This window comes from Lepus europaeus, chromosome 4 (assembly GCF_033115175.1).
Source record: "Lepus europaeus isolate LE1 chromosome 4, mLepTim1.pri, whole genome shotgun sequence".
Classification (NCBI taxonomy): domain Eukaryota; kingdom Metazoa; phylum Chordata; class Mammalia; order Lagomorpha; family Leporidae; genus Lepus; species Lepus europaeus.
In genome coordinates, this window is record NC_084830.1 from 42,339,589 (window position 1) to 42,408,097 (window position 68,509).

At 49.2% G+C, this 68,509-nt stretch overlaps 1 protein-coding gene across 1 annotated transcript; it reads left to right on the top strand.

Annotated features, from left to right (window-relative positions):
- Nucleotides 1-1,609: 1,609 nt before the first annotated feature.
- On the top strand, nt 1,610-60,480 carry SNX31 (sorting nexin 31). Its single transcript, XM_062189487.1, has 14 exons — nt 1,610-1,675; nt 1,773-1,847; nt 9,185-9,299; nt 13,612-13,676; nt 20,117-20,227; nt 23,727-23,817; nt 25,477-25,564; nt 28,696-28,765; nt 38,095-38,187; nt 42,579-42,782; nt 48,974-49,087; nt 52,952-53,029; nt 56,509-56,565; nt 60,385-60,480. The coding sequence occupies exons 1-14, from the start codon at nt 1,610-1,612 to the stop codon at nt 60,478-60,480; spliced, it is 1,323 nt and encodes a 440-aa protein (XP_062045471.1).
- Nucleotides 60,481-68,509: the final 8,029 nt, after the last annotated feature.

A 68,509-nucleotide genomic window follows, 5' to 3' on the forward strand; every position in this document is an offset into this window, starting at 1 on the left:
TCCTCTTTCCTCTTTCATCTTCTGTCTCAGATGCCTGTTACCCCAGGGTTGGAGGGCATTTTATACTTCAAAAACAATTACTCATTTTTCTGTATTTGAAAGGCAGGGGGTGGGGGTGGATGGAGAGTGATCAGTCCACTGGTTCACTGCCCACATGCCCACAACAGCCAAGGCCGAGCCAGTCTGGAACTCCCTCTGGGTCTCCCGCCTGGGGGGCAGGAACCCCTGAGCCATCCCTCCCAGGGCACATGCACATTAGCAGGAAGCTGCAATCAGAAGCAGAGTCGGGACTCAGACAGGCACTACAATACGGGAAGCAGGCAGCCCAATGGCAGCTTAACCATCGCCCCCTGGCATCGCCCCATGGCAGGGCCACGTCCGTGATGCAATAAACCACTCAGGGGTACAGAAGCACTTGCTGTGACCTTGGAAAAGTGACTCTACCCCCTGGGCCTGTCTTGCCATCGGTAGGACATTGATCCAATGTCTACCTGGAAGACTCAGGTGCCAATTAAAGGAGAGGAGAAAGAAACAAACAGATGATAGGTGACACTACCCCCCACCCCAGCTCCCAGCCGCCACGGCAAGGTGGGACAAAATCGGTGTGGAATTAGCTGAAGCAAGTATTTAGAGGATTATTTTCCACAGCAACTAGAAATGAGAGCCTGTGCAGAAAGAAGCTGAGGTGGGTAGGCCAGAGAACAAAGTGTGTGTGCAAACCCAGCTGACCTAATTGAGACCAGAGCTTGCATCTCCGGGTTCAGGTCACAGCTACTTCCAGTTTTTTGAGGTTTCTGATCTGTTAAGGGAAAAAAAGCTTAAATAAGCGGAAGTGGGGTTACCTATTGGGGCAGACTTTAAGTGTTACAGTCAACAAAGTTCAACACAAACAGTTGAACCTAATACAAGTGTGTTAATCTTAAGATACCTTATTTATTTATTTATTTATTCACTCACTCATTTATTTATTTCTAAATCCGAATTCATGGTGCACTGATGTTGGCAGGTAATGGGTGCCCCGGCTGGCTGCGCCCCCAGGGAACAACAAGTCGCCCCCTGGCCCGGCGCTGCGGTGGGGGCGGGGCACGGCTGGCCACGCCCCGGTAAGGCCGGTGCACAGGACAGGTGCGCGGCCGGAGCTGACTTTCGTGGGTTTAAGGAACTCTGAAAATCTGATAAAAACCTTGGACTTTCTCCCCCGAAGAATTCGCCATCCGTCCCCACATACCCCACCGCCACCCTCAAGGACCTCAGGAGTGCAAGGACCCAGAGGGAGACCCTGGCGCTCTCGGGGTCGGGGAGGCGGGGTGTCTTTGTCCTGTTGTGCCCCCAGGCTCCGCCGAGCACTTGGGCGCCTGCTCCGCGCAGGGTGGCTGCGGGCGCTGGACGCGCGGGGAGGTGGGCGGCCACCCTGGATGCGCTCCGCCCGCACCTGTCCCGGGACCACGCGCCGAGCTGCTGCGGGGGGCGGGGACGAAGGGGCGGTGCGGCCAGGTGCCCGCCTTACCTGCGGACGCCCAGGACCAAGGCGAGCGGGCGCGCGTCTGTGAGCAGCCTCAGAGCCGCGGGCCGCGCCGCAGCAGCAGGTCCTGCTCCCCGCCCGCCAGCCATGAAGATGCACTTCTGCATCCCAGTGTCCCAGCAGCGGCCCGACGCGCTGGGGGGCCGCTACGTGGTGCGGCCGGGCGGGGTGCGGCCGGGCGGGGAGGGGGCCGGGGGAGGAGGGGGCGCGCTCGCCTGCTCGCTCGGCTCACTGGGGGTCGTGTTTGCAGCTGTACTCCGTGTACCTGGACGGGTTCCTCTTCTGCAGGGTGCGCTACAGCCAGCTGCATCGTTGGAACGAGCAGGTGAGCGGTTGGAGCGGGAGACCGGCTGGGGGAGGTGGGGGAACTTCTCCAGGCCCGGGTCTCCTTACCTGCGAAAGGGGGTAGTGAGTTGCTGGGCAAGCGGCTCCAGGAACGCACAGCTGTGAGGTGAGGTGAGGGCGTGGCGTGCAGGTGCTTCTCCCATTCCCTTTGCAGCCCACCTGGTAGGGAGCTAGCTCTGCGGTGGGTGGGCTCCGTGGCAGCGCGGGCTCTGGCTCGGGACCACGTGCCTCTCCAAAATGGACAGAAGCTTCTAGAGCAAGGCATGAAGTCGAGTCTTAGGACTCCGGTCCCTGGGCTAGTCTGCGTTTCCTAAGCTTATCCCTTTTGCAAGGGTGTGTCTTCCTTTTGTCGTTTTCAAAGGGCCATACAAGGACTTCGAGTCCTGGCCGACTAGGAACCCGGGAAGCACATGGCTGAGTGAGGAACCATTTCCCACGCTGGCTTCTCAGCCTGCTGTCCCTGAGAGGAGCCTGATGTACTGCTCTGGGTAGTGGGCTCAGTGTTCTTGTAAGGAGGTGTTATCCTTGGGCCGGCGCCGTGGCTTAACAGGCTAATCTTCCGCCTTGCAGCACCGGCACACGGGGTTCTACTCCCGGTCGGGGCACCGGATTCTGTCCCGGTTGCTCCTCTTCCAGTCCAGCTCTCTGCTATGGCCCGGGAAGGCAGTGGAGGATGGCCCAAGTCTTTGGGCCCTGCCTGGCTTCGGATCAGCGCAATGCGCCGGCCGCAGCGGCCATTGGAGGGTGAACCAACGGCAAAAAGGAAGACCTTTCTCTCTCTCTCTCTCTCACTATCCACTCTGCCTGTCAAAAAAAAAAAAAAAAAAAAAAAGGAGGTGTTATCCATTTTCAAGAGGAGTTCAGGAGTACATGCGAGTTTGCAAATCAACATCACCCCACTCTTTCTCCCGAGTAGACTCCTTCCTCCCTCCCTATGGTGATGATCACCCATCTCCCTCACAGAGCTGTTCTGCGAAAGAAGTAGGAAAATAGACAAAGTCCAGGCCAATGTTTGCACCTGGTTGCTTTGAGCCATGGCCCTTTATCTAGTGATCTGATGTTTACCAGGGGACCTGGAGAGCCGGCATGAATGCGTGGACATTAGGCACCAAGACTGCTGAAAGGACCTGTGTGGTAATTCCGCTTCCTCCAGGTTGTCCCCACTTTGTGGCAGAGGTGGCGAGGCGGGGTGACATTTCCAACTGACTCCTCTGGTTCTCGTCGCTGGAAAGGCCAGAAATGCATGCGAGAGATTGTTCTGGAATTAAAACAGCAGCATCTGAACACAGGCTTCACAAGCCCTGCCCCCTCGTAACCCTCCTGCAGGGAGCATCCTGGTGCTACACCATCGTGGACAACCTGCTTGTCCACGGGGCTGTGTGAACAAGTGAAGAGAACCTGTCTTAAGGCTGCTATGATTAGAACCACTTTGGAAACATCTGCGAAGATGCTTTTTAAAGATCACTTACTCAGTTAACCAAGAAATAATTGCAGGCAAAGAAGACAGATTTTTGCTTCTGTGTAATAGAATTAGCATAAAGCCAGGGTGTTTGAGCTTTTGCCTTGGGTGATGCACCCATGGGGTTGCCTTTGACAGTCGCCCACATGGCAGGGAACTTTCCTTGAGCCTCAAAGAAACAATTGTTGCTGCGCTGTTCTGTGCTAGGTTTCGCTGGCTACAGGGTCAGGCGAGTAATTTCAGTGAGATGAGGGTCAGTTGAGAGGCGACAGGAGGTGACAGGAGCTGTTATGTCTCCACTAACAATGTTGCTTCAGACAGTGTGAGCCCAGTGAATACGGCTCTTCTGATGTTTTTAAGAGAAGAGCGGGACATCAGTTTGTTTTTAACGAAATTTATTTGGGGGAATGGTTTTAGTTGACATCAGGGATGGAGAACATCTGGCTCATGGGCCACAGAAAGCCCACAAAATCATTTGGTCTTGCCCTGCCAAGGCAGGTGGGGCGGGACTAGAAATTTGATAAATCTACAGGTTAATTTGTTTATTTATTTTGAAAGATTTATTTATTTATTTATTTTATTTGGAAGGCAGAGAGAGAGAGAGAGGTCTTCCATCCCCTGGTTCACTCCCCAAATAGCTGCGATGGCTGGAGCTGGGCCGATCCAAAGCCAGGAGCAAGGAGCTTCTTCTGGGTCTCCCACGAGGGTGCAGGGGTGCAAGGACTTGGGCCATCCCCCAGTGCCTTCCCAGGCCACAGCAGAGAGCTGAGTCAGAAGTGGAGCAGCCGGTACTTGAACGGGCGCCCACATGGGCTACAGGCACTGCAGGTGGCAGCTCCACCTGCTATGCCACGGCGCTCACCCACAGTAGGCTAATTTTTAAGTGGATGATTTTGTATGGTCCGCAAATGATGTTATAAATACCCAAATGGTCCCCGGCAGAACAATGGTTCCTCACTCCTGGTTTACAGAGAAGATAACCGAGAAAGTTCCCAAATATTTCGCAATCAGTCTCCTCCATTAACCTTTTCTAACAGTGTGGCAGATTCATTACAGTTAAGGAGGCGCTAGCGATATGTTATTAACTGTGGTCCATAACTTATTGAGTTATGTGAACTTAGCGTTCACACAACATCCCGTCTCTGCCTCAGGATCCTAACCAGGAATCACATCACATTTGGTCCTTGTGTCTCCCAGGCTCCTCTGGATTTTCTCAGACTTCCCTTGCTTTGAATGACCTTGACAGTTTCAAGGTCAGATATTTTGTCCAATGTCCATTTACTGGGCTTTGTTGTCGTGTTTTTTTTCTCATGATTCAACCGGGGTGATGGGTTTGGGGCATGAGGATCCCAGAGGTAAAGCAACGTTCTCGTCACATCATATCAAGAGCACCTGCCGTGAGCATGACTGGGGTGGACCTCGGTCACCTGCCTCAGGTAGTGTTTGTCAGGCTCCTCCTTTTCCTTGTCTATGGCGAAGTCTTTGGAGAGAAGTCCCTGAGACGCACACATTTAGAGTGGGGATTGGTGTTCCCCCTCCTTGAGCAACGAGTACATAGATGATCTGAGATTCTGCACGGTGTCCAGTCACTCCTGTTTCTTTATTCAGCACCATGTCTAGTAGACTTATGCATATTATTTTATACTTTGGATTATGCTACAATTAAAAATATAACTATATTGCTATATTTTCTTGAACAAATGATTCCAGCTGTGACCCACTGGAGCACTTGAAGTTTGCTCCTGTATCTCTGACATTCTCCCATTGTTAAGACTTTTGTTTTGAGTACCTCTTTACTTTCTGGGACTCCAGGATCATCTGGTACCTTTTTTTTTTTTTTTTTTTTTAAAGATCTATTTATTCAAATAAGAAAGACAATAGGCAGGGTGGGGGAGAGAGATCAGTCAATTGACCGATCTACCTACCAACCACTGCTTCATTCCCCAAATGATCACAAGAGCCAGATACGGGCCAGGCCCACGGCAGGAGCCAGGAATCCCATCCTGGTCTCCCATTTGGGTGGCAGGGATCTAAGCACTTGGGCCATCTTCCAGGGCCTTCCCAGGCACATTAGCAGGAAGCTGTACCAGAAGTGAAGCAGCTGGGAACTCCAATATGAGATGCTGGCATTGCAAGCCCTGGCTTAATCTGCATCACAATGCTGCCACCACCATCTTCTCCCCTCTCCCCCCATCTTGTATCTTTCCTGTTTCAGTCCTAGAGGCAGTCATGTCTCCCTAGATCCCAGCTGCTCTTCAGAGAATGGTGTTAGACACTAAGATGCAGGCACTGTGTGTGTTCATTGCTCCAGCAGTGTTCTTGCTTCTAGACCTTCACAGCTGATGGAACCAGTACACGGGAAAATGCAATTGAAAGATAAGTTTATTTTGATGTAAAGATTTCTGAGGTCCATGCAGTTTTTTCATACTACTCATTTTCCATGAATGTTTTGAAGATCTTCTGTATCCATGGATTTCAAACTTTTTTGCATCAGTACAAACTAATTTTTAATTTCATTTTCCATGAGCTCTTTGAAGACTTCTCAAGCAAGGGATATAAACTAAACCATGTATATAGACATAGCTAAGATAGTTTTATATTTAGCTGTCTGTACATTAAAACGGAACATGAGTTACTACCAATATATCCAAGTGTAATGCATTATTACACGGGTGTCTTGGCCTCCTCTTCTCTGAATTCTCGCTACAACCTTAAGAAACCTGACTCATGCTATCTGCCATTTCTTTTTTTTTTTTTAAGATTTATTTATTTATTTGAAAGGCAGAGTTACAGAGAGAGGGAGAGACAGATAGAAGGAGATCTTTCATCTGCTTCCCCAGTGGCCCCAACAGCCAGGACTTGGCCAGGCTGAAGCCAAGGGTCAAGAACTCCATCGAGGTCTCCCATGTGGGTGGTTGGGGCCCAGGCACTTGGACCATCTTCCATTGCTTTCCCAGGTGCCTCACCGGGGAGCTGGATCAGAAGCAGAGCATCTGGGACTCAAACTGCTATGCGTGCTATGATATAGGACGCTGGCTTTGCAGGTGGCGGCTAAACCTTCTGCACCACAATGCTGGTCCCATCATTCACGTTATTTTTCTTTTCTTTTTTAAGATTTTTTATTTATTTATTTGAGAGGTAGAGTTACAGACAGTGAGAGGAAGAGACAAAGAGAAAGGTCTTCCTTCAATTGGTTCACTCCCTAGGTGGCCGTAACTGCCAGAGCTGCACCGATCCGAAGCCAGGAGCCAGGTGCTTCTTCTGGGTCTCCCACGTGGGTGCAGGGGCCCAAGCACTGGGGCCATCTTCTACTGCTTTCCCAGGCCATGGCAAAGAGCTGGACTGGAAGAGGAGCAGCTGGGACTAGAACTGGCGCCCATATGGGATGCCCGCACTGCAGGTGGAGGATTAACCTGCGCCATGGCACCAGCCCCCATTCCCTTTCTTAATTGATTCTGTACACCTGGCTCTACTGGAACTGTGAAGCCATCCTCCCTTGAGGAACACCTTCGTCAGCTGGAGCACGGTGCTCACGGCGGTTAGTTTTGTAGACTTCGGTCAGCACCTCTTCCCTTTACTCCTTTCAGTGGGATTGTTCTGTACACTTGTAACAGAGAAGGACCCGTTCTGCATTCTCTCCTGGGATTCCTCCGACCTCCCAAATGATTTTTGAAAAATATCTGCACATGTTAAGCTTGTGTTGTAAAGCTCAGTAGGTTTTGACAAATGCATACGGTCATGTGGAAGCTGCAATTCTGTATAGTATCCTAGAGAATGGTTTTATTGCCTGAAAAAATTCCACGTGATTCCGCTCTGAAGGACTCTTCTACCTCAGACCCTTGGGGGCTGTGGGTTTCTTCACTGTACCTATCCTTTTGCCTTTTCCAGCATGTCATATGATTGAAATCATACGCTGTGTAGCTTTCCCAATTTTTTTCTTTCGCTCAGTACTATGCATTTAAGATTCATTCATATCTTTTTGTGGTTTGACAGCTCTTTTTTATTGCTGAATAATATTTCATTGGGTGGATATATCCATTTCTTTATCCATTCACATGTTAAGGGGCATTGTGTTGCTTCCAGTTTTGAGGATTATGAATAAAACCGCGGTAAACATTCAATGCAGGTGTCTGTAGGGCCCTAGTTTTCAGATCAGTTGGGCAAATACTTAGAAGTAGGATTGCTGGATTATAGAGTAAGGCTCTGTTTAGCTTTGTAAGGAATTTCCAAAGTGTCTTTTAGAGCCACAGGATTCCCTCCAAGACATAGGATTTAAATTTTTTAAATGAGAAAAATAAATATTGCCTTCAAATGCTCTAAAATTCAAGCAAACAACCACCAAACAAAATACATTACTTTTTTAGATGCTATATCAACACTGTCCCTTGGAACCTTCTATGCTGATGGGAAATCTCAGTATCTGCCTTGGCCAATCCAGTGGCAACCTGCTGTATTTCACACGGCTGCTGAGCACTTGAGATACGATGCACAAGGCCAAGGAAGTGATTTAAATGTGCTCCTAGGTGGCTAGTGGCCAACATATGTGATGGTCATGGTGAGGATGTTGGCTTTACTCGAGTGAGATGGGAAGCCCTGGGCATTTGGGGCTGGGCAGCGGCATGACGTGACTTACATGTTCCTCGTGTCACCTTACATGCTGGGTTAGGAATAGACCAGAAAGGGCCAAGGTCAGGAGCGGAGAGCCACCTTAGAAGGCTACTATCATAGTCTGGGAAAGAGATGACTGCGCCTTGGGCCAGCATGGTGGTAGAGAAATCAATTTTCCCCAGATTTGGAAGTCGGGATCCATGCAAGGTAAACATAAGACAAATATATATTGTATCTGTGACAAAGGCCACGAAGCTAAAATTCTTGTCTGATTGTAGCCTCATTTCTCTTGGGCCTGCTTTCATTTTTCTGAAAGCAACTGACTATGGCCATGGTAAGCTCCACCCTGCCCTGCTCCCTGGGCGCTGTGTTGAAATCCGGCTGGGGTTCTGGGTGGTTTCCCTTCTCACTTTCAGGCTCGGGCTGGAGTGACGCAGACACACTTTGATTCTTCATTTTAGAATTTTCTATGCACTCAGCATTTGGTGTCCATAAAAACGGCTGTCACGGTGGTCTTGGGGCACAAGGAGGGACTGGGAGGAAGGGCCTGTGTGGCTTTCTACTGGGATCATGCATTGGCCTTGTGGGGATTCTGCAGCCAGCACTGTCCAGCAGAAATAAAACGTGGACAGCATACGTAATCCTAACTTTGTAGTAGTCACGTTAAAAGGGTAAAAGTACATAGGTAGAATTAATTTTACTAAGCTTTTATTTAGTATATATAATCACTTCAACATGTAATCAGCACAAAAAGATTGTCAGTGAGCTATTTCACATTCCCTCTCCTTTGCACTAACTCCCTGAAATCCAGAGAGACTCACGTGAGCCACAGTTCAGGGCTCACTGGCCACAGGCAACTAGTACAGCTAGTGAGTATTTGCTGTGACGTTCAGCTTTGGTGGTGGTGGGGTAGAAGGGTAGAATTCCCAGTTATCATCAGTGATATCCAAGACACTGTTGCAGAATGAATTATTGTGAAAAGAAATATTGTGTGATGTGAGTGGGAAGTTGTCTTGTAAAACAAATGAAAAATAAAGACACACCCCAACTCAACCAAACATAGACTTGGGAGTTGTCTGTCTGTGATACGTCTGATAGCCCGTCTAGGACATGTACTGGAATAAATTTCTCCCTAAGAAAATAAAATTATCCTCGCCTTGTCCTTTTGGCTCCCTGGGAGGATTCCTTTTAAGTGAAGTGCTAGGAGGGGCACTTGCTCGCTTTCACTGGGTGTTCTCTGGGTTTTCCAGCTCCAGCGAGTCTTTGGGAACTGGCTGCCACCCTTCCCTCCGAAGCACTATCTGGCCATGACCGTATCTATGGCCAATGAGAGGAGAGAGCAGCTGGAACAATATTTGCAAAATGGTATGTATTTGCACTTTAAATAGATTTATTGATATAAGGTAAGCACCATAAAATTCACCCATTTGAAACATATGGTCATATAGTTTTTAATGTATTTATATACTTGTGCAATCCTCACCTTAGTCTGATTTTAGGTCATTGTCATCACTCCAAAAAGAAACCCAGTACTCATTAGTGGGGTCACACCCTATTTCCTCCCCCACCCAGCCTCGGTGAGCACTACTGTGATTCCTTTGTTTTTTAAATTTATTTATTCATTTAAACCTGGTGTTAAATTGGAAATGGCATAGAAAATTAATTAATTTTTTAAAAAAATATTATGTAGGATCTCTGTCTTTAATGTGCTGTACACTGTTATTTAATGCTATAACTATACTCTAACAGTTTTTTTTTTTTTTCACTTTGTGTTGCTATATGGGGGCAAACTGTTGAAATCTTTACCTAATATATACTAAACTGATCTTCTGTATATAAAGAGAATTGAAAATGAATCTTGATGTGAATGGAAGGGGAGAGGGAGCGGGAAAGGGGAGGGTTGCAGGTGGGAGGGAAGTTATGGGAGGGGGGAAGCCATTGTAAGCCATAAGCTGAACTTTGGAAATTTATATTCATTAAATAAAAGTTTAATAAATGAAAAAAAAATTTATTTATTCATTTATTTGAAAGGCAGAGGCAGAGATATCTTCCATTTGCTGGTTCATTCCATAAATTATCTAAACAGTGTGGTCTGGGCCAGGATGAAGCCAGGAGCCAGGAACTTCATCCAGGTCTCCCACATGGGTGCAGGGGCCCAAGCACTTGGGTCGTCTTTCGCTGCCTCCCAGGCCCATTAGCGGGGAGCTGGGTCAGAAGCAGAGCAGCTGGGACTGGGACTGCCTGACAAGTGGCAGCCTGACTTGCTGTACCACAAAACACTGGCCCCGCTGCTTTAATTTCTCTCTCCATAGAGTTGCCTAGTCTGGATATGTCATATGTAGGTAATCGTACGATAGGTGTTCTTTGTATCTTGTTTTAAACTATTCAGATTCATTGTCAGGTGTTGTATGTTGGCTTTGAAAACAAAGAAGAATTCCCTGGAGGACAGGCACTGTGGTGCAGCAGGTCGAGCTGCGCTTGGAGCATCCACAGCTGATATCCGGGTGCCCAAGATCAAGTCCCACCTCTGCTTCTGACCCAGCTTGCTGGGAGGTGGCGGATGATGGCTCAAGTACTTGTCCCTGCCACACAAGTGGGAGACCCTGATGCAGTTCCTGGCTTCCGGCTTCAGCTGCACCTGTCCTAGCTGCTGTGGGCATTTGGCCCACAATGGATGGAAAGTCTCTCTCCATCTCCCTCTCTCCCTGTCACTCTGCCTCCCAGATAAATAAATACACAAAGAAATAAACTTTTTTTAAAAAAAAGCACAGGGATGAGAGAAATGGTTTATAGGAAAGGTCTTAGGAAATATCAGGCATAGAGGCTTTATTATTATTATTATTATTATTTTCATTTTATTTGAAAGGCAGGGAGAGACAAGCAGACAGAGATCTTCCATCTGCTGGTTCACTCCCCAGATGGCTCCAACAGCCATCTGGGTTTCCCACATGGGTGGCAGGGACCCAAGTCCTTGGCCTATCACCTGCTGCCTCCCAGTGCGTTAACAGGGAGCTGGATCGGAAGTGGGGTAGCTGGGACTGGAACCAGTGCTCGTGTGGAATGCCAGCATCACAGATGGTGGCGTAACCCACTGCACCACAAGAACCATTTGATGTGGTTTGTCTGCCCGCATCCTAGTCAAATATTCCTTTAACACTTGGCCATTGTACAAATGGCCTTTGTGCAGTGTCTGAGGGATTGCTGTTCCAGGCTTGGTCTTCCTTCGTGTCATTAAGGTCAAGGCCAAGGAAGGTCACCATGCAGCTTAAGGGCCTGACTAAGAGCTCTGGCCCTGGCACCGATCCAGAGCCCAAACCCACTCTTACTCCTCTCTGGCTGTGTGACCTTGGGCAAAATGCTTACCTCCTCTGAGCCTCAATTCTTTATTTGTAAATTGGAGATAATATTTCCTTCAGGGTTTGTCATGGAGATTAAATGAGCTGAAAGACAGGAAGTGCTTAGCCCAGGGCCTGGTGCACCATAGTCACACTGGTGAACTTGCATTAAGGGAGCGCTTGTTCTAGCAGCTAGAGGCTGGAGGCTTTTGCCCCTTCAAAGTACTCCTCAAAAAAGAGGGCTGGCCTTTTATACAGTGGTGTTGTTTGGGAATGGACCCTCCCACCCCTGGCACACATTGCATGGTCAGTACATGCTAGGTTTGAATGTTGGTAGAAATCGTTAGAGAACAGCAGTAAAGCAGCAGCAAAAAGTAGAGAGAGAAATTTCACAGCGATCCCAAGTCAGCTCAGCTCCCGTGCAGGGTCCGGGGGAAGACCAGACGAGGAGGAATGGGTGGCCAGCTCATACCTGAGCACCTGTGCCGTCTGCTCTGGCCACTGTCACTGGTTATTGGTGGTTTTTTTATTTATTTAGTTTTTAAGATTTATTTATTTGAGAGATACAGTTACAGAGAGAGGGAGAGACAGAGAGAGAGAGAGAGGTCTTCCATCTGCTGGTTCACTCCCCAGATGGAAGCAACAGCCAAGGCTGGGCCAGGCTGAAACCAGGAGCCAGAAGCTTCTTCTGGGTCTCCCACACAGGTGCAGGGGTGCAAGTACTTTTGCCATCTTCTGCTGCTTTCCCAGGCACAGTAACAGGGAGCTTTATTGGAAACGGAACAGCCAGGACTCAAACTGGCGCCCATATGGGATGCTGGGCTTAACCTACTATGCCACAGCTCTGGCCCCTGGTTTTGCTTTTAAAATTTCTTTATTTAAAAGGCAGAGCATTGGAGAGAGGAGCAGGGGATGGAAAGGGAGAGGGAGATCTTCTATCTACTGGTTCACTCCCCCAAAAGGTTACAAGAGCCCAGGGCTAGGCCAGGCCAAAGCCAGGAGCCTGGAGCTCCACAGTCTCCCATGGTGGGCGGTAGGGCCCAAGCACTTGGGCCATCCTCCACTGCTTTCCCAGGTGCGTTAGCCAGGAGCTGGATCGGAAGCTTGAACCAGCATTCTGATACAGAGGATGCTGGTGTCAGATGGAGGCTTACCTTTCTGTGCCACAATGCCATCTTGATATTAGAGTTTTAAAAGTAATGGAGAGAGGCTGGCGCTGTGGCATATAAGGTAAAGCCACTACCTGCAGTGCCAGCATCCCATATGGACACTGGTTCGAGTCCCAGCTGCTCCACTTCTGATCCAGCTCTCTGCTGTGGATTGAGAAAGCAGTGGAGGGTGACCCAAGTGCTTGGGCCCCTGCACCCACGTGGGAAACCTGGAAGAAGCTCTTAGCTCCTGGCTTCGACCTGGCCCAGCCCTGGCAGTTGCTTCCATTTGAAGAGTGAACCAGCAGATGGAGGACCTCTCTTTCTTTCGCTCTCTCTGCCTCTGCCTCTCTGTAACTCTGCCTTTCAAGTAATAAATAAATCTTTAAAAACGAAGGTAAGGGGGAAATATTTCTGTGAATGTGGGTGGGTAAACCTCTTTAAGTCTTTCCGACTGCCATGGCGTGCCTTTTTTGGTAACCTCTTAAGAGCTCCCATTATTCAAAGAGGTGCTCTCAATGCTTCTTGGTTGATTTGAAATTTTCCAAGTTGCCAATTGTCTGGCTAAGCTTGGGATCTAGACTCAAGTCTGGGCTGATGTTTTAGGGGCGCAGCCAGCTAAGCTGCCCCTTGGGATGTGCCCACATCTCATGTCAGAATGCCTGGTTCTAGTCCCAGCTGCTCTACTTCCCATCCAACTTCCTGCTAATGCAAGCTTCCTGGCTCCTGGATTTGGCCTGGTCCAGCACTGGGCACTACAGGGCTATAGTGTGAGGAGTGAGGAGTGAACCAGTGTATGCAAATTCTCTTTCTCTCTGCCTGTGGCTCAGCCCCCCCCCTTTTTTTTTTTTTAACAAATAAACCTACAAAAAATAGATCATTTTGCTTTTTCATGTTTTATATTAACTTCACCATCCTTTGGGCAGAGAAGAGTGGGTGTGCGTGCATGAAGTGAGATTTTCACAAGCACCATCACCCCGGCTTGCTAGGAGGGGTTCTTGTTGTTGTTAGGGCTGCCTGCAGGGGGCAAGCTTTGTGGGTTTTCCCGTGTTTGGGAGGTCACAAGCTCCATCACCTTCAGTGGGGACCACCGTGCACCAGCAACGCATCGAAGGTACTCTGGTGGACAGAATGATGAACACACCTGGCTCAGCCCAGCCCGGGCTAACCCATCTCACGGTTCGTGTTTTCCAGTAACTGCAGACCCGAACGTGTTGAAAAGTGAAGTCTTCATTGATTTCTTGAAGCTGGTACAGCTGGTAAGCTTGGGCTGTTATCTCTGTGCTGAACGTGTGGCTGTGTTAACCCTGTGGACATGTATGTGCTTCTGCTTGGCTGGCCCACAGAGCCTGGACTTGGGTGGAATGTATTTGCTTCGAATGGCTTGGAGAGCGGTTTCGATTTTGTTCTCCTGCAAGTTTAGGATCTAGATGGATCATCAATCCACCTCTGGTGGATTTTATTAAATAGACACCTTCTTTTGTGGCCTTAGAATCACCGACCAAGGAGAAGACAGCCTTGGACTGCAGAGAAAGAAGGGCAGCTTTGAGCATTAAGCAGGCCTGTGGCCGTGGGTCTGTAGTGAGATTTCCAAGTGGGCGTTGGTGAAGACATGGGGGCGGGGCCATGCCAGCCTCTACTCGCATGTTCTCTGCCCTGGGCTTTCTTGTAGCTGAGGCATGGAGAAAATTCAGTGGGTACAACGGAACCTTGGGCAACTCCCTCTCCTTGGTCCATTGAAAGAACCATGGCCACTTGCCGTCTAGGGCCTGCCTGAAGCTTCGCCCTGTCCATCTATTTAGCACATCACTCATTCTGATTGCCTAAAGGGAGACATGTTTCTGCCTGCATGTTTGAGTTTGAGCTCTGACAAGGATGAAGCTGTGCAGTAACATGATGGTGTTGAGCTGGATCGCAGCAAGGGGGGCAGGAATACCTCGGCCCGACGTGCAGACACTGGAGCACATTTTGGTGAGGCAGGGGTTCACGGTGCACACATATTTACTGGCCCACTCCACCTTAAGAAATGATGCACTCGATGGTTTAAAATATAATAAGAGTGTATCAAAAGGGTTATTGAAATGGAATGGAAAACTAAGTTTATTTGGGCACAAAACTTTTTTTTTATAAATTTTTTTTTTGACAGGCAGAGTGGACAGTGAGAGAGAGAGAGAGAGAGAGAGACAGAGAGAAAGGTCTTCCTTTTCCGTTGGTTCACCCCCTCCAATGGCCACTGCGGCCGGTGCACTGTGCTGATCCGAAGCCAGGAGCCAGGTGCTTCTCCTGGTCTCCCATGGGGTGCAGGGCCCAAGCACTTGGGCCATCCTCCATTGCATTCCCGGGCCATAGCAGAGAGCTGGCCTGGAAGAGGAGCAACCGGGACAGTATCCCCCGACCGGGACTAGAACCTGGGGTGCCAGCACCGCAGGCGGAGGATTAGCCTAGTGAGCGGTGGCGCCGGCCAGCACAAAACTTTTTTTTAAAGATTTATTTATTTTTTTTTGAAAGAGAGGCAGAGTTAGAAACAGAGATTGATTGATTGATTGATCGATCTTCCATCTGCTGGTTCACTTCCCTAATGACCAGGGCTAGGCCAATCCGAAGCCAGGAGCCTGGAGCGTCTTCCAGGTTCCCCTGTGTGGGTGCAGGAACCTAAGGACTTGGACCATCTTCCACTGATTTCCCAGGCCATAGCAGAGAGCTGGATCAGAAGTGGAGCAGCCAGGACTCCAACTGGCACCCAGATGGGATGCCAGCACTGCAGACGGCAATATAACCCACCACACCACATCGCTGACCCTGTTTTTTGTTTTTCAAGGTTTATTTATTTGAAAGACAGAGAAGAGGGAGAGACAAAGAGATGTCTACCATCTGTTGGTTCGCTCCCCAAATGGCTGCAGTGGCTGGGGCTGGAGCCATGTCAAAGCCAGGAGCCTGGTATTCTATCTGTGTCTCCCACGTGGGTGGCTGGGGCCCAAGTACTGCCATCTCAGGCCCATTAGCAGAGAGCTCGATTGGGAGCAGAACAGCCAGGACTCCAGCTGGCGCTCAGATCTAAGATGCCCATTGCTATGCCACAACATTGGCCCCTGTCAAATGCTTTTTAGCAATCATTCATGGGGGATCAGTGTTTTAGAACTTTGTGAATATTTTTCTTTTCTGATAACTTGAAAAGCTTTTACCTGGTATTAGTTCTGTGAGTGGTTTTGCTTTTGTAATTTTATCCAAAAGCATTGTACAATATTGCTGCTTCCGTTTTTGTAACGTCTGTTTTGTTTTTTTTTTTTTTTTATTCCCATGAACTTTACGAGTTCCCTTTTATATTCTTTTGTTCTCTTACCTCTTAAGACTTTTGTCAGTTCTTTGAGGTCTTTGTTCAAAGCAGCCATGTCTTTATTAGCATATCCATCATTTCCTGCTTCGGGGCATAATTTTTCAGGTGTGTGTCTTCTGTGTTATGCTTCCTTCTTCCCCTCTCCGAGAGTGTTTGCACAGCTCTGCTGCAGGTTCTTCGCGGTTGTCACTGAACTCTGAGAGAGTGTTCTTTCCACGCTAGCTGTTGGCTGACACGCTGTGCTGGGGAGAGGCGGAGCTTGAGTCACTTCCTTTTGTCTGCTGTGGTGCTGGATCTTGCCTTCTGTTTCTGAGTGTTTTCTTCCACACCCTATGCTAAAGCCCAGCACTCTGTTTTGTTTTTTTTTTTTTATAAAGATTTATTTTTTGAAAGATTTATTTATTTATTTGAAAGACAGAGTTACAGAGAGAGAGGTCTTCCATCTGATGGTTCACTCCCCAACTGGCCACAACGGCTGGAGCTGTGCCGATCAGAAGCCAGAAACCAGGAGCTTCTTCCTGGTCTCCCATGTGAGTGCAGGGGCCCAAGGACTTGGGCCATTTTCTACTGCTTTCCCAGGCCACAGCAGAGAGCCAGATTGGAAGTGGAGCAGCCGGGTCTTGAACCAGCTCCCCTATGGAATGCTGGCGTTGTAGGAGGCTGCTTTACCACCTACACCACAGTGCCGGCCCTAGGAGGTTCTGTTTAAATCAGGAAGGTTGTCCTGTGTGTGCCTCAATCTGCCTTCTCTGACCTTGATTGTTGATACATTCCACAATCGTGCCTTGAGTGTTGGCTTGGGCTAGCGCTGCTCCAGAGACAGAGCCCGGCTCGGGGAGTTGGCCTCATGTGCTCCGCAGACTGTCTCCTGTGCCCCATGTGTAAGTGATCAGGGCCCATGAGTAAGTGTGCGGGAGATGTGTGGAGCTTGGTGAGCACACCTCCCTCCAGGAGGGGCACACTAGCCACAGGACACACTCACATCCTTGGGAAAGTCAACCACGCCTCCTCTTCTTCCACTTGATCTGAAAGGAGTCAGCACATGTTTTATTTGATTTTTTAGCACATGTTTTAAAGGAAGCCCACAGTGCTGGACGATTTTGAAGCTTCTTTCTTCTATTTAAGATTTATTTACTTGAAAGGCAGTGAGAGAGAGAGAGAGAGAGAGATGTCTTCCATCTTCTTGTTCACTCCCCCAAATGCCTGCAACAGCTGGGACCGGGTCTCCCGCATGGGTGGCAGGGACCCAACTACTTGTGGCATCACGGCTGCTCCCAGGGAAGCTTCTTAGTACGCCACATCCCCTCCCCTGTAGTTGTAAATCCAGAAGCAATGCCTTTCACAGCTGTAGCCTTCCTTCGGTTGTTTGATGTCAGGAGGTTAATGAAGTGTATCTATGAATGTCTCTTATCCTTCCATTTTTAGACATTCTCCAGGGACCATTATGGGGGGGGGTGAAGATGAAGGTTTCATCTTCCTCCACCACACCTGTACCCCAGCTTTGTTAAGCCAGGCTTTTAGATCCTTCGTGTTTTCATTGTCCCATAACACGTAAATATGTTTTACTGTGCAGCCAAATTATGTCTATGATTACCTTTACTCTCTTGGACAACTTTTATTTTTACTTTTCCTAGAGTTAAAATTGTACAATGTAAAAGGAAAAACACATTCCTTGTCCTTCACTGTGGCACCGACTCTTGTCACACCTCTAGCAGTGTGGAAAACAGAACTCCCCCCAGTGGTCAGGCAGCTCGGATTCTTTTTCTTGGAGACGATCCGCCCTGAGTCTCAGTTTTACTGATGCTGAGGGAGACGGCTGAGGATATGTTTGCTGCTGGTGGGAAAGAGCTGCAGAGGAGGAGGAAAATCAGTGAGTCTGTGACCTTGACCTTGAGGAAGGAGGGTGGGGCACAACCTGGGCTCAGGTGGAGGAGTGACACCTCTTAAGTCCAAGATTGTGCAAGGCAACGGGCACCTTCCCAGATTGGGCCATGAGTAGCAGGGAAGTTCCCATCTCGATGTCCTCTGTGTGATTTACAGAAGGTGAGGTTGGGGTGGGGGTGGGGGAATGAGGAAGAAGGCAGGTGTGGTTGGTGACTTGGGGAAAGTGGAGCCGGTTGACACAGACTGTGAGTCAGGTCTCCAGTGGGTGAGGAAACCTGTTAGTCGTGCTGGAGAGAAGGAGGAAGGAAGTGAGGGCAGCTGGGAGGCCCCGTGTCCCACCCTGGCCATTGGCAAGGAACAGCGTGGCCCTTTAGCCTCTGCGTCCTACAGTGTGGATGAAGGAGGTCACCTTAGCCCAGTGGAGACTTTAATGTTCTCTGCTGAAGGATCACTAGGGGAAGTATGCAGTGGCGGGATGGAGAGGGTGGTTATGCATAGAAATAATCCGCTAGTAAATGCTCCATTTTGGGGACCACTATCTTAGGTTTTTTCCAATCAGGTAGATTATTTGAGAAACTATGGCATATCAATTATTCAAGTGTCTATTTGTACAGGGCAGTGTCTGAAATAAACTCATCAGCATCCTACTCTGAAGGAACTTACTGTCTAAGCAGTCGTCCAAACAAATCAAGTATAACAAGCCAAGGGAGGGACCAGGCTGGTGGCGGTAGCTGGTGAAGCCGCCACCTGCAGTGCTGGGATCCCAGGCTAGTGGCCATTGCCAGCTGACTTACCCCCAGCCAGTGGCAAAGAGTTGGATCTCCCAGGAGCAATGGAAGGACCCTGGCGGGATTTAAGCAAGAGAGGAACATCTTTAGGTTTGCATTTAAAAAATGTTGCTATTGCGGCTGTTAGGAAAGTGCTCTGGTGTGAGGAGAATGGAAGCCAGGAGGCCCCCTAAGAAGTCCATGGTGGGGGGGGGGATGGCTGGAGGGGCTGTGGTGCTGGTTATGGAGTCTGGGAAAGGTGATGCACCCAGGAGAGGGTGTGAGATGAGGGCCCTGCCTGGATTCCTTCCTGAGGCTGCTTGACTCCTAATCCCTTGGAAGATACGGAACTTCCTCCTCATCCTTGGTAATGCTAACAAAACAATAAAGCTACCTTGTTTCTTCCCTGTCCAGACTAAGTCAGATGGAAGATCTGTAACTTCCTCCTTATCTAGTAATGCTAGCAAAACGATAAAGCTACCTTGAGAGTCTGTGACCAGTACTGTTCATCCTTATTTTAACTTGAGACAAAGAGCTTCCATCTGCTGGTTTGCTCCCCAAATGCCAGCAGAAGCTGGGGCTGGGCCAAGCCAAAGACAGGAGCCTGAAATTCAGTCCGGGTCTCCCTCTGTGGGTGACAGGGACCCACCTACCCGAGCCATCACCTGCTGCTTCCCAAGGTGCGTATCAGCAGGATGCTGGACTCTAGAGCGGAGCTCCAACCGGCACTGTGTGCGATACAGGCTGCAGGTGTTCCAAGCAACATCTTAACTGCCAAATGCCCCCGCCGGGGTGAGGTGTGGAAAGGGAATGTAGCCTGTTCAGTGTTCCGCACGGTTGCACACAGTGAGAGATGGGAGCGCCACGACAATTCTGGGCTGGTGGGGTGTGGGGAGCTGTCGGGTTGCTGAACACGTGGAGGAGCTGGGAGGGTGGTCATACAGCAAGGGCGTGGGAACTCCACGCCCACCCCCGCCCCTCCAGGAATCTCTTGCCCTTAGACTATCCTGAGTTGTATCCATTACAATAAATCAGCAATGGTCAGTACAGTTCTCCCCGAGTTGCTTGTGTCATTTTAACAAACTCTGGAATCTGAGAGGAAGTCCTGGGAACCCCTGAATTCGGAGTCAGCTGGAAAGAAGGGTGGGTAGCCCAGGCACCCCGTTTGCAACAGGCGGCTGCAATGGGGGCAGTCTTGCGGAACTGGGCCCTTTAACTTGTGGGGTCTGGTGCTGACTCCAAGTTAATTGAGGCGGAAGTGATTGAATTGTTGGAACAGCCGTGTGGTGTCCAAGAATTGGAGGATCGTCTGAACCAGCATCCCACCCCCCACCCCTCACCCGGACCCAACCGCAGCACACACCCATGCACGAAGTATCACAGAGAATCTGCAATAGGGACCTCTCAGGATGCTTAGAAATATTCAATACTGGGAGGACTCATTCTGAGACTACCAAGAGTGCGGACAATGTGGCCGGAAGCTTTTTCCTCCAAGACGAATGCTCTGCGCTGTGTGTTTGCAAGCTGTTGAAGCTTCCTGCTGTCGCTGTGCCCCACTTTCATACCCCCTCCCCCGCCCTGTCCCCATTCAGCTGCTGTGTCCCTGGGGACCGCGTTCCCGCAGAGCACCCACAAGAGCGGCCACTGATTGTTCACCTGCTGCTGCGGGGGCTGCTTGGCGGGGACGTTTATTTTTATTTCCTTTTGCTTACAGAACACGTTTAACATCACTGCCAAGCCTGCCTTCCTGGACATACTTCTGCCCGGTGGAGGGAGGATTGGGGTCGAAATCCTAACATCAGACACCACTGAAAGAGTCCTAGAGGTAAGCTTGGGGGGAACTCCAGCTCTGGAGCTGAATTTAGGCAGACCTCCTTTTGGAGAGCAGGGACTAGGACGTGGTTACCTTCCAGAAACTTCCTAGCTGTCACTCTGTTCCGGGACGACTTATCTGAAACGCTGCTTGGGTTTCCTGGGGGCCTCTGGGATTCCCCCCTCCCTGTGGGTGTCCATTCCCAGAGATCACTTAGGTCCTTCCTAGGGCTGCTGTCACTCCCCTGAGCTGAGCTAAGGAAGCAGCCTGAAAATATGCCAAGTGCTTCATTTGGGGATGCTGAGGGAGAGGAGAGAGAATGGAGCTAGGCCGTACCAAGGTGGCTGGTGACAGGGTTTCTTGGAAGCTCCTCTTCCCGACAGGAAGAAGGCAGGCAGCCAGTGCACCGTCGGGTCTAACTCTGGGTGCAGAGTCAGCTCCCTGGGGACCACAAGCACAGCACCCAGAAAACAGCTCCCTTCTCCAGATGTGCCCACCCCCAGCCCCGCCGCCCAGGCCTTGCTTCCTCTGGCCCCACCGGGCTGCCGAGGGGACACCAGCTTCTCACACCCGGGGCTCCAGGCGCTTTTCCCTGGGAAGGCTTTAGTTCTAACTCTCCAGGGAGAGGGATGGGGGGTGGGGTAGGGGCGACTACAAAGTAGACAACGTGAGGAAGTGGGGGAGTTTCCAGGACCTTCCAAAGGGCAGGCCACTCCTGTGCTGGGGTTGCCGAGCCCTTGTGAGCCAGGAACAGGAGCGCTCCCTGGTGGGCTCCACCCCTTCAGGCCTGCAGGTACCCCCGGTGGGGCACCTGGTTCCTCCTCACAGCCCGGCAGGGACGCCCACTCGTGTCTTCCTGGCAAGGAAACACCTCCTCTGGGTCTTGGTCCTGCCCAGGAATGACGATTCTGGACCTTTCTTCCTACTCACGTCATCATGTGCGCACCCTCCCCTGACCTGCCCTTGGCCTCCGTGTTCCTACAGATGCTGAGTGGCAATTGCCGAGGGCATCCATTGACAAGGTCTCCTGGGCTCCTCCTCCTCCACTCCCCCTCCCGCCCAGGTCCTAATCATCGTCTCCCCTCCCCCACCCCTCCAATGCCCTGATCTGGGTTCCAGCCCTCATTCTCCCTCAGCTACACTTCTATAGCTGTCCCTAACCTAGGCTTTCTGCTTCCGATCTGGTCAATATTATGTTCTGATTTCCAGAATGATCTTTCCAAAAGCATCAAAGACCCTTGATGCTTAATATTTGAGACGCATCAGTGGAGGAGGAAGACAGTAATGGTGGGGGGAGGGGGAGATGGTGCACAAGGTCAGGGGCACCTGGGACAAGGCAGGTAACTCGGGGGCACGGCTACAGGATGAATGATACTTTGGAAATGGTTGGATTGTGCAGAATGAGAGAGCATAGGCCAGACCCAAATACTTCACCTGGTGTGGTTTTTACACCCTCGGCTCGCTGGCCACACCAGACGTACCTGTAGCTGAAGGTGGTAGGGATAGAATTTAGGATCTCCTACCTATGGGGTCAGGAGGAGCTCTGGATTCAAATTCTAGCCCTGGCACATAGTAGCTGTGTGATATTGGGGGAGTTATGCAACCTTTCAAGACGGTGTCAAAAGAATTCCAGAAACCATTGGTGTTTCATAAACAAGTGTGGTTACGGCTGTTGGTGTTTAGAGGCAGAGTGGGTGGGCATGGAGGAGGGCAGCAAGCCTAGGATTCCACAGTACCAGCCTCTCTGCCCAGTGTCCCCTGAAGCTCATGGCATGTATTTGGTGAGGGACACTCGCGATCTTAGAACAATGAGCCTTCCCTCTTCAGGTCACCGTGGCTTGTGAGAAAGCCAGACCCGGGACACTGGGTCATTAGATCCATGTGACTGGAAGTGGTAACAATTCTAACATTTCCGTAAAAGGTGAAGCGAGCCCTGGCCCAGGCATGATGGGAATCCCCTTCCAGGGGCTGGAAAACTCTAGCTTGCATAAAACTGTCATTCACATTTGTAATTAAGCCTGGCTGTCTGCATCTTCTCAGGCTTGCTTGCTGCCACTCTCCCATTGCATCCCTGCCCCGCTGCCTCGCCTGCCTCTTGCCTGTAACTTGTCAATGGGCCCGCTGAGGGCCAGCCGGAAGCTGAGATCTAGTGCGATCGGAGTAGCCTTGGTAGAGTCTCGAGTTTGAAGCATCATCAGCATTCGCCAAGAGGGATAATGTTAGTGGGCTCCCTCCTCTCAACAGAAGCTGTCTGTATTTAGGACTTCATACATCGTAAAAGGCTTCTCCCATGTCATTTTTGTCCCCGGCTTTCTCTTCTAAATGAGTGAGAAGAGAGAGAAAGCTCACTTGAGTGGAGCTTGGGTCAGATTTACTGTAGGAAAAGATGTCTTCACCATGATGTTAATAAAGACATACAGAGAGAGAGAGAGAGAGAGAGAGCCCTGCATTCGGGTTTGGGGTCTTCTGCAAGTTCATGGGCAAGAGCAGGATAGAAGGGGAAGAGGGTGTGCCCGTATGGAAAGCTGTTCTTGATTCCAGGGCTGGCCTGATAGCGCCCACTCATACGGCCACCTAAGCAGGCTGTCTCACGAGGTACCTTGCAGACCCCTGCAAGGAGAGCACCCCTCTTTACAGCTGCTGTTGGCACATCTGCCACTTGGAGACCGGGAGCACTGGTGAGAGCGTCAGCTCCTGCTGGTGCTGCGAGGGCAGGTGCTGGGCCTTACAGAGACAACTTAGTGAGCTGGGCCGGGAGGGGCCAGGCTGGGGAGAGCCGAGCCAGCCTGTGTGGGGTGGAGGTTCCTGCTCAAGGAGGGGGGTGCACATAGGACCTGATGGCCCGATTGTAAACACGGATCCACTGGCGCAGACATGAAAGCTTTAACTGTAAAGTAGAAGAAGGATGTGAGCTGAGGGCTGCCTGGGTCTGGATCCTGGGTATCACTAGCACACGCCATGGTGCCAAGGGCTGCCTGGGCCTGGATCCCGGGTGTCATTGAGCACACACCTCAGTCAATTGCACCTGAGCAGCACAGGAAGCATCAAAGAGAAGCAGGCCTGGGTGTCAACGGCAGATGGTAGCACGTCCACGAAGGTTTGCCAGCCAGGCAATGGGGTTGGGTCCTGTCCTGCACGCGTGGTAATCCAGCCCATGGGAAGGCACACTGGGGCGCAGTTCCAAGGGCGGATGTCACACATTCTCAGGGAACAGCTGTTCCCCTCTGGGGGATGTGACCAGCATGATCCGGGAGAAGTGTCCTCAGCTGAGCCCCGCCTCTGTCCGCTGGGAGGGGCTGGCTTTTATGGGCTTCACTCATAGTCTGTATAGCTCCAGGTTTTCCAAGGTGAGTATAGGCCATTTTTAGATCCCAGCATGATTCCTTTGAGTGCCCACGAGGCCACGAAATGTGGATGTGCATGGGCAGGTCTGATGCTGCGTGTCACAGTGAGGAAGCAGGTGCGCCCTCCTAACACCACTCCTCCCCTCCTTGCTTGTCTTTGGTTCAAGGTCGTGTCGCAGAGAATCGGGCTATGCCGGGAGCTCTTGGGCTACTTCGGCCTCTTCCTCATTCGGTTCTGCGAAGAGGGAAAACTCTCCGGTAAGAAGGAAGGAGGGCAGCCAGGTCATGGGGCGGGCAGGTGAGAGGCTGGCCACACCCCCAGCCAGGAGGAGGTCCTAATTTGTGTTCTCCACCCTGGGGCAGGGGTCTGGGGAGTGGGAGAAGGCGTCCTTGCTCAGAGTGAGCTGGGGCAGTGGCTGTGGGGGTAGCAAGGTCAGCGGTAGACCCGGGGCTGTCCAGCAAATGCACTTCCTCTTTCACTGCCCTGATTGTATTGCCCTTCCCCTTGGCCCCTGGGCCTGACCGCTGTCCCCAGGCTGCACACAGCAGCCCCCTATGACTGGAGTGCTGGTGTCCCGGCATTGGGGCATCCCACGGCAGCACAGTGTCTCCTTGTTGGGAGACACTTGTTGTGGAGTGTGGTGACGTGAAGACGTTCTCAGATTCTTTGAAGAAATAAAGGGGTAATGAGTGAGTGATCGATGACAATCCAGCTCCCACACCTTTGCTTTTCTCTAGATATTTCTCTAGTGTATTCTAGATAATACCAAGTTTTTGTTTTTGTTATCATTTTTTTAAAAAATTATTTATTTATTTGAAAATCAGAGTTACACAGAGAGAGAAGGAGAGGCAGAGAAAGAGAGAGAGAGAGAGAGGTCTTCCATCTGCTGGTTCACTCCCTAATTGGCTACAACAGCTGGAGCTGCGCCAATCTGAAGCCAGGAGCCAGGAGCTTCTTCCAGGTCTCCCACGTGGGTGCAAGGACCCAAGGACTTGGGCCATCTTCCACTGCTTTCCCAGGCCATAGCAGAACTGGATTGGAAGTGGAGCAGCTGGGATTCGAACCGGCTTCCATATGGGATGTTGGCACTGCAGGTGGGGCTTTACCTGCTACACCACAGCACCGGCCCCAATACCAAGTTTTTTAAGTTGTAAAATGGTGTCAGTTATCTTAAAGGAGTTGACAGCATGTATGCATGAATATCAATAACTTTTTGTACCAAAACAAGCTTATCTTTTAATTACATTTTTCCTTAAACTTTTTGAAGTCGACTTCTATGTCCTGAAGAAGCTGTGGAGAGGTGACTTTGAGCCAGGAGTTCAAAGTCCTTGAGCACCTCTGATCCTATTTCTTCATCTGCACCACAGTGTGATGTAGCCCTACTCAAGGGGCTAGGATTTTATGAGGATCAAATAACAGTTTTCCCCCTATGTCTGTGGCTTTCTCTACAGAGTCAGCCAATATTGGTCAAAAGTATTTAAAAAAATTTCATTTGTACTGACCATGCACAGACTTTTTCATTGTCCTTATTCCCTAAGCGATACCATATAATAGCTATTTACGTGGCATTCACATTTTATTAAGTAGGATAAGAGTAGATAGAGATGATGGGATGGAGGCTGTGCGAAGGTTATATGCAGACACTACTGCATTTTATGTGAGGGACTTGAGTGTCTCCCAGCTGGCTATCTGCAGGGGGTCCTAGAATCAGTTCCTTGTGAAGACCGAGGGGCAAGAAAATATATTTGTTTGTTGAATGAACTTCGGGAAGTTAAAAGTCACATACAAAATGTAAGAGCGCATTAACTGTGATTTTCTTTTCCAATAATCATGCTTCATTTTCTCACTCGAAAGCTTCTATGTGTCAACTACTTGAGCTGTTTCGACCAATGAGACTGCCTCTGCTCTTTCTCTAGTGGTGAAAAAGCTGGTGGACTTTGAACTCCCTTATGTCAGTCTTCAGAGTTGCGACATGGACGGCTGTACGGTTGGCCTCAGGAAGTGGTGAGCGCTCAGTGAGGCGGGAGGGACCCGGGCATCTCCCCCAGGCCGATTAGCACTTGTCAGGGTCCTGCCTCGGCTGCTCACAGCCCGGCAGCCTCAGAGAGCGGGGGAGCAGGAGAGGAAAGCCAGGGAGAAGGGACCAGGATGCTTGTCCTCAGGGAAGCGGGCTGGGGTGGCTTTCTCTGTCCTTGAGCGAGTCCTCAGGGCTGTTGGGGTAAGGCAGGGACCCTCCAGTCTCCACCTGCACTGAGAGGCAAAAGGAAGGGAGGGGTTGAGACATGGGGTGGAGCGTTGGCGCGGATGGAAGTGGTGGTGGCAAGGGTTTGCTTTGGGATGGATCCTCGCTGTGTTAAGGGAAGGAAGTGGCGGACAACGGTCAGCAGATCTGATTCATCTGTTGAACTGTGGAAATCCCTGATGGCCAAGGATGAACCTGGCCCATCTGCAGTGTATGTGACTGAATATTTGGCTTAAAGGATATGCACCAGCACCCCCATATTCCTAGCCCAATAGGACGCACATGTCCCTCTGTGGAAAATATGGTCATTTTCCTCGGAAATGGGGTTCCGTGAAGAACCAATGAGCAGGACATCACTTTGAGAGGCCATCCCACTTATTCACCCTCACTGCTGTAATCTGTGGTTCCCAGAGATGACCCATGTATGCATTGCATGGCCGCTGCTTCACATCTCCCAGCCCAGTTATTCTGTAGTCTCAGGACAGAAGCTTGGCATTTGAAATCCAGGGGTTGTAGTTACCTTGACCTCCTGATGCCTTGCTGGAGTGCCAGGGTGACTTTGAATTTTGGAAGGACATTCTCAACAAGGCTGGAAGAAGTTCATAGGCTGCTGTTTGGAAATGTGAGGGTACTTCCGCAGGTCTGCGGAAAAATGGAATGAAAAGATCCGTTTAGTTTTTGTGCAAAAAAAAGTGTGAAACAAATGCATAGTATGCATTCCCACAAGCTTTTTGAAGACTTCCTTTATTCTGAAAAATGGTCAAAACTTTGGGGCAAGGAGCTAGAGGCAAGCAAAAGAATTCAGGCCCACTTAAGGGCTGGAGAGCAGGTGTTCTGGAAGGCACTGGGTGTCTCTGGGTCTATTTCTTCATCTGTATCACAGTGTGAAATAGCCCCACTCAAGGGGCTAAGAGTGAGTGAGGGTCTATGCCCAGCTGATCCTGGGATCAGAATCCATGAATCCAAGTCCCAGTCTCTCAGGATTTAGCTACATAGCCCCAGCCAGTTCTGATTCTCCATTTCTGTAATTGTAAAATATAATAATAATAATAATAATAATAGTAATAATAATAATAATACCTATCTCCTAAGGTTGTTGTCAAGGTTAAAGTAATCCTATATGCTCTATCAGTCTTGGTCATCTTTGTTCTTTTTATATTGATGACATTGATAATTATAGTGGCCCCTAAAATCCTTGGGGTTTAGATGTGCTCATGACCCCTCCTGAGAACTGGAGATCCAAGGACAGATGCTGCCCCTCACCTTGAGGCCCAAAGTAGAAATCACGCTGTGCCTGTGCCTGTGTTTTTGTGAAATAGGTAGACTCCAGATGGCAGGTGCAAGGGAACGCATCTACACCACCCCAAGCCAGCATCTTGGACCCAGGCCGAGCCTCTGCTCATGACAGCTGGGGAGAAGGCGGTCCGGCTCTGATGCTGGAGCCCAGGGCCACATCTCTGGATGCAGACAACTACTGTAGTGTCCCATAGCTGCCCGCCCTCTTTCCTGAACGAGGCCTCCCTGCATGGGAGCAGGCAGGGCTGCTCCAAGAGCTACGATTCCCAGCCTGTGGGGCCTCCCCAAAAGGCCTATCCATGCTGAGCAGTTTTCTCTGCTTGTGATGACTCTGGGCACATCTCTACAATAACGTACAATGTGGCTCTTTCCAGCCCAGAGGGTGCCTGCCCTGGCCCCCCAGAGCCCCAGTGAGGGATGGCTCTGGGGACCCTCTGACTCTCGGAGGTAACAGTTGCTGTGTTGTGCTGTGCGGGGGCCTCTGGGGCATGTAGGGCAAGAGCTGAATGGAATGTCAGTGGGGATGCTTCTCCCCATGCCCAGAACGAAGTTGACCCCAAAACACCATTCTCACCTTCTTCCTGGCCTAAGCCAATGCCATCCGTCCGGCGCCCCTCCAGTCTCAGTATTGTGCTTGCCAGCTCTGCTGTCGGGTTGATGGCAGATCCCCCTCTCCAGACCCTCGGGAACCCTCTCCTGCTGTTTCGGTTGATTCGGTCATTCTTAGCAGGCCACCGCACTTGTGTAGCAACACGTTTCTGCTCATCCTGCTGGTGAGTCCAGTGGACTTTGCAAGACCCAGAGAGGCAGCCCTGGAGTCGTCACATCCAGCATCAAAGAAACTTGATCAGAGCAGCAGTTGGGCTAAACTGCCTGTGCTTCCACAGCGCGGGGCACAAGTTACAAACGCAGCCTTGGAGGGTGGGCACCAGAGGAGGGGACGCTGGGGGAGGCTTGCCGAGAAAGGCAGATCAGCTGAGGACGGAGGAGGGGAGGCAGTGGCTTCCAGGCAGGGGGAGAGGAGAGAAAATGTGCCTGGAAGGTGGTGTTGGCAGTAGGGGTGGTAAGAGTGGAACGGGAATGAGTGCTGGGCTGGTCCCTTGATGGGCCCTGGGAGAGGACAGAATAAATGGTCCAGTTCCTAGGACTTGGAGGGTCTGGAAGGTGACTCAGGAGAGACCCTTCTGGTTAGGCTGTGGGGCATGAGGCAGAGGGAGATTGCTGGGGAGGGGGTTACCAGAGCAGCTCAGCCCAGAGGTGAGAGTGGCCTGGGCTCAGGGTGTCCAGTAACCGGTGACCAAGAGTGAGGCTGAGTGGGGACAAGGATGAAGGCCCTGCCCCTGAAGCATTCTTTACTTCTTTTACTTTTGAATCTTTACTCTCAGAGCCCACCAGGTAAGAGCTTAGACTATAAAGCACATATGAAACCAAAGAGGACGAGGGACAAACGGAAGGCTAGGCAGGTACAGGCGTGTGACTGTGTGAGGCGAGGGTGCCCTGGTTTGCAGGGCAGGAGACACCACTTTCCAAAGACTGACCGCTAGGTGGGCCGTTGGCCATGTCGTAGGAATTTACTGAATGCGCTTGAATCGTGCAGGTACATGGATCCATGCCTCGACGCCAAGCTGATGGACTGCAGAGTGGCCGTAGGCTTGCTGTATTTGCAGGTGAGGGGGACCAAGCACTCTCTCAGGACATTGCCAGATGTTGCACACCATTTGGTGTGAAATCATTTTTTTTTTTATTTGACAGGTAGATTTATAGACAGTGAGAGAGAGAGAGACAGAGAGAAATTTCTTCCTTCCGTTGGTTTACTCCCCAAATGGCCACTATGGCTGGCGCACTGTGCTGATCCGAAGCCAGGAGCTAGGTGCTTCCTCCTGGTCTCCCATGAGGGTGCAGGGGCCCGAGCACCTGGGCCATCCTCCACTGCCCTCCCGGGCCACAGCAGAGAGCTGGACTGGAAGAGGGGCAACCAGGACTAGAACCTTGTGCCCATATGGGATGCTGGCACCGCAGGTGAAGGATTAGCCAAGTGAGCCACAGCGCCGGCCCCGTGAAATCATTTTTTAAGATGTAGTAGTTAAGAATCCTACCTCCTTACCTAGACTAGGTGAATCCACAGACACAGAAAGTCTGATAGAGGTTACCAGGGACTGAAGACTGGGGGAAGCAAGGCTATTATTTCGTGGGAACAGAGTTGTTGGTGGATAATCAATTTCTAGGTATAGGTTGTTGGGATGGTTATACAAGATTTTGATTGTATTTAATGCCATTGAATCACATACTTAGAAATATGACTAAAGTGGTAAGTGTTCTGTTATGTCTATTTTTATTAAAAATACCAAAATGAGGCCGGCGCCGCGGCTCACTAGGCTAATCCTCCGCCTGCGGTGCTGGTACTCTGGGTTCTAGTCCCAGTTGGGGCGCCGGTTCTGTCCCGGTTGCTCCCCTTCCAGGCCAGCTCTCTGCTGTGGTCCGGGAGTGCAGTGGAGGATGGCCCAAGTGCTTGGGCCCTGCACCCTCATGGGAGACCAGGAGAAGCACCTGGCTCCTGGCTTGGGATCGGCGCAGCACACCGGCCGCTGCGGCCATTTGGGGGGTGAACCAACGGAAGGAAGACCTTTCTCTCTGTCTCTCTCTCTCACTGTCTAACTCTGCCTGTCAAAAAAAGAAAAAATACCAAAATGAAAAAACGAGAACAATTTACAGAGGGAGAAGAATTCCATCTCTCTCTTAACCGTCGCTCTCTGAATGTATAGCTGATGCTCCACCATCTAGGTTAATTTGACGTGAGCCTGGAAAGAATGTCCCTGTGACTTTAAGTTCACACGCGGTCGCTGTATTAGTCTGCTTTTGTTACTTTAACTAAAATACCCACGAGGAGCTTCTTGGGAAATTAGTTTATTTCTGCTTACAGTTATGTGAGTACAGTTCAGGACTGAGCGTTCCCCATTGTCCAGCATCTGATGGAAGACTGATCACGTGATGAGCCAGGAAGCAGGGGGGAGGGGAGAGGACTTGGGGCAAACTTGAACTCAAATGATTAAACCTCTCCTGGGCATGTCCCCAAGACCTCCTACCAGTCCCAACTTCTAGCCACAGCCAGACCAAGTCGCCACTGTTAGTCTATAAGCATCTCGCCTGAGTTTTGGGGAGACAAGTCCTATTGTGCCCATAGCAGCCTCTAAATCCCACTCTATGATAGCCTTCTTCGCACTGAGCCAGCAAGCAACACACCTGCTCCCGTGGCCCGTGACCTGGCAGCCATAGTGGACCCTGTGTTCTGAAGGGCCCCGTGCTGGTTCAATGCCACCTTGGAATTCCTAACGATTTTTGAACAAAGACCACGTATTCCTTTTCCACTGGGTGGTATGTTGATGGTCCTGCCTACCTCTACCTCCCAGCCTCTACAGACGTGAATTCAGAGTCTGGCCCCCTTTCCCTGCCCTGCCCTGGGTGTGAGGGTTCTGCTAAGCACTATGGTGGAAGCAGAGGCTGCCTCCCTGGCAGCCCCCGGCTGACCTAGCTCAGTTCTCTGCCAGCCTCCCCGGCAGCCCCCGGCTGACCTAGCTCAGTTCTCTGCCAGCCTCCCCGGCAGCCCCTGGCTGACCTAGCTCAGTTCTCTGCCAGCCTCCCCGGCAGCCCCTGGGCGTTCCCTCTCAGCACATTAACGTCTTGGGAGACCTGGTCCTTTGCAGGCCTGGCCCGACAATTCTGGGAAGGAGGTTGAGAACTTTCCCAGCCTCCTGGGAAATCCTTGACACTGTCCCACAGTCTGTCCCCAGGGTGGTCTTGCCCTGTTCAAACCCCACCGAGGCTCGCCATCTCACTGAGACCCCCAAATGATGCTGTATTCATTTCATTTCCCCCTCAGCACGTCCACTGTCTGACAGGACATGGCCTTTGTGTGTACTCAGAAGGTCGTGGTGGGGCAGATGTGTGGTACAGCAGAGAGGATGCCACTCCGGTACCCACGTCCCACATCAGAGAGCCTGGGTTTGAGTCCCGGCTCCACTCCCGAGTCCAGCTTCCTGCACACCCTGGGAGGCAGCGGGTGATGGCTTAAGTAATTGAGTCCCACCACCCTTGTGGGAGACCTGGATTGAATTCCCAGCTTCAGTGTGGTCCAGCCCCAGCTGTTGTGAGCATTTGAGGAGTGGACCAGTGAATGGAAAGTTTCTCTTGATCTGTCTCTCAAAGAAATCAAGTTAATTGATTTAAGAAATGTTCATGACTTTCTTGGTATGGATTTTGACATTGTTCAAATAAAAACAAACTTTTTCAAAAAAGATTTATTTATTTATTTGAAATAGTTACACAGAGAGAGGAGAGGCAGAGAGAGAGAGAGAAAGGTCTTCTGTCCACTGGGTCACTCCCCCAAAAGGCCACAATGGCCAGAGCTGGGCTGATCTGAAGCCAAGAGCCAGGAGCTTCTTCCAGGTCTCCCACGCAGGTGCAGGGGCCCAAGCACTTGGGTCATTTTCCACTGCTTTCCCAGGCCATAGCAGAGAGGTGGATCGGAAGAGGAGCAGCCGGGACTAGAACTGGCGCCCATATGGGATACCGGCGCTTCAGGCCAGGGTTTTAACCCACTGCGCCACAGCGCCGGCCCCAATGGGTACATTTTGATGCATCAGCTTCCTAGAGGCTTATAGAAGGTAAAGAATCTCGGCACACACACTTCCTTAGGTGCTTTTTTTAAGAGACCAAGGCACTAATAAAGCATCTCCATAAAGCTCTTTTAAATTCCAGCAGGAAAATGAAAATGTCATCCGAAAGTATTTAATATGTGCTGTCATATTTTATGGTCAGAATAGCTTTGAGTCCATTTCCTATTTTAAATATAAGAGGTAGAGAGCAAGAGAGATGGAGACAGACAGAGCTCCCATCTGCTGGTTCATTCCCCAAATGTTTGCAATGGCCAGGACTATGCCAACTTGAAGCTGAGAGCCAAGAACTCAATCCAGGTTTCCCATGTGGGTGACAAGGACTCAATCATTTGAGCCACTACCTGCTGCCTCCCAGTAGGTGTTAGCAGGAAGCTGCAGTCAGGAGCTGGAGTGGGACTCGAACCCAGATACTCCAGTGTGGGATGTGGGCATCCTAGCCAGCACTTTAGGGACGAGGCCACATACTCACTCCCCATAGCATACTATGATCCATGTATGATCATGTTTAATGTACTTACACTAATGTTACCTGGGTATGGGCCAGGATTTACCATCTTAAATGTTTATTGGGAGCTCATTGCCATGTATTCTTACTGTTATGATAAATTATTAATGTTTCTTTTTTATTTACTATGACATCATTGGTTGAACTTGCATCACCACATCTAATATTGGTCCTGTGGGAAATAGGTGTGTGATCTTTACAATATGGTTTCCAGTTCTTGTGGTGAGAGATCAAAGCTGCTAGCACTACAATATTTTTTTAAAGATTTATTTATTTATTTGAAAGTCAGAGTTACATAGAGAAGGAGAGGGAGAGAGGGAGAGAGAGAGAGAGAGTGAGCATCCATCCAGTGGTTCACTTCCTAATTGTCTGCAACAGCCAGAGCTGTACCCATCTGAAGCCAGGAGCCAGGAGCTTCTTCTGGGTCTCCCACATGGGTACAGGGGCCCAAGGACCTGGGTCATCTTCCACTGCTTTCCCAGGCTATAGCAGAGAGCTAGATTGGAAATGGAGCAGTTGGGACTCAAACCAGTGCCCATATGGGATGCCAGCACTGCAGGCAGTGGCTTTACCTGCTATGCCACAGTGCTAGTCCCTACAATATTACTTTTTTTTTTAATTTAAAAAAAATTTTTTTTTGACAGGCAGAGTGGACAGTGAGAGAGAGACAGAGAGAAAGGTCTTCCTTTTGCCGTTGGTTCACCCTCCAATGGCCGCCGCGGTAGGCGCGCTGCGGCCGGCGCACCGCGCTGATCCGATGGCAGGAGCCAGGTGCTTATCCTGGTCTCCCATGTGGGTGCAGGGCCCAAGTACTTGAGCCATCCTCCACTGCACTCCCTGGCCACAGCAGAGAGCTGGCCTGGAAGAGGGGCAACCGGGACAGGATTGGTGCCCCGACCGGGACTAGAACCCGGTGTGCCGGCGCCACAAGGCGGAGGATTAGCCTAGTAAGCCACGGCGCCGGCCTTACAATATTACTTTTTAAAAGGCTATTTATTTGAAAGGCAGAATTACAGGGAGAGAGAGAGCTCTTCCATCTGCTGGTTCACTCTCTAAATGACGGAAGCAGTCGGGTCTGGACCAGTCTGAAGCCAGGAGCCAGGAGCCAGGATCTTCTTCCAGGTCTCCCATGTGGGTCCGGGGACCCAAGTATATAGGCCATCCTCTCCTGCTTTCCCAGGCACATTAGCCAGGAGCTGGATCAGAAGTGGAGTGGCCTGGACTCAAACTGGTGCTCATATGGGATGCCGGCATTGGAAGTGGTGGTCCAACCTGTTGTGCCACTGTGCCACAGTGCTGGCCCCACACTGGTTTTTATCTGTTTTCATTAGGAGTTGTAAACCAGAGAGGCATTTTCCTGTGCTTGTGACAGGGAAAAGGATAGCTTCCCGAGTTCTGTCCCTTACTCTGCCATTGGCTTTCTGTCTACGTTATCTCTGGCCCACCACCTTCCAAACCATGATGTCCCCCTATTAAGTGATGAGGTTAAACTAACAGACTCTAAATCTTCTCCCAGCTGTCATAGACAATTATTCACATCTTAGCTCTTTGCCTGGCAGTATCTTCCAAAAACTGTAGCTAATGTTGTAGTCATCATTATCATGACCATTGCATCACTCCTTGAATCTGAGCCGGGGTACTGAGAAATCAGAAATTAGACCCAAGCTCAGCAGGCAAGGCAGGCACACAATTTGCTGCCTCTTGCAGATACCTTCTTTGGCTGCCCCCAAAGGAACACGCCTCCCTCCCTCCCTGCTCCCGTGGTGTTGACCCATGTCCTCTCCTATCATGCCCAATGGGCTGCCAGTACCAGTTCCCACGCGATCTCACTAGCCAGGCTCTCGATGGGCATGGACAGAGACTGTGTCTCACGTGCCTAAGATATGTGAATGATGAGTTCTGATGCATTGGGGAGTTGTGCTAATCAGCCATGAAGGAGAGCCTTTCGATGGTTCTACAAGCACACGGCCCTGATGATGGCCAGGGAGCTCACTGGGTTCCCATGTCCTGCTCCCTTTCTTCTCTTCCTTCCTTTTGAACTTGATGTTGACAAACTGGGAGACCACATGCGGACACATACATGTCTAGGTTTTCTCATGGATGTTGAAGGCTTAGTCGCTTCTAAGTTTTCATTTCAGCAGGCCTAGTACAGTGACCTTGTGGACATGAGAAAAAGGTGCCCCTTCCTCCAGGCAGGCCCTGGCCCATGTCAGGCCTGTGGCTAAGCACCTGATGGCCCCTGATGGCCCCGTGCCCTATGCAGGTGCACACGTACCCCCCACTGAGCGTTGCTGGCCGGAACTGAGTGAGCGATGCTTTTCTTTGTAAGACTCATGCTCGCCGTTTCTCACTACTGTGCCTTCTGTGGAAGGCATTGGAGTGCTTGTGGCTGACAGGCAGGAAAACCATGGCTTCTGCGGTTTCACTCGGTTTATAAAATTGGGTTCTGTGTGAGTCCCCATCAGCCAGTCTTCCAGGCACCGTGTAATGAGTGGCGACGTCTGTCTAGACTTGACTCACTGTCTGAACTGCCTTGGAGTGAGACACTGTAGAAGATGCATCTGCATGATGACTTCTGAGCCCCAGATCAGGGTGGACACTTTCCGAGTGTCACCAGTCATAGAGCTGGTGACCTCTGCCATGGGATGGCGATGAATGAGGTGTCTGCAGTCAGTACCTGCTCCTCTGAGCCCTGTGTCTCTCTCTGACCTTGCTGCCCTGTGCTAACCAGGCCTTGTAGAGCTGCAACATCGAGCAGAATTCAAGAGAGAAAACACTCGCTCCCATGCTGATTCCGTTCTGTATGTGGTGTGTGGGTTCAGCTTCCAGGACAGTCGGTGACAAGGAGAAAGCCTTGGGGTGGGCAGCAGCCTGCCCAATAAGGATCTAATGGCTTGGCCAGGCGTGGAGGTCAGACCTGGGTTTAATCTGCCCGTGGCCGCTCGCTTGCTGGGTCATCTGAACATCACGGCCCCTCTGAACCTCCAACTCCACAGGGAAAAGTCAACAAGAAAACCTGCCTCAAATAGATTCTCGACAAATATTTTTCTTCTCTCTCAATACCATATCCCCCTTTGCCAACCTAAATAGCAATGTCAAAAATGTCTTCAGCTTTTTAAAAAAGGTTTATTTATTTATTTGAAAGCCACAGTGACAGAAAAAGAGAAGGAGAGAGAGGGAGAGGGAGAAGGAGAGCGAGAGCGAGCGAGAGAGAGAGAATCTTTCATTTGCTGATTCATTCTCCAAATGGCTGCAATGGCTGGAGCTGGGCCAGGCCAAAGCCAGGAGCCAGGAACTCCATCTGAGTCTCCTATGTGGGTAGCAGGGGCCCAAGTACTTGGGCCATCATCTGCTGCTTTCCCAGGCTCGTTAGTAGGGAGCTGGATCAGAAGCAGAGCAGCCAGGACCAGAACTGGCACTTTGATACGGGTTGCTGGGATCACAAGTGTCGGCTTAACCTGCTGCACCCCAACGTCTGCCCCATCTTCAGCATTTTGTTCTTTTCTTGGAAATGAACATAACTCGCCAGTCACCAAGGGGCATAGCACACACACACACTTCAGCCTGCAGTGCAAATGGGTGTCTGCTGATTGGCAGAGATTGTTGGGTGCTTGTTGTACGTAGGACACTGGGCAAGGTGCACCCAGGTCAAGGGCATGGGGCTTCCCTTGAGGGGTTGCCGGTCTAACCGAGGCACAGTCATGGACAATCAGGGAAGAGAGGCTAAGTTAGCACCGCTGATGGGATGGACAGTAAGACCTGAGTCTCCCCGGAGGCCAGGCTGGCTGAAGGAAACAGGAGACGGTACCAGAAGAAGGAGGAGAGAGCCTTGGAGGTACCTGGAGCAGCAGGCTTCATTACTTCTATTTTTCTCTTTGCTTCCAAAGAGGCTGTTGTCTTCAGGTGACGTCTGCCTTTGAACCCAGTGTCACACTGAAAACTGCACTGAATTAGGAAATCATTGAGAAACCAACTTAGGGATTTGGAGTATGGGGAGATCGATGAGGGCGGTGACCCACAGCCAAGCAGCCAGGCCCAGCCAGATATTCAGTTTTAATTTTTTTAATGGAAACTGCTTTCATCTTATAAAACAACTGCAAGCTTGGAAGAGCCCAAAATGGAAAGTAAATGTCACCCCACATCTTAAATCAGCCCATAAACACAAACTGTCGACTTTTTCGGTGTGTTTGGTTCACATACATTTCATATATCTATATATGCACATCCATTTCCTTGATTCATGTCTTTATATGAGGTTTTTTGTTTGGCTTTTGGTGGATATTTATTTTTTGCTGTTTTATAAAAAAAACCTGAAGTTTCTGACTATGCCTCATTTGTAACTTGGTGCTTATCACATATTAATACATCATAGGCTTTTCCTGTGTTACTAAGTATTCCATATAATTTCCCGTATCATTAAGTATTATACTTATTTTTTCTTGTTTGCATAGCCTGTTTTTTCATTATACCCGGACTCAATGGCCTATTTTGGGCATTCCGTCACAATAGCTACCCGCTGACAGGATGGCTAGGGAGACTGACTGTTGTGGCACACAATTGGGACATTGTGCACCATACAGTAAGCACATAGATATGTTAGCTGAGGTTTGTTCATTATAAAAGGCAATACTTGGCTGTCAATATTTTTCCCCATATGGGTGTTAACAGGTCTCGTAGGTGGGTTTAGATTTGCATTGCCTAGTTTCCTCTAGAAAGTTGTACTGGGGTACAGACAGGGGTTGTGGTATAGCAAGGTTAAGCCACCACTTGGGATCCCCATATCCCATATCAGAGTGAGTTTGAGTTCCAGCTACTCCCTTTCTGATCCAGTTTCCAGATATTGCCTGATATTGGGAAGCAATGGATAATGGCTCAACTCCTTGAGCCTCTTTCGCTCATGTAGGAGACCTGGATGGAGTTCCTGGTTTCTGGCTGTTGTGGGCATTTTTTTTTTAATTATTTGACAGATAGAGTTATAGACAGAGAGAGAGAGACAGAGAGACAGAGAGAGACAGTGAGAAAGGTCTTCCTTCCGTTGGTTCACCCACCAAATGGCCACTATGGCCGGCGCGCTGCGCCAATCCGAAGCCAGGAGCCAGGTGCTTCCTCCTGGTCTCCCATGCGGGTGCAGGGCCCAAGCACTTGGGCCATCCTCCACTGCACTCCCTGGCCACAGCAGAGAGCTGAACTGGAAGAGGAGCAACCGGGACAGAATCGGAGCCCCAACCGGGACTAGAACCCGGGGTGCTGGCGCCGCAGGCGGAGGATTAGCCTAGTGAGCCGCGGCGCCAGCCCTATCCATTTTCCTATTGAGAATGTTTATGTTTTTCCTATTGCTTTACATAAATATTAACTCTTTGCTGTATATCATGCAGTCATTTTACTGTTTTCCCATTTACTTTTTTTGTTTTGTTCTTGGTGGCTTTTCTATTTCCACATAATTATATGTGATTATACTTTCATTATGACATTTTGTCTTTGTATCTCAAGATATTCTCTACCTCTAGATCAAATAAAAATATTCACCTTTGCTTTTTATTTTTTGGCTAATTCATGGCTTTTCACATTTAAATTTTCATCTGTGATTTAGTTGACTGGGTGGTGTGGGGAAAGAACTAATTTTATTTTCTTTGCCAAGTGTTTTCAGTTGTCCTCAAACTGTTGCAAAATCTCTTCCTACCCCTAACTGAATAGGAAACCTTTATCACATGCTCCATCATTATATAGATCCGCTTAAGCTCTGCTACACAATGAGCTTTTTGTCAGATTAACTTATTTCTGCCACGACTGCTAATTTTACAATTTCTGTTGTTTTAAGGCAAAAGAGGACATTGACAAAGAATGGGCCAAACCCACCCAGGCACAGAGGCAGAAATTAGAAGCTCTCCAGAAAGAAGACAATCAAACACAGGTGAATCAAATATTACACCAAACAAAACCCCTTGGAGGAGAGTTAAGAAATGTTGTGGAATTGCACTTTGTCTATAATTTATTAAACTGTCAGGCACTGAAGACTAAGGTTCTTTTTAAAAAATGAGAACACGTGCATTGATTTTTCTGGTTATGCAATTAGTAAAAACTTATTGCTTAAAGATTCTAAAAAGAAAAAACTACAGATGGTGTTTAATGAGTCTTTTGCCAAGTTAATTAATATAGATCTTCAGCATTCTTTTTAATGACTACACAGTATTCCACTTTATGATCCTGTTCTTGCTTAGTTGCCGGTTTCCTATTCTTGCAAGTCAGGTTGTTTCCAGCATTTGCTTCTATAAATCACCCTGGCAGTGAGCACCACGAGGCCGCGGCCAGTGTCTGATTAATCTGCACGCTCTGTGTTCTAGCGCCTGGGCCAGATCTCGGCTGGAGGTCTCAGAATGTGGCAGCCACGAACCTCGCTCTCTGAGGCTGTGTTCTGCTATTCCTTAGGTGATATTTCTGAATATCCCTTTTTAAACCTTCCTGACGGTGATACCAATTCAGATGCCTCCTGCTCCCAAGCAGTGCATATGGGTCTGACTAGCCAGACATATCGTAACAAAGAAATGGTTTCTACTTTATTGTATATATTTTTTTGAAAGGCAGAGTTATGGGGCCGGCGCCGTGGCTCACTTGGTTAATCCTCTGCCTGCGGCACCGGCATCCCATGTGGGCGCCGGGTTCTAGTCCTGGTTGCTCCTCTTCCAGGCCAGCTCTCTGCTGTGGCCCAGGAAGGCAGTGGAGGATGGCCCAGGTGCTTGGGCCCTGCACCCGCATGGGAGCCCAGGAGGAAGTACCTGGATTCTAGCTTCGGTTTGGCGCGGTGTGCCAGCCATAGCGGCCATTTGGTGGGTGAACCAACAGAAGGAAGACCTTTCTGTCTTTCTCTCTGTCTATAACTCTACCTGTAAAATAAGTAAAACAAACAAACAACAACAACAACAAAAAAAACCTGGAGTACACGAATTAGATTTCAAAGTTGAGGCCTTACTGCTATGAACTCGTTTTTCCTAAAAGCACCGTAGAGTGCTAATGCATACCCAGTGTTACGTAAGTGCTTGTGCAGTTCTGCTGCTGTCGGAGGCCATGCGCGAACAGCCACTGCTTTCCTTGATGGAAATGGACAAGAAAGTGTGGAATTGGAAAATGAGTGCATTAAAGAAGATCCTTTTGATATAAATCCGAGATAAGCGCCAGTCCCCGGGCCATTGGTTTTGCCAATGAAGGTTTCTTGGCACACAGTCAAGCACACCTGTTTCCACGTTGTCTGAGGTGGCTGTCGTGCTACAGTGCAGAGGTCCGTGGTGGCAATAGAGACGATTTCCCATAGAGCTCTTTACAGAAAAGGTTGCTAACCCTTGTTCTAAATGAAAAATACATACACACACCTTCTGCTGCCGTGTGCGTTAACAGTGTTTTCTAGTTCATCTTCAAAGAACTGATTTTTCAAGTAGATCATGCTGGCAGATCGCTGTCTTCTGGTTTTCCTCAAGGACATCTCCTCACTGAATGGCAAATGCCAGCAAGTGTATTGAGTAAGTTACTTACTCAACCCCAATTTTCTTGCAAAAGAGGGCTTCATGTTTAAACAACTACTTGCATTTGTTTTAGCTCATTTAGCTCATTTGTTTTAGCTCATTGCAATTAAGGAATGATTGCACATTTGTAAGTGCCCTCAAACCATGAAATAAACAATGATCGATTCATACCCTATACTGAGTAAGAAAGTCCTGTAGCAAGAGCATGTGCCCACTCTCTGAGCACTCCGGGGCAAGCTGACCCAGCCCCGCTCCCACCCTGCACAGGTACCAAGGATGAGTCTCAGTGACCCTGCTGGAGGCCAGGCAGCCGAACACATCTCCAAAGCTGCAGCACGGGTCCCAGCACAGCTGTGTCCTACAGCGTGAGACTGAGAGTCAGCTGTCCCTCTCCACTTACGTCTCGCCACGTTTCACTTCGTCAGAGAGCATAGTTCTTGAACGAGAGGTGTGAGCTCCCTTGCTTCAGGAGAGGCTTGGGAAAGAGCCAGGTTGTCACTATGTAGCTATCATTTTTTTTTTTAAGGATTTATTTTATTTATTTGAAAGGCAGAGTTGCAGAGAGAAAGAGAGAGAGAGGTCTTCCAACTACTGGTTCACTCCCCAGAAGGCCACAACAGCCAGAGCTGGGCCAATCTGAAGCCAGGAGCCAGGAGCCAGGAGCTTCTTCCAGGTCTCCCATGCAGGTGCAGGGGCCCAAGCACTTGGTCCATCTTCCACTGCTTTCTCAGGCCATAGCAGAGAACTGGATCGGAAAAGGAGCAGCCTAGACATGAACCAGCACTCATATGGGATGCCGGTGCCACAGGCAAAGGCCCAGCCCACCACACCACAGTGCTAGTCCCATATTTATTTATTGTTTTTTAAAAGATTTGTTTATTTGAAAGAGTTACACAGAGAGAGGGAGAGACAGAGAGAGATCTTACATCTACTGGTTCACTCCCCAAGTGGCTGCAATGCCAGGAGCTTCATCTGGGTCTCCCAGCATGGGTGGCAGAGGCCCAAGCACTTGAGCCATCTTTTACTGCTTTTTCCAGGCCATTAGCAGGGAGCAGGATTGGAAGTCGAGCAGCCAGAACGCTAACCAGTACTCATATTTGTTGCCAGGGTCACAGGCTGCGGTTTTTCCTGCTACACAAGTCCAACCCCCAATATCAGTTTATTAAATGCAGTTGTTAGTAATACTACTTTGTTAAAAATGAAAATCCTAGACAAACCTAATAGGACAGAATGCCAGGACTGCCGCTGGAACCACACCTGGCCTGTGGTCTTGGGTCACTTCGAGAGCAGAGGGACACTGAACTTTCAGAGTATCCTAAGAGTGTCCCCTGGGTGTCTGGGGGTACTGGAACTCTCTCTTTAGAAAACAGGCCTCCTTGACTGGTGCCGTGGCTCACTAGGCTAATCCTCCACCTGCGGCGCTGGTACTCAGGGTTCTAGTCCTGGTTGGGGCTCCGGTTCTGTCCCGGTTGCCCCTCTTCCAGGCCAGCTCTCTGCTATGGCCCGGGAAGGCAGTGGAGGATGGCCCAAGTTCTTGGGCCCTGCACCCGCATGGGAGACCAGGAGAAGCACCTGGCTCCTGGCTTCGGATCAGCGCAGCTCCGGCTATTATGGCCATCTGGGGAGTGAACCAACAGAAGGAAGACCTTTCTCTCTGTCTCTCTCTCTCTCTCACTAACTCTGCCTGTCAAAAAAAAAAAAAAAAAAAAAAGGAAAACAGGCCTCCTTGTGCTGCTGTTTTGTGACCATTTCCAAACTCTCCTCTGACAACACCACCATCAAAACAGTCTGTAAAAACAAGTTACTTTTCTTCCAACGTGGATCTCCAGGTAGTTTTTCTTTGTTTTGTTTTGTTTTTGTTTTTGACAGGCAGAGTGGATAGTGAGAGAGAGAGAGAGAGAGAGAGAGAGAAAGGTCTTCCTTTTTGCCGTTGGTTCACCCTCCAATGGCCGCTGTGGCCGGCGCATCTCGCTGATCTGAAGCCAGGAGCCAGGTGCTTCTCCTGGTCTCCCATGTGGGTGCAGGGCCCAAGCACTTGGGCCATCCTCCACTGCACTCCCGGGCCATAGCAGAGAGCTGGCCTGGAAGAGGGGCAACCGGGATAGAATCCGGCGCCCCAACTGGGACTAGAACCCGGTGTGCCAGCGCCGCAAGGTGGAGGATTAGCCTGTTAAGTCACGGCGCCGGCCTCCAGGTAGTTTTTAAAAGACATTTTATTTTATTTATTTTTTGACCGGCAGAATGGATAGTGAGAGAGAGAGACAGAGAGAAAGGTCTTCCCCTTTTGCCGTTGGTTCACCCTCCAATGGCCACTGCGGTTGGCGCGCTGTGGCCAGCGTACCGCGCTGATCCGATGGCAGGAGCCAGGTGCTTCTCCTGGTCTCCCCATTTTTAAACGTACGCTCGCTGTGTGTGTTGTTATAGTCTGCTACGATAGATCATATCTGCTCATTCATTTTATTCACCCCACTCTTACTCCTCCCATGGTGCGTTTCCCGTCCTGCTGTGTCCCAAGCACCGTTACAGGTGCAGGGACACAATGGGGATGAGGCAGGAATGGCCCCTGCCCTGGCAGGGCACGCCACGAGCTTCCCCACGGCTTGTCATCAGCGCAGAGGCGTGGTCTTCATTTCTGTGGCCCAGAATAAAAAAGCAAGGTGCTCCCTGTGACTCAGTTCCTGGCATCCTCCTAGACTGGCAATAGCCTCCGACGTGATGTTTTCATCGGCTTCAAGTTTCTGCATCTTTTGCTTCCTCTCTCCCCCGCATCCTTGTCCCTTTGGAGCAGTTTCTGGAGCTGGCCCGTGAGGTGCGGCACTACGGGTGCGTGCAGCTGGATCCCTGCACCTGTGACTACCCAGAACCAGGCTGCCGGGCTGTTCTTTGCGTCGGCAACAATGAGATCAGCTGCTGCGTAACCCTACCGGATGGCCAGACCCGGGACGTCACGTTCCAGCTGAGCAGGGTGAAGTGCTGGCAGGTCACTTTCCTCGTGAGTATACCGGTGGCCTGCTTTTCCCGTGACATACCTGGGGGTTAAAAACCCCGTTGCTCTTGATGACCAAGTCGGCAGTAGGGAGACAGGTTTACCAGTTGGCTCGGTAACACCACTCATGGTTCCCTGCTGCTCTGGGTGGCTGTCATCACCATAGCAGGTAGGAATAACGGCTACTGTTATTGAGCACTTGCTTTGTGTTCAGTGCTGGCAAACTCTCTACTCTTGGAAACTGGATGCTGACCAGCAAGGCTCTTCTTAAGGGGACCTTGAAGCTTGCATATGGTACCTTCTCCCTACAAGAGAAAGCCTCATCGTCAGATTGATTGAGAGCCTATTTAGTACCAGCTGCTGGGCTGGGCACTTCCATATTTATTGTTTAATTCTTACATGTACTCAGTGAGCTAAGTGGGATTAGTTCTTTGCAACGAAAACTGAAGTTAAGTAGTAGAGGACAAAAGCAACCTAGAGCAACCCGCACACCTACGTGCTCCATCCGTGGGGATTTTCTAGCTGACCTAGGGCTTCCCTGTGGCATGTGATACCATCCACCATGCTTTCTTTCTCAAAACACCCTCTCTTGCCATGAGACTTTGCCCTAGAGGTTAAGATCCCAGTTGGGACACCTGTATCCCATGTGGGAGGGCCCGAGTTCAATCCCGGGCTTGGGCTCCTGACTTGAGCTTTCCACTATGCAAACTCTGTGAAAGGAGTTCTGATAGCTCAAATGATTGATTCCTGCCACCCACGTGGGAGACCTGAGCTTTGGGGAGTGAATCTGCAAATGGAGCACTCTCTCTCTCTCTCAATCTCTCCATCTCTCTCTCAATCTTCGACTCTCAAATAAATAATGTTTTCATAAAACCACCTCTTCTCCTGCCTCTGTTTTTGTAGACCCTCTCCCTCTGAGCACTCCTGAAATGCAGCTGTTCCCTGCGGTTCCACTTCTAGGATAGACGCTAGATACCGTCTGCCATCAACCACCAGGTCCCTCCGTCTCAGGCCCAGTATTTCCTGTGCCCTTTGGACACCCTCCCTGGGCATTGCACAAACATCTCAAACTCAGCCTTTGCCAAAGCAGACCTGTCCGTTCCCCTTGTGCCTGCCCTGAGCTTGCACCCTTTTGCCTGTCCCCTGGTGAATGGGGCTTCACCAGCGTCCCCTAACTGCCAGGCTGGAAGTCTTGGAGTTGCCTCTGACTTCCCACTCCCCCTTATCCTGCACGTTTAACGAGCCCTGGCCATGCTTCTACTTTGCTGTCCCTCAGAAATCTCCCTTTCCCCCTTAGCCACTTGCTCTCAACATTCCCGGCGTGGACGGGTCGAAGAGCCTCCTATGCCATCTCCCTGCCTGACACTTTGCCCTTGGAATCATTGTGTGATTTCAGTCCTTTTGGGAAATTTGTTTCTTGGCCCCAAATTTGACCTGGCGTGGTGAATACTCTGTATTCATATGAAAGAATGTGTCTTCTGCTACTGGGTGGAACAGTCTGTAAATGGTAATTATTTGGGGGATTGACTTAATTTTTTTTTTTTGGACTTAGTATAATTCTTAGGAAATTCATCTAGGTTGTGTGTTTCAGTAGTTTCTTTTTCTTGCTTAGCAGTAGTCCATGGCGTGGATGCGCCAAGTTTGTCGAACCATTCACCCATTGAAAGACATCTGGGTGTTTTCAGTTTTAGCTGCTGTGGATCTAGCAGCTGTAAATATTCATGTACTCACTTTTGTCGGAACACAAGTCTTCATTTCTGTGGGTTCAGTGCTCAGGATTGTAATTGCTGGATCATCTGGTAATTAGGTATTTAGTTTTTTTTTTTTTTTTGACAGGCAGAGTGGATAGTGAGAGAGACAGAGAGAAAGGTCTTCCTTTTTGCCGTTGGCTCACCCTCCAATGGCCACTGCGGCTGGCGCATCCTGCTGATCCGAAGCCAGGAGCCAGGTGCTTCTCCTGGTCTCCCATGCAGGTGCAGGGCCCAAGCACCTGGGCCATCCTCCACTGCACTCCCTGGCCACAGCAGAGAGCTGGCCTGGAAGAGGGGCAACCGGGACAGAATCCAGCGCCCCGACCGGGACTAGAACCTGGTGTGCTGGCACCGCAAGGCAGAGGATTAGCCTGTTAAGCCACGGCGCCGGCCAGGTGTTTAGGTTTTTAAGAAACTATCGAATGGTATCATTTTCCATGCCCACCAGCAGAATATGATGGATCTAGTTCCTCTGCACCCTCACCAGCGTTGGTGTCATCGCTATTTTTTATTTTAGTCATTCTGATGGGAATGTAATGGTATCTTGTGGTTTTAGTTTGCATTTCCCTCACAGCTAATGATGTTAAACATCTCCTGTGCGTATTTGCCATCTGTATATCTTCTTTGGTGAAATATCTGTTTTACCCACTTTCTAATTGAATTGTTTTTACTATCGATTTTTTTTTTTTTTTTTTTTTTGGACAGGCAGAGTGGACAGTAGAGGGAGACAGAGAGAAAGGTCTTCCTTTTTGCCGTTGGTTCACCCTCCAATGGCCGCTGCGGTAGGCGCGCTGTGGCCGGCGCACCGCGCTGATCCGATGGCAGGAGCCAGGTGCTTCTCCTGGTCTCCCATGGGGTGCAGGGCCCAAGAACTTGGGCCATCCTCCACTGCACTCCCTGGCCACAGCAGAGAGCTGGCCTGGAAGAGGGGCAACCGGGACAGGATCGGTGCCCCGACCGGGACTAGTACCCGGTGTGCTGGTGCTGCAAGGTGGAGGATTAGCCTACTGAGCCACAACGCCGGCCTTTACTATCGAATTTTGAGAGTTCCTTGTGTGTGTGTGTGTGTGTGTATGTTTTTAAAGGTTTTATTTATTTACTTGAGAGGTAAAGTTACAGACAGTGACAGAGAGAAAGGTCTTCCATCTGCTGGCTCACTCCCCAAATGGTTCCAGTGGCCAGAGCTGCGTTGATCCAAAGCCAGGAGCCAGGAGCTTCCTCTGGATCTCCCACATGGGTGCAGGTTTGGGCCATCTTCCACTGCTTTCCCAGGCCATAGCAGAGAGCTGGATTGGAAGAGGAGCAGCCTGGACTTGAACCGGCGCCCATGTGGAATGCCGGCACTGCAGGTGGAGGATTACCTACTGTGCCGTGGCGCTGGCCTGAAGAGTTCTTTGTATGTTTTAGATGCTTGTCTTTGCTGGCCATCTGGTTTGCAAATGTTTTCCCTCTCTGTAGTTTTCCTCCTCTTAATAGAGCAAAATTTTTTACTTTTGATGAACTCAAACTCATCATTCTTTTCTCTGTGGATTGTGTGTTTTGGGGATCAAGACCAAGAGTTTTTTTCTGAGCCTTAAGACACGAAGATTTTGTTCTGTTCTTTTCTTAGAAGTTTTATAGTTGCAGGTTTTACAGTTAAATAGGGTGCATTTGCATGGTGTGTGACACTTGGGGTGAGGCTCCCTTTGTTGCATGTGGGAGTCCCTACTGCCCCAGCGCCATTCATTGAAACGGCTGTCTTTCCTCTGTCAAGTTGCTTTTGCCCTTCTTTCAAAAGTCACTTGGCCATGCTTGAGTGGGTCTGTTCCTGGGTTCTCTGTTCTGTTGTGCAGATAAATGTGTCTACCAATGCCACAGTCATTTTCTGTCATTGTAACAGTTTTGTCGCAATCATTCAGATACCATACAACTCGCCTGTGTAAAGCAACAACTCAATGGTACTTCATATATTCACAGAGGTGTATAGCCATCACCATGGTCAATTTTAGAACACTTGCACTTTAGAACACTTTTGAAAAATCACCTATACCCCTTAACTATCACTTTCTTATCACCCCATGGCCACCAGCCCTAAGAAGTTAGCCATCCACTTTCGGTCCCTATAGACTACATTTGCCTATTCAGGACATTGCCTGTTAATAGAATCGTATAATATTTGTGTTTGTGACTGGTTTTGTTTAAGATTTACTTATCTGAAAGGCAGAGTTACATGGAGAGAGGTAGAGAGAGAGAGAGAGAGAGATCTTCCATTCCCTGGTTCACTCCCCAGATAGCAGCAACAGCTGGAGCTGGGTCAGGCCAAAGCCAGGAGCCAGGAGCTCCAGCCTGGTCTCCCTCATGGATGGCAGAGGCCCAGGCATTTGGGTCATCATCTGGTGCCTTCCCAAGTGCATTAGCAGGAAGCTGGATCAGAAATGGAGCAGCCGGGACTCGAACCTACACTCTAGTATGGGATGTCAGTGTCGCTGCACCACCACACCAGCTCCCCACATCATTTTTTGTAGTTTGCCAAACACTGTGGCTTTCACATTGTTGAAGACCAGATTTTATTACCTTCCTTTTAAGGCTATTACTCTGGCATGCGGTTAGATTCCTTGGGATTGGCTTTACTTGTTTGAGGCTTACTTTTAAGATTTGTTTATTTAATTGAGAGGCAGAGAGAGAGAGAAAGAGAGAGAGGTCTTCCATCCGCTGGTTCACTCCCCAAAGGCCACAATGCCTGGAGCTGAGCTGATCTAAAGCCAGGAGCCAGGAACTTCTTCCAGGTCTCCCACGCGGATGCAGGGGCCCAAGGACTTGGGCCATCTTCCACTGCTGTCCCAGGCCATAGCATAGAGCTGGATCGGAATTGGAGCAACCAGGACATGTACCGGCGCCCATATGGGATGCAGGTGCCCCAGGCAGAAGCTTAGCCTAGCATACCACAGTGCTGGCCGTGTGAGGCTTACTATTAACCTTTCTCTACCCGATACTTGTCTGGTGTCTCTCTACTCTGCCTGATAGAAACATGAGCTCTTTCCTGCCATGTTTGTGAACACCCAGAACTGTTCAGCCTCCTGCTGTCAGTAGTTGTGTGCCCAGCCTCATGGCGTCCCATCCCGCACACTCACAGGTTATTCATCCTGCATCCGGAGAGTGGAGAAGAGCACTTGGGCGCTCTGCATGGAGAAATCCCTCCCCCTTGGTATTCTGCCCCCCACCCCCGACTCTTCAAACCGCAGCTTCTCCAAACTTTTCTTTGTCCCTGGCTCTGCGAGAACGCTCTGCTCTGTTAGCTTCCCTCTGCTGGCCAAGTCCTTCCTGGTGCTCCCCTCGTCTGTTCTCCTTCTCTCTGGGCTGAGAGTCTTGCACTAGCTGATGTTTTGTGTCTGAAGCTACTTCCTGATTCATTGTCTAGACTGATGCTGCCTGGGCACTATTGCCGAGACAGAAGTCTAATTGTATTGTTGTTCAGCTTGAAAGACCTCGTAATGAATGTCTGCTGTGTTCAGGATGAGGTCTGGCATCCTTAGCTTCGTTTACAAGTCCTGCGAGAGTTAGGACTCTCGGGAGGTGAGTAGCAGACACCGATACACCTTACGGGAGTGAGGAAAAGGGGGTCTGTTGGACAGCTGCGGATGAACCTACCAAGTCAAAGGAAGAACTGGAGAAGGGGCGTAGGCCAGTCAGGAAGCAAGGGAGCTAGGAGACCGACTCTCCATCAGGACCTGCTTCTTGGGCCTCTGTCTTCTGGAATGAGACGAAGGGCCCAGGGAGTGTGTGTCTGCTTGGCCTACGCGTGGATCTGACGCCACCCTCTGACTTGTCACTCCTTGACAGTCCTACGTGGATAGCCCACCGTGGAAAAGGGCTGGTTTTGCTCCAGGAGTTTGAGACTCTGTTACTAGGAGGAAGAAGGATGGATGCCGGGTAGCAGACACCCCAGACACCCCCTACCACGCTTTCAGGACTGGGCCCTGCCTCTCTATCCCCTGCCGTGCCTTGCCGCCCATGCTGCAGCCACACGCAGTCACCTGCAAGGTCCCCAGCAAGCCAGGCTCCCTTATGCCCCAGTACCTTAGCACTTGCCGTTCCTCCCACCAGGAATCACCTCTCACTCCCCCACATGCTTCCTTCCCCCTTGCACACAAATGAACAAAAACCACAACAAACTTGGGTAGCTGTTCTGCTCAGGTGCTGCTCCCTCCAGGAAGACTGCCTCCTCCCCCCCACATCCGTCCCAGCCCCGACTTGGGTTGGGTGCCCATTCTGTTTACTTCTGTAGGCTTCTGTTTGCCTCTCTTCTGCCATTTACTATATCAAACTGTGGTGTCCAAACAGGGCTCCTCAGTAGACTGAGGGCGTCTTGGGATTTGGGGTAGTCTCACTCATGTTGGCAACTTGCCCACCACATTCACAGGCACTTAACTTACTGTAGCGTGTTCAGTCATATCTTTCCCTCTGCAGGGGACCCTGCTAGAGAGAGATGGGCCCCAGCGAACTCTCCACCAGGACTTGGAGCTCAGATTCCAATACAGCGAGGAGAGTCGCTGGCAGTGGTTTGTCATTTATACCAAACAGGTGAGTTCTCCAGCAGAGCGGAACATCTTCTACACAGTGATGCAAGGGCAGGGCGGGCAGGAGAGAGTGCTGTGTTCTCCCCTGCTGGACTGTGATACCTTTCATTTTTGTTTTGTCTTCTTAGTCATCATGTCTTCATGTCGGTTAGAAATGACTTTAGTCATTAAGGAGTAGCAGGCTCAACCAATAGTGGCTTCAACCAGGAGTCGGCAAACATTTCTTAAAGAGCCAGATGGTAAATAGTTTACCAGTTGAGATTCCTATGGTCTCTTTTGCTGCTACTTAAAAGCAGCCGTAGGCAATTCATAAACAAATGAATCTGACTGTAAAGCTTTATTTACAAAAACATGTGGTGGGCTGGACTTACTAGCAGACCCTGGCCCCCAAGAAGGTGAAAAGCTATATCTCTTATCTGGAACGCAAAAGCTTTACCCAGCAGATCTTCTATCATGTCTTAGCTGCAAGGGAGTCTAGCAAAGAGGAACAGAATTTGTGGTTGGCTTAGCGGAAGCATGAATAATTGCCTGGGGGTTGGCACTTTATCATCCCAAACAAAATCAAGGTCTTGTAGGAGAGGCCGTGGCTGTTGGGAGCACGTTACTCATGTTTAACTTAGAATTAAAATTGGAGTAGAAATCCCACTACTCCAAAGTAGGGACAATCTGATTTTCTAAATACCAAATTCAATTGAAATCGAACTCTAGATGTTCTACAATGGATTAATCTTTTTAAAAAATATTTATTTATTTATTTATTTGAAAGTCAGAGTTACACAGAGAGAGGACAGGCAAAGAGAGAGAGAGAAGTCTTCCAACTCCCCAGTTGGCTGCAACAGCCGGAGCTATGCCCATCCAAAGCCAGGAGCCAGGAGCTTCTTCCAAGTCTCCCATGCAGGTGCAGGGGCCCAAGGACTTGGACCATCTTCTACTGCTTTCCCAGGCCATAGCAGAGAGCTGGATCAGAAGTGGAGCAGCCAGGTCTTGAACCAGCTTCCATATGGGATACCGGCACTTCAGACCAGGGCGTTAACCCACTGTGCCACAGCGCTGCCCCTGGATAAATCTTTGCATTGACATTTATTCTACTAGAGTCCAAAGTATTAAATGAAAATCCTAAGTTAAACAAATGAGTCCTGGGCCTGGTCTTCTGACACAGCAGGTTAAGCTGCTACCTGTGATGCCAGCATCCCACATGAGCACCAGTTTGAGTCCCAACTGTTCCACTTCTGTTCTTGCTCCCTGCTAATGCACCTAGGAAGGCAGCAGAAGATGGCCCAGGTTCTTGGGCCCTGCTACCCACATGGGAGACCCACATGGAGTTCCAGTCTCCTAGCTTTGGCCTGGCTGAGCCCCGTCTATTGCAGCCATTTGTGGTGTGAACCAGCAAATGGAAGATATTCTCTCTCTCTCTCTCTCTCTCTCTCTCTCTCTCTCATTCTCACTCTCTATCTCTGTAACTCTGCCTTTAAAATAAATAAATTTTTCAAGAGGAAAAGGAGAGAGAGAGAGAGAGAGAGAGAGAGAGAGAGAGAGATCTTCTATCTACTGGTTCACTCCCCAGATGGCTGCAATGGCCTAGGCTAGGCCAGGCCAGAGCCAGGAACAAGGAGCTACCTCTGGATCTCCCAAGTGAATGCAAGGGCTATTCTGTTTTCCCAGGTGCATTAGCAGAGAGCTGGATCAGAAGTGGAGCAGCCAGGACTCAAACTGGTGCCCATGTGGGATGCCAGCATTGCGGGTGGTGGCTTTACCCGCTAGGAAGCAATGCTGCGATGGCCAGGTCTTGGCCAGGCCCAAGTCAGGAGCCAGGAGCTCCTTGCAGGTCTCCCATGTCCCTGGACTCAGACTGGTGTTCCATTATGGGATGCGAGTATGGCAGGCAGCAGCCCAACCTGCTGCCCCACAGAGCCATTCCCACTAAAGCCTTTCTGCCTTGGCTCCACTCCCACCTGGATTTCTCTCTCCTCCCTCCTCTCCCCCATCATTCCTTCCATCTTTGAACATGACCTTGTGCTAAGGTTCTGTAGCCTCTAGCTCAGAGCTTCCATTGGCTCAGATATTAGTAGGGCCAAAAGAGAAGACAGCAAGCCAAAATTAAAGAGAAGGATAGGAAAGGAAAAATGTTAGTGGGAAAGGGACAAGTGGCACCATCACAGGGGACCTTAAATTCAGCACATAGAGCTGGAGTCCTGCAACAAGGGAGTGCCTGGCTTTGTGCAGCAAGATGTACAATCGTGTGTCTTGGCCTTCACAGTGATGATTAGGCCACAGATAGTGTTGGAGCCAACCCTCATTCTTGAATGTGAGTGATTAAATATAGGAAGGTACCGACTTCAAAATGCATATGGGAAAATGGAATTAAAAGATGAGCTTATTTTAGTGCCCAAAAAAATTGAAATCCATGCAAATAAGAAGTCTTTAGAAAAGACATGGAAAATGTATATTGTGGAAGGAGTATGCATGAATTTCAAAATTTTTGCAGCAAAATATACTTATTTTTAATCTCCATTTTCCATAAACTTTTCAAAATTCTCTTGTATTAAAAAAAGAAATGAAGAAATATAACTAATTTTTATTTCATTCAAAGCAATAGGTCCTAGTATATTACTTTAAAAAAAAAAAAGATTTATTTGAGAGGCAGAATTATTGACAGAAGGAGAGACAAAAAAGTCTTCCATCTGCTGGTTCACTCCCCAAATGGCCGCAGTGACCGGAGCTGGGCTGATCTGAAGCCAGGAGCCAGGAGCTTCTTCTGGGTCTCCCATGTGGGTGCAGGGGCCCAAGCACTGGGGCCATCTTCTGCTGCTTTCCCAGGCCATGGCAGAGAGCTGGATCAGAAGAGGAGCAGCCGGGACTCCAACCAGTGCCCATATGGGATGCCGGCGCTGTAGGCAGAGGCTTAGTCTATTACACCACAGCGCCGGCCCCACAGAGGGGGTTTTAAAAGGAGAAATATTAGTAATGAGATCCTGAACATTTTTAACCTCTTTTTAAAATCTGCTGTAAAAATGGGGCTGGGGTTTGGCCTAGTGCTTAGCTCTGTCCACATCCCATGTGAGGGTATGTGGTTTGACACCCTGCTGCAGCTCCTGGCTCTAACTTCCTGCTAATTCAGACCTTACAAGGCAGTGGCGATGGCTTGGGCAACTGGGTTCCTGCCACTCACCTGGGAGGCCTGAACTGGATTCTTGGTTGCCGGCTTTGGAGCCCTGAGCATTTAGGATTGAACCAATGGGTTAGTATACTCTCTCTTCTGTCTCAGCGTCTCAAATAAACGAAAAAAGTTCTTTTGAATTTACTGTAAAGATACCCATGTATGGCCGGCGCCGCAGCTCACTAGGCTAATCCTCCGCCTTGCGGCGCCGGCACACCGGGTTCTAGTCCTGGTCGGGGCACCGATCCTGTCCCGGTTGCCCCTCTTTCAGTCCAGCTCTCTGCTGTGGCCAGGGAGTGCAGTGGAGGATGGCCCAAGTGCTTGGGCCCTGCACCCCATGGGAGACCAGGAGAAGCACCTGGCTCCTGGCTTCGGATCAGCGCGGTGTGCCAACCGCGGCGGCCATTGGAGAGTGAACCAACTGCAAAAAGGAAGACCTTTCTCTCTGTCTCTCTCTCACTGTTCACTCTGCCTGTAAAAAAAAAAAGAAAAAGAAAAAGAAAAAAAAAGATACCCATGTAGTTGAGAAAATGGATGGCTATGTGCTAATTGTACTTTATGCAAATTGTTGGACATTGAAGAAGAAATCTAAACTCTTGGAAGTGTGCTCTGAAAGGCGGAGCTTATCACCTGCCTAGTGGCGTGAGGAGGGAGAGAAAGACAACAAAGACCTCTTCAACTGAGAGAGTTTCTTATTTCTGGATTTCTTAGGCTTTTTTGCTGAGTAGCTGCTTGAAAAAGATGATCTTGGAAAAGATGGACAAGTTAGCTGCCGAGAACCCGGAAATGGTGAGCGCTCTTCTCTGCATCTCTCTCTCTCTCCCTTTGCGTTCCCACCATCCGTGGACTCTGGAGGCCAGACTCCGCCCCTGCTGGCCCCAGGGGAGGAAACCACACCCCACAGAGGAGAGCTGGCTTCCTGGCTTCCTCCTGGTGGCACAGCGGTTAGAGCGGTCAGAGTGGCAGGGCAGAGGGAAGTCTTCAGACTTCAAGCCTTTGCCCAATGTGAGGTCATCTTTAGATGACTGCGAATTCTTTAGCCCTCGAATCTGTGTTGTTCTACTTCTGCTTTCTCCTACACGGAGGCTTTGCAGTTTGTCCTAAAAATCTAGGTCACAAAGGATCTTGAGGGCAACTTTAACTCAGCAGGGAAGATCTAGAGTTACAGAGATGCAGAGGCAGAGGCAGAGAGAGGCAGAGAGAGGGAGAGGAAGAGGGAGAGGGAGAGAGATCTTCCATCCACTGGTTTGCACCCCAAGTGGCTGCAATGGCTGGAGCTGGGCTGATCCGAAGCTAGGAGCCAGCAGCTTCTTCCAGGTCTCCCACATGGGTACAGGGACCCAAGGACTTGGGCCATCTTCCACTGCCATCCCAGACCACAGCAGAGAGCTAAATCGGAAATGGAGCAGCCAGGACTCAAACCGGCACCCTTATGGGATGCAGGCACTGCAGGCCAGGGCATTAACCTGCTGCGCCACAGTGCTGGCCCCAAGTGAAGATCTTAAAGAAGCTCCAGAGTGTGTCTCTTTAAAGAGTCCACAGCCTCTTGGGGCTTCCATTGTGCCTGATGAAGACACCTTTGGCAGTTGGAGAAGCCATTGAGGACAAGCAACTCTCCAGGCTGTAACTTTCACAATGCAAAATTAAGCAGTATTTTTTTCTAGTCTGTGTGTATTTGTTACAGGCCTAAGGAAGTAAGTAAAGGGGGCTGTAAAAAAATTTACTGAAATGTTAAGTTTTTCTGAGTTCCTTTTCATCACCATGATTTAAGCATGTCTCAAAATAAGACCGCCAGCTTGATTTTTTTTTTAAATGATCACTCATAGCGATGCCCGGCTAACATTTGTAAGCACAGTTCTTTTGCATAGTATTATCCTGATCTTTTAAAAATGCGTCAGGAAACATTTGGCACTTTTTCCCTACTGTTTCCATTCATATTTAGTCCTGCCTAAGAGGGTGGATGCCATCTTTATAGTTGAACCTTGACCTTTACTTTACAGATTTCTTTCTAAGAAAATAATTGTATCTTATACTCATTTCTGTTTCTTGCGGAACTGAAAATATTTTTCTAGGGAAAATAAATTCACTGCTTCTTGGTGGCTGAACAGTTCCCCATATACTAGTGGGTAGTATGTGAAGGAGGCTCCTCTTAAAAGAGTGTAAAATCCAAGCTCTCAGGCAGGATGGCTGTGATTATTATATATAAAGAAGAGGGAGAAGAAGAAAGAAAAAAGCAATCAACTGAAGTAGCCTCATTAAATGAGAGAAGGGCTCTCCAATGAGGGTGAATGATATGTAAGCTATTTGATGCAGGAAATACTTATACAGTGAGCAGCTAAAGAGCCAGCTCAATACAATGTGGAAAGTAGATGTCTATTTAATGTTTCCGAGAAAAGCAATCACCACACCACACTGCTGAGGTTTGCATAGAAATTGAAATCTGTCAATTGATCTACGTGGCTGACAGTGACCTCAGCCTATCCGTCAAGTCTCTTGTTCTGCTTTATCTAGACATGCAACAAGTTTTTCTTTCAAAAAAGGATCTCTTTACGTATTGTGTTTCTTGGAAAGAAAGTTTAAGACCTTTGCTCTTGAAAATTGGCTTTTTAAGACAATGTCATAGGGATTATCTGCCCTTCAACCTGGAATTTCATCTCCAAAGCCCTTGGCTGAAGGGGCTGGTGGAAGGTAAAGAGGATGACACCGCCGAGCTGTTTGAGCTAACATGGAGTGCTGGGCCCCAGCACACAGGACGGTGGGTGAAAATCCTGTAGTGGCTTACGGTAGCTTGAGTCACATGGCCGTCCCATTCGGCGGTTTCCTAGGCGATCACACAGTCTGTGCGGACACGTGTCACTTACAGACGAGTTCTATGGGCCAGAGCAGAGAGGTCTCGATTTTGCAAGAATCACTCTGAACCCAAGATTTTAATAATCTTGAAGAATCTGGGGGCACAAGCAGGAAACTGTATTCAAATGAGCTGCATAAATAGAGCAGATGGCCCAGGAAGCTGATGAAATAGTGATACTGGTTTTATTCTAGAAAGAAAGAATGAGTAAGAAAAGAAATTCAGTGCTAAATTTAGTTAGTTAGCTTTAGTTAATACTTTCACAGATAAGACTTGAGCTGCTTATAAAAAGATCGTTAAAATTTGAGGGAAGTAGATGCACTAAAGAATATAAACACACCACAGCAAAAAAAAAAAAAAAAAAAAAAAAGTTAAATCCTTAAAAGCAGTATTAACCACAAACCAAAAGAAAAATAAAATAAGTTTTCTAACAGCTATACTCCTACACAGAACCTGAAAAAAATTTTGTCTTTGCTGCTCTTAACAAGAACAGAATTCTAAAGAATTTTTTTTTTGAAAATAAAATGTGTTCATCAGATATAGGTTTAGCTACCTATAAAGAAAGCCAAGACAACGCAAGTGTCTGAGGACAAATAGAAGTCTGTTTCCCTGTCGTCTGAAAGTAGCGCAGAGAAAAGCCATCTAAAACTGATGCACACTGTGGAAGAGTAGAGCGTTTGCCCTCCGTGAGGGACTCCTGCCCTCCAGACCCTGGCTGGGTCGGTTCTCATCCTACTCCAGGCTGTCAGGCAGCCTCTCCCCCTGCAGCCGCAGCTGCTCGGCTCCCCTTGCCCCTGCAGGCCTGGAGCTGGTGCAACCCTGTGCCCCGCCTTGCAGTTCCCTGTTGCTAGCACCGAGAGGGCCCCAACATCCTGTCATTGATTTGCTTCAGTCCTGCCCACACCGCTCCTAAGCCGGGGTTGAAGAGCTCCTTTTTTGAAAGTCTCCTCCAGTGCCCTTGGGTCCTGTGCCATCTGTTCCCGGCGGGGACTCTGGCCAGTGTATTAAGTGTACCCATGTCCGAGAGGTCTACTCAAGTGTCTCGAACTTCAGTTGGATTCTTTGTTTGATTAATGGTGCCTCTGACTAAGCCCGCGTTTGGCTCACGCTCAGCGTGCGGATTGGAGCTCCGTGGATTATTTCGGGATTTAGCAGTACATTGCATTTCGTGCAAAGTCCTTCCCAAAGCCGCGTTAAATCACAAAATCCACAGGCAACCGCCCATATTAAACACTGGGAACTCGATTTAGACCCTTGCAAATGAAGGGGGGAATGCGCCAGTGACAAGCAGGTGTGCCTGCGGCCCCGGCCCCGTGGGACCAGTAAGAGGATTAGTGTGGCATGGGAGATGTGCTGATTAAGTAGAGCATTTGTGCGCTTGCCTCTGTAGGCTGTGCTGACATTTCACTCATCTATCCAGCAGATTGAAGTTCCGGAACAAGGCAAAAGTAAAAAATACCACATTCTACAAAACCAGGTCCGTGAGTACATTTATGTCATTGATAGACTATCATTTTGATGAATCTGCCCTTCTTCCCCCTTTAATCCAAGTCATTTTTCCAAAAAATCAGCCAGAATTTTGTTTTTCAGAAGCTATCCTATTTCTTTAAAGATGTATTTTATTTCTTTGAGTGGCAGCGTTAGACAGAGAGAGGGAGAGACAGAGAGAGGTCTTCTATCTGCTGGTTCACTCCCCAAATGGCCTCAATGGCTGGGACTGGGCTGATCAGGAGTCAGGGGCTACTTCTGGGTCTCCCACGTGGGTGCAGGGGCCCAAAGACTTGGGTCATCTTCCACAGCTTCCCCAGGCCATTAGCAGAGAGCTGGATCGGAAGAGGAACAGCCTGGATGTGAACCAGCACCCGCATGGGATGCCGGCGCTCTAGGTGGAGGCCTTACCTACTGTGCCACAACACGGCCCCTAGAAGCTACTCTATATAGCTTGGACTCCCAGGACAAGCACAGAAGTACAGTATTTTACTGTGGCACCTAGCAGGCCTAAGGGAAATTTTTACACAGAAAATTTCCAAGAGGAGCACAAAATTGTTGAATGACTTGTTTGTCTATACCCCGTGCATGTTTTAGAAGCTCTCTTTTGGCTGGCGCCGTGGCTTACCAGGCTAATCCTCCACCTTGCGGAGCCGGCACACCGGGTTCTAGTCCCGGTTGGGGCGCCAGATTCTATCCCGGTTGCCCCTCTTCCAGGCCAGCTCTCTGCTATGGCCCGGGAAGGCAGTGGAGGATGGCCCAAGTCTTTGGGCCCTGCACCCGCATGGGAGATCAGGAGAAGTACCTGGCTCCTGGCTTCAGATCAACAAGATGTGCCGGCCGCAGCGACCATTGGAGGGTGAACCAACGGCAAAAGGAAGACCTTTCTCTCTGTCTCTCTCTCACTATCCACTCTGCCTGTCCAAAAAAAAAAAAAAAAAAAAAAAAAAAAAAAAGCTCTCTTTTATGGTTTGCATACTATGGTGTATCTAGTATGTATATTTTAGTTTCACAGGACTTCTGCACTGTTTGCTGTACCAAACAACTTTTACATTGCTAACAATTGAGCCTTCAGGTCTGCTGTGCGGATCACAGCTGGAGAAAACAGTTGTCATCGGTATTATTGGTGAGCACAGGTTGCCGGGCATTATTCTAAGCACTTTTGTGTGAATTACCACATTCACCCTCCCTCTTCTCCATCATCCCTGTGCGTCAGTTGAGGAAGCAAGGCCACAGAAAGGGTTAGTGGTTTACCCAAGGGTTGCCCTGGAATGGGTAGTGGAAGGGAGCAGGACAAACATATGTTAATATAGAAGGACTTGTCTTGAGTGAAGAAGCTCAGAAAAGAACCCAGTGAATGCCAGCATTCCCCTTTCATAATAAAAGCCTTTCTGGCTGGTTCCGCCAGAGGCAGGAGATGGGAACGCCACCTCTTAGTGGCTGTGTGGCTTCGGGCAGGTCAGAGAGCCTGCGTGTGCGTCAGGACTCATGCAGACACCTGCGCCTGCCCGCCAGAGATGGATGCGGCAGATGTGGGGTGGGAGCCTGGTAATCGGCGTCCGGCGTCCTCGTGGAGCCCCAGTGGGATGCCTGCCACAGCTTCAGCTCACTGGTAAAACGCGGACAGTAATCGTGCCGTCATTCAGCACGGCCATTCCCCAGCTCACTCGCAGCGCCGGGCAGGGGCTCTCAACGGTGGCTGTGTGTTGCAGCCCCTGGAAGCTCTAGAACATACTAGAACATACGGTGGGCTGGGGCCCGCCTCAGGGATTTGGAGTTAAGTGGTCTAAGGGGCCTGGGCAGTGGGATTTTTAAAAGTTCCCCTGGTTGGTTCTAATATGCCACCAAGGCTGGAACCGTTTCTTCTAGAACAGCGGTTCTCGAAGTGTGGTCCCTGGACCAGCAGGATCGGTATGACTTGGGGACTTGCTTGAAATTCAGACTCTCCGGTCCAGACCTACAGGATCAGGAGCTCTGGGCAAGGGGCCCCGTTCTGTATGTGTTTAACAAGACGAGTGTGATACGTATGTGATACGTTCAGTATTGAGAGCCGCTGTCCCAGAACAGCCGACAGCACAGCACAGCCCTGCTCGACGCCCGGCGCTCACTGGTCCTCCCAGATGAGTAGCAGTTCTTTCCTTTTTTGAAAAGTGTATTTATTTATTTGAAAGAGTTACAGAGAGACAGCAAGGGAGGGAGGGAGGGAGGGGAGGAGGGAGGGAGAGAAAGAGAGCGAGAGAGCAAGAGCACTTCCATCTGCTGGTTCACTGCTTTCCCAGGCTGTTAGCAGAGAGCTGGATTGGAAGAGGAGCAGTTGGGACATGAACCGGTGTCCATATGGGATGCTGACGCTCTAGGCAGAGACAGCCTGCTAAGCCACAGCACTGGCCCCAATCATTGTCTTTTTTTTTTTTTTTTTTAAGATTTATTTATTTACTGGAAAGTCAGAGTTACACAGAGAGAGAAGGAGAGGCAGAGAGAGAGAAAGAGGTCTTCCATCCACTGATTCACTCCCCAGTTGGCCACAATGGCCGGAGCTGAGCTGATCCAAAGCCAGGAGCCAGGAGCTTCTTCTGGGTCTCCCATGTGGGTGCAGGGGCCCAAGGACTTGGGCCATCTTCCACTGCTTTCCCAGGCCATAGCAGAGAGGTGGATAGGAAATAGAGCAGCTGGGACCCAAACTGGCGCCTATATAAGATGCCGACCCTGCAGGCAGCAGCTTTACCCACTACACCACAGTGCCAGCCCCAATCGTTGTCTCTTAAAGTGCTTTTCTATTTTAAAAAAATTATTTATTTGAAAGGCAGAGTTACAGAAGGGATGGGGGGGCAAGAGAGGGAGATAGAAGTCTTCCATCTGCTGGTTCACTCCCCAAATTGCCACAGTGCCCAGGGTTGGGCCAGTCCGAAATCAGGAGCCAGGAACTTCATCCAGATCTCCCACATGGGTTTAGAGGCCCAAGCATTTGGCCCATCTTCTACTGCTATCCCAGGCCATTAGCAGGAAGCTGGTTCAGAAGTGGAGCAGCCAGGACTTGACTTGGTACTCATATGGGATGCTGGTGCCGCAGGCAGTAGCTTAACCTGCTATGCCACAACACTGGCCCCGTTAAAATGCTTTAAAAACAGCATAATACGTTTTTAAAAAATTTATTTATTTGAAAGGAAGAGTTACAGAGAGGCAGAAACAGACACACACAGAGACAGAGGGAGAGACAGAGAGGCCTTCCATCCAATGGTTCACTCCCTAAATGGCTGCAACAGCTGGAGCTGTGCCGATCTGAAGCCAGGAGCCAGGAGCTTCTTCCAGGTCTCCCATGTGAGCGCAGGGGCCCAAGGACTTGGGCCATCTTCTACTGCTTTCCCAGGCCATAGCAGAGAGCTGGATTGCAAGGGAGCAGCTGGGACTCAAACCGGTGCCCGTATGGGATGCCGGCGCGGCAGGTGGTGGCTTTACCCACTATACCACATTGTCAGCCTCAGCATTACTTTTCTAAAGTTTGTATTTGTGTGGGGCGTGCAATAAAGATTTTGAGTGGAGTTGAAGATTGAAAGTAATATGGCTTTAAGAGGGGGAACACCTCAGGGCCCAGTCTTGGGACTCATCTACCTCTGCCTACCAGCAGGGGGCACCCTCCTCATGTATTACTGCAAAATAGAGTGTCTACAGGATAAGACTGCTTAAGAGAATCATTGCTTAAACAAATATAACCCTTCTGGTTCCCTTCTAATATCACTCTAACCTCCTTGACTTTTTGTTGTGGAAGTTATTTCCTCTCACGTTTATGACCTCTCTGTTTACGTTGCAGCATAAAGACTATACCAGCTTTCTGCTAAGAAGAAGCAAGGTTAAGATAGCTGAAAGTGACTGTGTTTTTAGGAACATAAAAGAAGAAGATCTGTGAAGAGAAGTTGCTCTTTTTAAAATATCCTCTGAGGCTGCTCAAGACATTAAAAGAATGGGCATTGATGATGGGCATCATCAGAAATGGGGAAAATTCAAATTTCTTGACAAGAAGGTAGACCATGTTCATCAAAACTGCCGAAGCACTGTATGGATCAGAACAGCGCTCCTGCAATGGCTCCTAAATGACAAGTGGCAAATTAAAATCAACTCATACGAGGCTCCCTCTGTTTCCCCCCTAAAATACATGTTTACCTGGCTTCATAGTCTCTACAGGTTCTGATATTACGTAAATGAAAAGTCCATTATGAAATTTTATAAATTCATGGGAGGTCAAGTTCTAAAGACATGACTCACCAGCTGAGGATAACACAGCTCCATCTGAGAAGTAGAATCATTGAGAAAGAAATCTGGGCTCCTCTGTTCTATCCACAGAACCAGAGCAAGGTGATAAAATGCTGGTTTGTTTCCTCATGAAGCTCAGAGCCTGCCATCATGGACACACTCCAGGTAACAAGTTGCCCTGCTGTAAGTGTGTTCTGTCCTTACAACGCCAGATTCGGTTCAGCAGTCTTCGTGCTACTTTTTTTCCTGGACAGTGGTAAGCCTCTGTACTTGATATCAGATACCTTTATAGGTCTGTTAACTTTAAAAATATGTGTAATTTCTCACCATATTTTTCCAAATCCTCACAGAAATTAAAATAATTATATACAAAATTAAGACCACAATAAGGCAGAGGAATCTATGTAATGGAAAAAGCACAATATTCTAATGTTCTTTTCTAACTGGGTTACATAACTTCTTATGTAATAAATATAAAATATATTTTAATAAATGTAGAAATTTACTGATAAAATCCTATAAATGATATTTTTGAAATATAGCATCTATGAAAAGCCTATACTATTTATAAATCGATGCTTATAGCCATAACTTCCAGCACCTTAAAGTTTTATGTTTATGTTTTAGGCTGTCCTAGAATACTTTTGCAGAGGGAGTCACAAACATCTCAAATTACCCATAGTGAGCATATTAATGGATTAAGATCACTTTCAGATGAAAATGGAAGCTTACCTATATTTTGCCAATTTCTGAGTAGTCAAGGTCTTTCAATAAATAGCAAAGGCTCAAACAGCAACGTAAGGAGTGACAGCAGACACTGGAACACAAGGAGGATTTGTGTTTGGGGTAAGAGGATGCATATATTAACTCAATCCGTATGTGACTGCCGTCTTTGAGGATCAAAGGTCATTCAGTGCCACCAATCAGTGAGTAACTCCAGGCAACGTGTAGTCAGCCTCAGGAGTACAGTGTGAACCTGTGAGTTGGGGGAAGTAGGGCAGCCCCCAGGAAAGCCCTGGAGGGAAGAGAGACTTTGAAAAGAGTGGAGACAAGGGGGCAGAGGAGAGAGCAACTAAAAAAGGGGGAGTGTGGTCAGGATGGGAGGACAAGGCTGCTGATGAGAAAACGAGACACCTGCTGTGGACAAGTGGTGTTTGAGGTTGAGGAAGTCGTTGGGAGACAGAGCTGAGAAGTCAGAGGGATCGTAGGAGATGCTACTTCAACATTTCATGGACATGGAGGGAAAAAACAGGGGTATAAAAATGTTTAGTCCACGCAGTTTTGTTCATAATACACATTTTCCATGTGCCTTTTAAAAAAAAGATTTATTTATTTACTTGAAAGAGCTACACAGAAGCAGAGAGAGAGAGAGAGAGAGAGAGAGAGAGAGAGATCTTCCATCCACTGATTCACTTCCCAAATGGCCATAACATCCAGAGCTAGGCTAACCCAAAGCTAGGAGCTAGGAGCTTCTTCCAGGTCTCCCATGCAGGTGCAGGGGCCCAAGGACTTGGGCCATCTTCCACTGCTTTCTCAGGCCATAGCAGAGAGCTGGATTGGAAGTGGAGCTGCCAGGACTCGAACTGGCACTCATGTGGGATGCCAGTGCGCTGCAGGCAGAGACTTTACCCACTATACCACAGTGCTAGTCCCATCCATGTGCTTTTTCAAGAACCCTCATATGCATAGATTTCAAAATATTTTTCTGCACCAAAATAAACTTACCTTTTAAATCCACTTGCCATGAATGTTTTAAAGTACCCTCTTGTTTGCCTATACTAAAGCAAAATCTTCATAGTATGAGTAAAACAATTTGTCCCTTATTTGCGGGTGGAAAAACAAACTTTCTAATTAATAGCTTTTTTTCCCAGAAGCATTGAGATGATCTTATATGAGTATATAAGAAAAACACAATGTTAATGTGCACTCCACAGTACATACTGTGAAGAATGAAGGCCTGGGATAGGAGAAAACACAGTTCAAAAACTTCTGAAAAATCACACAATCCTTTGTTATGGATTTATTTATCTACAATGAGTTTGGGAGTTTGAATCACTTCTCGATCAAAACACTTGACCATTGGGTGAAAAGTTTGAACTTCCACTGCCAGGGTGCCCTTCCCTGATGTGAGCCCTGGGGGAAGATGGCAAGCGAGACCCCTCCTTTGGCGCTGGCAGTGACGGCCCCCTCCTGCCAGCACAGTCACCCAGCCCTGGGGAAGACATTGGTGGGCACGGGACCTTTGTCAGGCAGGCCAGCGTGATGGCCTTCCAATAACTCCTCAGCCGGGTGTGGCATGGCAGTGGGAATGAACACACAGGGTCCCCGGTCACCACATTCCCTCCTGACCCATCCGTAACCACCAGCATCACTTCTCTCCACTTCTAGGCCTGCTCGGTATTTTCACCGTCAAGACAGCTCACACACTGGAACTTGAAAATTTCGTAAAAATAGAAAATGAGCAGAACAGCAGAGTGGATGCAAATGGCGGGCAGGCCCTGCCGCTGAGCCCCTCGGGAGAGAAGGCTGTGTGCAGGCTCTTCTCAGAGAGCTGGCATCCCCCACTGCTGGTCTTGGGCCACCATCAGTGTGTGGCAAGCATACAGCTCACACACGTCCCGTGTGGACAATTAGGTGAATTTTATGCCAGACGTTTCAGCCAGAAATTACTTTGGGTTGTGCAAAGTAAAAGGTAGAGGCACTAATTGATCACAATTTGTGGTGGCTCTGTCTACACCTTGAACTTGGACTTGCCAGCCTCCAGAACTGTGAGCAGTGAATTTCCATGTATCAGTTACCCAGTCTGTGATATTTGTTATAGCAAGATAAATGACTTATAACAAGAGCTTCACTTCAAAAGGTGGGTTCGTCCAGTTCTAGCTGCCGAAAGCAGTTGTCAGATACGTAGGATATAGGATGGCTGTGTCCTCCATAGCTAGAGTAGAATGGCTCAGGGCTTTGCTCTGACACAGACATCACAATTTTCTACAAGTGGAAATGAAACCACAGGGAGCCCATCTTGGGAGAGCTCTGGTAGAGTTCCGGAGGAGATGTGCTTTGCTTTTGTCGGAATGATTCCCGGGGTTTATTTTCAGATTGCTGTGAGAGTTAAGATCTCTCTAAGCCAGCGAGTTCAGTTCAGTTCAGTTGGAATCCCTGAAGGGAGCTAAGCTCCATTCTGGGGTGGAAGTGAACTCTGTCACAACACAGACTACTGGAATCTTCTAAGCTGCCCATTATCTGGACCAAGCAGACACCCCTGGGGCCTTCTGGTACCAGCATGAACCCTTAGCTTCTCCTTTGCTGAGACTTAACAACCCTTCACTAGCGTGGAATACTGAAGAGTGAGAAAGGAAACCCAGGGCCTCAAAGGAATGGAAGACAAGGCCGGGCTGTCCCGGGCTATGGGCTTTGCTGGTGTTACCTTCTCTCTTTCCTTACCTGTCTCAGGAAGGTATTTATCAACTTATTGACTTGCAGAGTTTCTGGTGCTTATTTTGAAGAATAAAGTTCATGACCACATATGTGCACATCAACCTATCACAGGCCCTTAGATGAGTTTTCATGGACATTTTTGATGACAGTGTTTTTAGGGAGGTCATTTCTTAGCAGCTTTGGAATTCAAGTTCTCATGCATCCTACAGCCCCAGTGGGATTTTTCTTTCAACTACCTAATAGCCCGGATCTCATTGGCCAGTTATCTGGGGGCCTGGAGAGCTCAGGCACTCCTCCTCACCTGCAACCCCAAGCCCAGAGGTGATGCCATCAAGGCAGCTGGCACCAAGCGATGGCCGCAGAGTCTTCGCCCAGGGAGGCGACCCAAGAGTGACGCATGACATTTTTCTACACTTTCTATAGTGGGTGGAAGAGGCTCCCGGGGACTCTCACTATCCCCTGATCTGAATTCTGAGCTAGCTTCTGTCTCAAGCTCTCTGTGTGGGCTTGGTCTAGGCAGGCTACCTGCCTCCGGGTCCCCCGACCCCACCCTGCTACTCCCCCTTCCCCATCTTTCCCTCCGCAAAATTACCTGTAGGAGCCATGTGTGGGCTGAACCGGTTATTCTGTGTTCTACTTGTCCAAGTTGGGAACTACATTTCCCAGAAGCCCCCTCTCCTGTATGGTTCCAGTTGAGAATTAACCCAAGGGGAACCTTGCATGAAAGTTGGGAGGCCGAGGAAGGGAACAGCCGTTGCTTTCTGGAGGTCTTTGCACAGAGTAACAGGTGGACGCAGAGGGGCCCAGAGACGCCAGCTTGCCCTTGACCCCTGCTGGCCCTGACCACCACAACCCTGGGGCCACCGCCACATGCCTGGAGAAGGACTCCCAGAAGCACTTGTCCACAGAGGCCACGCTTCCACTGACCTCTCCCCCGACCCCACGTGGACTTCACAGAACCCTCAGACAAACGTGTTCGTGGCTTTGATCATCCGACATCTTCATTCAAACATCAACTTCCTGGGCTCCCATGACTACCGTGTAAGGTAGAGTTCCTGCACTACATCTGGTATCCTGTGACCCACACTCTCCTGCTCCCCGACCGAGGCTGGCATTTCCCACAATGCACAGCATTTGCTTAGGCCTTTGCAAAAAGCAGTCCCTTACCAAACAATCAGTTACTTAGTTTTGGAAGGAAAGGTTAATTGGGCCGAGGAGCTGTATGCACCCATGTCACATACATGACTTCATCTGACATCTGTGTGAAAATTGTGGGCTTCTGGCATGCAGGGCTCGGTGCAAAGAGAAACAACGCATGGCCGTTGCAGCGTGGAGCCAAGCTCACTTCTGCTTTCCTGGGTTCCAGCTGTTTTCTCAGCAACTCCAGAAATTCAAGGTCTTAGAGGTTTCCTTGGCAGTTAGCACAGGGTGAGAGATCCCCTTCTGAAAGGTCTCCTTGGATATTTTCCACTTGTGCTTCTTGCATCAAATGTTTTCCTGCAAGGATCTGAGTAAATTCTAAACTGGAACCCGACAGAAGGGATTCTGGGAAATGTAGTTCCCAACTTAGGCAAGTAGACAGAACAATGGGTGCAGCCCACACACGGGTTCTCACAACTTATTCTGCAGATGACAAATAGTATTCTCCTAGGCATCAAATTTTCCCCCAAACAATGCAAGGCCAGGGAGAATAATAGTTTCCCCCTGCCATTAGCAAGTAAGGCTTTCCTGGTGGTTTATCTGTGGCTCACAGCAACACGCACTGGTCTCACATCCTGTGGCTTACTCACCCAGGGGTTATGCTTGAAGACCCCTGTTACACACAACACCTGATTCCTGCCAGCCTGCTGAGAGGAGGGAAGCCCCTTGAGGCAGCACCTCCCAGGAGCATGGCGCCCTCTCACGGCCAGTTGCCAGTACTACAGCAAACCAAAGTGCACCTGGCGAACAGAAAGATCTTAAAAGCAAGAAGAATCCTAGCTTTACACGTACAGTGTGTTTTAAAAGACACTCCCCCCCCCCAATTCCACAATGTCTCTTCTACACACACAATGGACAACACCAGGGTGGCTGTTAGAGCACTTTGAGCTTCGTCTGCTAAGTGCACAGGTACAATGTGTTTGAAATCTGTGTTTTCTAAGACTGTACAGCAACACTGAACTAATATAACCACTCTTCTCTCCCCTAACAAGAAGAAAACTCCATAAATGAAAATCCTACCCGAAGCAGATGTTTTCTTCCATCCATTCACTCACTCAGTCGTATCTAATACGGTAGTGCTCCACTCAGCCTTGGCTGCACGTTAGAAGTGTCTGAGCAGCTTTAAAATGTGCAGATGGCTGGGCCCTGCTGCAGAACTGTCTGTACTTGATCTTGGTCATGCATTGGGGTTTTGAAGTTCCTGGGTGACTGTGACATGCTGCCAGGGTTGAGAACCACTAAGTAATGGTAACGAGGAGGAAGAGTGCTTTACCTGAAAACAATGAAGTTGAAGCTTTAAGAAATCTTATGTCAGGGCTGGTGCTGTGGTGCAGTGGGTTGAAGCCCTGGCCTGCAGAGCCAGCATCCCATGTGGGCACCTGTTCGAATCCTGGCTGCTCCACTTCTGATCCAGCTCCCTGCTAATGGCCTGGGAAAGCAGTGGAGGATGGCCCAAGTCCTTCCCAGAAGAAGCTCCTGGCTCCTGGCTTCATATTTTCTCAGCTCCAGCTGTTGCGGCCACTTGGGGAGTGAACCAGCAAATGGAAGACCTTTCTTTCTCTCTCTCTTTCTTTCTACCTCACTCTGTAACTGTCTTCCAAATAAAATTAATCTTAAAAAGAAGTCTCTGTCAGGCTGGAGAATAGTCCCCCGAATATGTCCATGCCTAATCCCCAAAACCTATGAATATGGTGACTTGTATATTGTGTGATCAAGCCACAGATCTTGAGACAGAGAGATTATTCTAGATGATTGACTTGTGCACCATTTAAACACAAGAGTCCTTATAAGGAGGCAGGAAAGTCGAAGTTAGGGAAGATATGAGGACATAGGCATGTCAGAGAGGAGAAAAGATGCTATCCCGCCGGCATTGGAGTTCACTGGAGTTGGAGTTCTTATTCCAGGGATGTTTTGAAGACCCCTCAGGGAGGCTTCCCTTGCATGGGCGCCTCCTAAGGCCCCAGGAGGGACTCAGGAGATAATGTCCCATGGTCATACGCTTTGGTAAATCTTGCAAACTTAGACTATTTTAGCTGCAATGACTGAGAGTGCTGCCTCTTCCTACTCAGACCTTCCAAGGCACTCTTCCCTGGATATAAGCATTTTGGGGCTCTGGCCAAACAGGAATACACTGGGTATACTTTGGTTTGCATTTAGCGGGATATACTCACGTAGCTCATGGTCACCCTCGTGCAGCAGTAAGTTATTGCTGGAGTGTAGGAACAGCTTCCGTGCAGGCTCCTAACAGCTAATGCGTCAGAGTCCCCAGGTGTGGTGACGCCAAGGATTCATAGAACACGCTTGGCTTGCAGCTCATCCCCTTAATCTCATCAGATGAATAAAAGCTAAATTTTGCAGATTGAACAAAATGAATCAATTCACGAGAGAGGTGAGCTTGAAAACAAGTAGTGGACGGGCTCTCAGGTGAACACTAGGACAAGGCTTAATTGCCTTGCTGATTTGACATAATTTTCAGGCATCCCTGGAGGCGATAAAAACTCAATACATGATCCCTTGGAAGACATCAATGACAAATTGGCTAATAAATGTCATCAATCCAAAGAGTAATGTTTGATTAGTTACTGCACAAGAAAATGTGAAATATCCTAGGATCTCCCAATTGTTATATGGAAGAAATGTGGTCATGCATTCCTTAGATCTGACAGTAACCCTAATCATAGACATGACATCATCGATAACAAGCTCTCAGCCTGAGTGGATGGCCCTTGAATGGATGGGTGAGTGGTGCCAGAATCCAGAGAAGAGACTGTTACCGTGCAGGGGACGTCTCCCTGGCTGCAGGGTGGGAGCTGATAAGCTAAGAAAAGGTATGTGTGTGTGTGGGGGGGGGGTATGTCTCAATGTCTCAGTAAACGAACTTCCCCATTGTTAGCTTTGACTGAACACATGTTGCAAAAAGGCAAGGGATCCTACAAAGTGGAATGTAAATCACTCAAAAAAAAAAAAAACCCATATTTTTGTAAAATTTAAAACTCAGGGTTATGGGTTAAGATGAGGTCACTTGGGTTCTGTAGTTCCACAGTCGCAGT

Bases quoted from the DNA above. Each gene is read 5' to 3' on its own strand.
- SNX31 (XM_062189487.1), top strand. From the start codon at position 1,610: ATGAAGATGCACTTCTGCATCCCAGTGTCCCAGCAGCGGCCCGACGCG. The intron at 9,300-13,611 runs GTATGTATTTGC...CGTGTTTTCCAG, and splicing joins GGAACAATATTTGCAAAATG to TAACTGCAGACCCGAACGTG. The intron at 23,818-25,476 runs GTAAGAAGGAAG...CTCTTTCTCTAG, and splicing joins CGAAGAGGGAAAACTCTCCG to TGGTGAAAAAGCTGGTGGAC.